Source organism: Mytilus californianus, unplaced genomic scaffold (assembly GCF_021869535.1).
Source record: "Mytilus californianus isolate M0D057914Y unplaced genomic scaffold, xbMytCali1.0.p SCAF_6, whole genome shotgun sequence".
Lineage (NCBI taxonomy): Eukaryota > Metazoa > Mollusca > Bivalvia > Mytilida > Mytilidae > Mytilus > Mytilus californianus.
The window spans coordinates 40,511,407-40,579,262 of NW_026262712.1; the positions used below are offsets into that span (position 1 = coordinate 40,511,407).

General features: G+C 32.1%; 1 protein-coding gene and 1 long non-coding RNA gene across 2 annotated transcripts; one reads left to right on the forward strand and one right to left on the reverse strand.

The window, feature by feature from the left end:
* The first annotated feature begins 716 nt into the window (after positions 1-716).
* On the forward strand, positions 717-4,051 carry LOC127705587 (uncharacterized). Its single transcript, XR_007983917.1, has 4 exons — positions 717-766; positions 1,611-1,664; positions 2,508-2,626; positions 3,902-4,051. It is a non-coding gene; the product is annotated as an uncharacterized LOC127705587 (long non-coding RNA).
* A 25,780-nt stretch (positions 4,052-29,831) lies between these two features.
* LOC127705643 (uncharacterized) lies at positions 29,832-54,416 on the reverse strand. The gene is made up of 7 exons (XM_052209971.1): positions 54,367-54,416; positions 51,818-51,876; positions 45,864-45,972; positions 40,858-40,919; positions 34,020-34,130; positions 32,542-32,658; positions 29,832-31,319 (listed from the first exon to the last, which is right to left on the reverse strand). Exons 1-7 carry the CDS (start codon positions 54,414-54,416, stop codon positions 30,502-30,504), a joined length of 1,326 nt encoding a protein of 441 aa, XP_052065931.1. The 3' UTR covers positions 29,832-30,501.
* Positions 54,417-67,856: the final 13,440 nt, after the last annotated feature.

Below are 67,856 nucleotides of genomic sequence, written 5' to 3' on the forward strand. Positions count from 1 at the left end.
GCCACATCTCCTCATATTTATATTTTGCATCTTTATTTGTTTTGTCCTTCGTATCCCAATTGTAGACCAGAATTGTTAAATACATAGCTTTTCAAAGATAACGATTAGCTGTACATATGGATATTGAACTAAATGTACTCTTGAACGATGTTAGTCCGTTTTGGGATTCAAATATCACAATTACGTTTTGTATACTAGAGTTTTTTTTTATTGAATTAGAAAGGTTGTCCCCATAATAACTCTTGTAAATATACTTAAGAGCATTTCATTTGTGCATAGATACTAATGACAGGTGGTTTACTTTGCAAAAGTCATTTTCCATGGACATGCCATTGTTATATGTAAATAAAAACGAAGTATGGATTTATCTTTAATAGTTATATTTAACATGTCAAAGAGAAAATAGACATGAACTCTAGTTGCTTGTTCATGAATACAACTCGTTATTACGTGTATTAACGTTGTTTGAAATTATCCTTCAATTAATAAAAAAAAAATAACGTTAAATTGATTGATGTCAGTGAAAATGTCGGTCATCATGTTAAACAATATTTAACTGAATAAATATAGCTTTCGAAATTTTTTTTTTTTTTTTTAGTAAATTAAGTTCTTCCTGGAAACACACATGACAATGATATGATTATTTCCTGTTTAACCTATTCATGATACTAATATAATGATAGGAAATATGTTTGTTGGTACCATAATGTGTCAATGGCTAATACAACACTCTTCACATCTGTTATCATGTTTATCAATATGTTTAGTAAGTATATACTCGTTGAATACATTAAGAAAAAAAGCATTTATTTAACTTATCTACAATGTTCTATTAAAGAAAAAAAAATAGATGATAAGTTAAAACAATACATTTGAATTATTAAAATTTCTTATTTACTATAGACATGATAGAGATTGTTGCTTTAGGAGGAAATGAGCTCCTTTATCCATGCCATCATACGGATTTGTTTAGTACTGCTGTTGAGAGCAGTTAATATTGATGAAAAGCATATAGTCACTCAATTATTGATAAAAAGTTGAACTGTATGCTACTTTCATTTGGTTGAACTAAAAATACATGCAACAGTACCTAGCTAATAAAAATTATGTGCTGTTATAGTGGCAACTTTACGTTACAATATTGAAAAATATTGAATCTCTTATTCCGAAAAAGTCTAAGAATGATAGCCTGTCTTTTTGTTCTTCGTGCTGATATTTTCAAAAGTGTTTAACGTTTCGTGATGCATCAATCTTTATCTTGTGTCATTCGTAATTACAAACTGACACCGCTAAAGATGGCATTACAAAAATAATGTTTAACAATTTTTATGATTGTGTTGATTTGCCTGAATTGATTAAAACAATTGACAACCCTTCAATTTCTTTTTTCGATTTTTAAGGTTCTTATGTACTTCTTCCGCTTGGCGGCTTACATTTTTTGGGGCTGATTGGTCCCCATTATTAGTAATTCACTAGTTCGTTTCGAAATAGACAGATAAGTAGACGTGGACTGAATAAACCTGCAAAGGTTACACAATAAACGCAGTTTTTTCACAGTTTGAAATCAAATATGTAAATTTAAATTTGATAGCCAAATATTTTTCTTTCAGTTTTGACGAAACAAGATTTACATTCCTTAAAAACAAAATGGATGACTCATTTAGGTAAATATATAATACCTTTGTCTTTTATGTTTCATTTATTACCATGAATGCCATCGGTACAATTGACATTGCAAAATGAGCATACAATGTCATCGTAGTTAATAATTTTCCATAATCGTATTTTTATATGTACCATTGTAATAACTTGTATTATTCCCTGTTTATTGAATCAATGGCCTCAATGATTGTGTGGTATAAGTAGTTAATATTCATCGATCACTGACCTGTCAAGACTGAACTTTAACTCGTTCACGTGCCAAGCGTATTCGAAAGGTGGTGTTTGCGTGAATCATTAGCAGCACTTGATTTGAAGGCGATAAACTTATAATCCAAATTTAAATTCATGTCTGTTTTGACAGAAATATAGTTTCATCTAAATATACCATCTGGGAAGGGGTATCATGTAAACTTGCATCCTCTTTTGTCTTGGATATGTAGATAACTTTGAATGATTCAGAAAGTCTTATTTCTTTTTAACCAGAATAACTGCGTATTACTTTTTAAATGCAAAGCAATTAGAAAAAAAATACATGAACAGAATTTTAGTCGTTTATTTTTAGGCTTCTTTCAACATACAACATATTACATTATGACGCCAAACAACAGTGATGTGCAAACACTTAGATTAAACAAGCAAACTTGTATAGACATTTCTACAAATGTATGAGGTCATGCCCTGTCGAGTACAATGGAACAAAAATGAGTTTGGAGAAATATCATCATGTAAAATAATTTGATAAATCCAATAGTGGCAACATTCAAATCGTCGTCAATTAATAGAAAAATAATGCATCCTGTTAACAGCAATTGTAGCTTTATTCTAATTTACTATTTTCATTTTAGATTGTTTCGGAGTAAAGGAATTGACAGATTTGACAAAAGTCCAATTGACAAGAATAACCAACAACCAACCTAAAACATGTTCAAGACATTGTATGAAATGGAATTTCTTTGCTGTGCTGGTAAGTATTGGTTCCGAATACCCTGTAAAAAATAGTAGTAATTAGTTTCAAGGTTTTTAACCGAATAATACTAATTATTCACTTCTTATAAACAAAACTCTATATATAAATTCACAGATGCTTAAATATTCACTTCACTATTTGTAAATATCACACAGAAAATTATATCATAATACGAGACGATAATACATAAACACCACATCATTTTGTAAATTTATTTCATAGTTAACAATAAAATTCAAAGAAATAACAACATATGCTTTATCGATTCGTTAACTCTAAAACTACTGAACCATACACAAGTAGATACTCAGCCTTAAACGTCCATTTTGATATGGACATCATCAGAAAAATTTGAACTTTAAAACGTTTAGTCTTGCCTAGAGTTAATATTATTTTTCGGATATTTTCCGATTGTAAATCAAAAACTGTTCATACACATCGCTTGCTGTTTAGTGGCTTTACAGACAGTATGGTTTTCTTTTGACTAATCGTATATTAATTGATTGCAAAAAAGTAGTAAAGTCAGTTCTCAAATTACCACGATTGAAAAGTATAAAAGTTGACTGAATGATTACCCAGCCTTCAACATTTATTGTTCAGTATTTTAAAACTTTAAAACAAAGACGGCCGTTTTATGTATAAATACATTCAAGTTATACATTTAACTTACCTGATGACGCGTAGAAACCGAATCATGATTAGTCGTTGAATTGAAACTGATTTAATTTATTGATTCAATTTATTAATTTTTAATTAACTGAATAGTTTTATCGGCTTGCAATTTTCACACATTGCGCTTCGCGCATGGTAAACATGGTAAACATACGTAAATTGCGTTAATTGGTCGTCTTACATATCAGGCGTATTAATTAAGATAGCTAAGCACCCGAGGGCAATTGCTTATTTTATATCAATTAAACATTAGTTTGTTCGTCATCATTTTTCTTCTGTATACTGTAGTACTAATACATGATGTACGTCCATACAACTTACTTTTCAAAATTATTTTGTCGTAATTAAAGTATATATCGGGTTAAGGACTGCCTTCAAAAGTTTGTTTTCGATCTTAAAATTCATTTTTTTTTTTCCTGTTTTCAAAACAATGATAAATGTTAAATGAGTAAAATGATGATTTTTAGAAAGTATTTTGCGCATTGTTGAAGGCAGTATGCTGATTTATAGTTAACATCCTCTTCCATTAGATTCACACCGATAGTTGTCACATTGTCAATATTTAACATTGTCTTTGTTGTATATATGTTCTACTTTTAGGACCACAAATGTTTCTGTTTCGATGAAGGCATGTTTAAGAACTTAAGGGAAAATATGTTGAACAGATGTCATAGAATGTGTCCAGACTATACAGATAACATGTACTGTGGATCTAGTGATATGCAATATGCCAATGTATACAAGCGAGAACAAGATAAACATTGTAGAAAATTAATTTTTTTCCCAGCATTTATATTATTCTCTATTGTTGATTTATTATATCGTTCAAAACTTATGACTGCATTTATGATACGGGTTGAACAAGGGTATATAAATATGGAATAGTAAACAAATTTAGATATGAAACGGTCATATTCAGTCTTTCTTTCAATTTCCAATCTTATCCACTGCGGTAAATTTAGTTTTTTTTTGGGTCTTTGAAAACTTTCTTTGACGGGTATATACAAAAATATTGTGTAATTCTAAGGAAAAATGCTTAAAATTTGACTATTTACAAAATGGGAAGGATGAATTCCAGTGATGAATTCATCATGTTTTTAAAAGAATTTAGCCGAAAACTTAAGAAAGCAGGTAAGATTAAAGTTATTTAACCTGACAATTCAACTTACAAGGTGTTTCCCTATATGCGGACAAATCATTAACAATATCTTCTAGTATCTTAATTTCTATTTTGAATCTTGCTTTTTTACGATTTTTCGTTATTTTATATACCAATTATACCACGGTTACGCTTCCGATTTTCAAACTAAAAGGTCGAAAGTATTTAAAGTAGACAATGTTCATTTGTACACGGACAGAAGCCAAAAAACATGTACAATTCACCTATATTCGGACAAATTGTTGATTCGACATAGGAATTGGCATATTTGCATTTATATTTAAGGGGCACGTATAATCTTATTGTAATGGCTGTCGTCAATATCAGGCAATATGGCCTCTATGCAATTAGCAATGTACCGCAAATTTTGCCATATGATGTTTCCTCAAACCATGAAAATTGGTACCCACGAAAAAAAATGAATCCCCTGTAAGCAATTTAACTGATACAAGACTGCGAATTACTTTTAGTTTCACAACGATATTTGTCAATAACAATGTCATCAAAATATGCTGATACAATCGATCGAAAATGCTGCTGTCTCGGTAAATTAAAAGTACTCTTTGCAATAGACAAGTACGAACAATGTGAGGATTTAGTACACTTTTATAATGTTTGTATTTTGAAGGTTTGCCAGCCATTGTTAAAGACCAGAACTTCGACTGTCTGAGTGTCATTAGAGATGAAAAGCATATAATCAGCATTAAACAAATGGCATGTGACCAGCCTGTTTCGTTTATATGCAGTGGACATAGTTTGTATTAACTAATGCAATTAAACAAAAATCTACGGTCTTACCCGTTTGACTTAATTCTAATTCCATTGTGATCCTGTCTTGGAAAAACATTTGACTGTTAATCATATCATAGAATATAAGGGTAAATGTCCATTTACAGACAAAAAAGAGATACTTTGTGTCATTTTAACTTTTTCGAAACATGTTTGAAATTTCCCTATTTCTACTTGGTCGTTGGGTTTTTCACATTATTGTTTGATTTCGTTCATAATTGTTATCATATTAAATCTTACATTTTTTTTGTGCATCAACCTTGTTTTGATTACTGCTCAAATGTGTCGCCACTAAACTCTTGATGTTTTTTTTTACAATTTTAAATGAATTTATGTAATGTTCCTTTCTTTGTACGATAGTGTTTAAACCAAATATATTTCCCTAAATTTTCACGTGTCGTTATAGATAATAAACCCGTTGAAGACAAATTGACGTTCACAATGGCAAAGCATTATTGTGAAAACTTTCAAAGTAAATTATTGAACCTCAACGATAGTTTACCTCCGAAGTCAGAAGACAACGTCTCTTATTGGATCGGAACATTCAGACAACTTATCTACCGTCACGGTATGTACACTATTTTGAAATTCCAATTCACTGTTTAGAAAAAAAAATTAATTTATCAAAATACTAAGAATTTTTAACACCAGGAATACATGTAGGTTGTTTCAGCAAAATTTCGCAAAATATGTTGGACTTTTTGGTCGTCAATGCTTTTCAATTTCGTACTTGATTTCGCCATTTGATTTGAGCGTATTTGATGAGCCTTTTGAAGACGAAACGCACCTCTGGAATATACAATTTAAATCCTGGTATCTGCTTTTATCCAATTTTGAATAATGGAAGGGAAAATAATCTGATAAAAAGTACAGATGGAATTACTTGATGTCTCATTCAACAAAATTTAAAAAAAAACAAATTCAATTAAATGCATGAGTTTTATCACTGGTCCATTCCCGACTTTTTTAAAACTAATTATAATGTAGAACGTTCCTATCATAATTTCCTTGATAAAGGTTTTCTGCTCACAAGGAGGCTATTAAACCAAGAGTTCAAAGTGGTGAAGTTGAAATCGTCATTTGTAAAATTTTACGGACGCCATCACGAGTTGGTTGACGGTTGTGGAATATCACATGTGGAGCAGGATCTGCTTACCCTTCTAGAGCACCTGAGATCACCCCCAGTTTTTGGTGGGGTTAGTGTTGCTCAGTTTTTAGATTTGCTATGTTGTGTTTGGTGTACTGTTGTTTGTCTCTTTGTCTTTTTTTTTTCTTTTTTAGCCATTGCATTGTCAGTTTATTTTCGACTTATGAGTTTGAATGTTCCTTTGGTATCCTTCGCCTCTCTTTTAAAACGTATATTTTGCTGAAAGAACCACTCACTTTTTATGTTCTAACGTATGCTGATCACTATTTCACCCACAATAGAGTACTAACAATAGATTGAAATATGCCAGTTTGTGTGTAATCTTATATCCTTAGTGAAGAATTTCGTCAGTGTTTGTATTTTAGAAAATAGAAATTGTCATCATGAAATTAAGATTAAGTTAACTTTTCTAGACTCTTGTCGCCTAAGAGCATTCTATATAGGTATTACAAGTAATCAGAATACATATAATATGTTTTTACCTCATTTCAGAGAGTACATCTTCTGGTATATTTGGAATAACAATCGAAGACGATATTCAGACAGAGGTTACTCATTATACATTCCATATACACCAAGGTATGCATATGCAAAACTAAGTATAAAACATTAATTAAAACATTGAAATATACATTTAGTTTTAAACGGAACATACACACTCAACTACTTATAAGTCGACAGTGTAGTATTTTGGCTAGGCTAGTAAGTTTAATCGATACAGCATCGGAAGAAACACGTATTTTACAAGACAAATTGTATTTACTGATCAGATGCTGATACTCTGGATAAAAACGTGAAAAGTGTCAAAAAGTCTTTGTTACACAGTAAACGTAAATTTTGTGTTAGAGCATTGTTTAATAAGGAATAGCATAAGACATGGGATATGTGTCAATAAAACAGCAATCCAACGATTAAAAATAACCAAATTAAAGGACATGAAGAGTTCAATAAACTGTCTCCATAAAAAAAACTGGTGCATATACTATTGTGTTAAGCTCAAAATCATCCCGATTCTGTTAGAGTGCTTAATATTTTAAACAGAAACAATCAAATATTTGCCATCATCATTAAATCCTAAACAAATTAAGAAGATTAAACCTTTTCCTTGATTTTACAAATATTTTCTCTTGAGTAACATGAGTAAGGATATTTCACATATTCGATAATTAACGACAAAATTTCGAAAAAAAGATATGCAGATAGGTTTAAAAGCGATTCCTTAAATATTTGAAAGCCTTAAACAAATATATTAGTCAACAAAAGTAACGATACACAAGTTTGAACTCCAATTTATCATAAAATATAATAAATAGGAAAAACTGTTAAATTATCCAAAGAAAAAACATTCATTTGCCAAGCAAATGCATATGAATAAAAGAATCTGACCAAATTGGAAAGTGAGAAAATACCGTTATTGAACACAGGGGTCAAATTTATTTTGCGGAAAATGAATACAAAAGTCGGCACTTAATTTCGAAGATGAGAAATAAGTATTCAAATATCTGCAAAGGCATTTAAAATTTTAAGCAGACCATGTTTAAGTTTAAAGTTTTAAGTTCTAATTTCGATTTTTCATTTTTTTTTGGTGAAAAAACGATTTTAAAAAAAAAAATTGCAAAAAACAAAAAATTCGCGTATTTGCCTTAAATCAATGGTTTTGATAACAAAATAACACTCTGTAAATACATTGCATTGTATCGTTTATTTTGTTGACTAGTATATGTACGACAGAACTTAAAACAGTAGTACTGATATCTTCCAGCAGGATACAAATTTACTTCGTTGCATATTGTATACGGCTAAATAAAATTTGAATATCACATTTGTACTGGGTTATATTCCCATAATAAAGCAATAGGTTGCTGTAATAGGTCAGGATTTTGGGTATTTTCTGCAATTATCAAACTAGTATTGTTGCCGATGAGATCAATTCGTATCAAAGATCAACGAATACCTAGTCCATTACAAAAGACAAGATCAAGTCTTACCCAACTAGTTCAGACGTACCAACTCTCATTCAAAATTGCAGAGAAATATAAAAGGATTAAAAGCGCATGATCTTGTGTAAATTCAAGTAATACAAGTGGTTATAATATGCTTTCATATTCCAAGGAAAAACAACGCCGGGAATTTTAAGAATTACAAACGAAGATGATATTCAGACAGCGGTTAATCAAATTACATGCAAAGTAAAACAAGGTATGAATATGTTTCTATACGATAAGACATTCATTATACTCATGCTACGGTAGATTCGTTCAATTTTTGGTGGGTACTAGTTTTCGTGGATTAAGGAACATTTGTATTTTCCTGATATTTAATTTCGTGGTTTTGCCAAGATCTACATACCAGCCTTTACAAATTGGTTCCTTGTTGAATATTTAAACTCATGGTTCACCTTTTCCCACGAATTCCATGAAAATTGGTATATCAGAAATAATAATGTATCCACCGTATTTATGATCGAACGAAACATGAAAGTTTGAAACAGTTTGGTGGACAATTCGTTTCCTACATCTCGTAATTTGTGGCAACTATCTACTTGCTTACTTTAGCGTTTTCCAAGAGATAACTTTTTCGATCGAAGTATATGAATACAATAATGACCACACGCATTATGTGTCGTAAATTCGTATTCCTTATCTTTTCTTTTCCATTATATAGCTGTCGGCACACTATTGTGACTTATTGCATATATCATGCTTGGTATGTCATCTTTACTCGCTTTAATAATAAATATTAAACCAAAAACAATGGCAAGCTATTTCATGATCTCTATTTATCCAAAATAGAAATTAGAATTAATTTATCACAAAACATTCATTTGAATCTTTTGAGTATTATTGTGTACTTACCTTTCAACTAAGTCAACAAAGAAAAGAGGCTGCTGCTAATATATAAGTTTGCCAAAACCTTTGTGAAACTTGTCTATAACGGTATAAGGTCCATTTAAGATCCAACATGTCAACTTCGAAATATTTATGAAGTCATAAATACTTATACTCATTTATCAATATAATAAAGTTGAAGTCATTCCTTCGAAAGTTTGAGCACACCATCATTATTTGGTAAACAGTTATGTAATATCTGTCACAAGTGACCATGAGTATCTTCCAGTTGTCGTAGACTTACATCTCTCCTCTTTTTCCTGGTTGTGACATCACCAAATAAGAAATATCACGGAATTTGAACATTAGCAACACGACATGTACCTAAGTTGAAACAAGATCTGTCTTACATTCCGGATAATATGGTATCTCACCAGATTATGTTGAGATTCAGGTTGCTCGGTCATTTTGTCGGTTTCTCGTGGACTTTTGATTGTCTTTTTTGGCATCTTCCGCCTCTTTATCAACATTTTTTTGAAAGAATTGAACTCTCTTTAGCTTTACTTTTTATCATTAGATTTGATTTCCTCCTAGACAAAAGTATTATTCACATTTGCCCGATATCAAATATATTTATCGGGCACATTTTACCGGAACCTGAAGTGTTAAGATATTGTAATTTATACCTCAATGTATGAAAATCAAAAAATAAACTGATCGTCCTTTTATGATCAACAAAATATTTAACAAAAAATAATTAAAACAAACAAAGCACGCAACCATAAAAAAGAAACCTTCAAGCATGTCCATGATAATCCCAAATATACAAACTATATTCGTAAATATAAGTATATGGTTAATCTTGAAACACTTTTGTGCAAAGAAAGCGTATGTTACTGCATGAATGAAATCTTCTGATATTAATAAATAAAATATGATATAAAAATCCATTTTAAATTGTATTTATACTTTACAGGTCTTTCTTATCGAGAAATGTATGTGTATACAGTTGGATTTGGTGGATTACTTATATTGAATATATCTGCTGTCTCTATATTTCTATGCTGTCGCAAATGTAAAGCAAAAAAGCTTCAAAATAACAAATTAGCAGAACAAAATGACAGTCAAAACAACGAAGAAGAAATAACCAGGATAGGTAGCTCATATGAAAGTATCAATGATAGCGTCATCTGTGACGACATCATTCAAATGCCAAATTCACGAAAAAGAGAAAAAAATAACAGAAGTCTCACATCTGGTTCCGAAGTGTCGTCTTCAAGAACTCAAAATTCGGGGTATCTTCATCCATACACAACATTTATTGACAGAAAGGAGACACATTCGTATTGTACGAAAATAAACTCTCATGAGAGCAGTGGTACGTATTCTGTATCCAAACATTCAAACGGAGCTTCAGGATATTCCCATCCTTTCCAACAACTGCAGCATAAACATACAGAAGTGCCAACAATACCGAAATCTAAATACAAAGAACCTCCTGCTGTTAATTATTTAGAACTAGTGGATGTTCCTAACAATACGTGAAGTGTGCTTCGAAAAGCTTCGTTTAATTATAAAACCAATACCAGCAGTACAAGCAACTGTCGCCAATAAACGTAGTCTAATATATTTGTTTTTAAATTATCAATTAAATTACATGTGTTTCAGAAATAAAGTCAACAGTAGTATACCGCTGTTCGACATTCATAAATCGATTGAGAAAAAAACAAATCCGGGTTACAAACTAAAACTGAGGGAAATACATCAAATATAAGAGGAGAACTACGACACAACAGAAACACAACATTAAAATATAACACACACAGAAACGAACTATAATATAACAATGGCCATTTTCCTGACTTGGTACAGGACATTTTAAGAAAAAAATTGCGGCTTGCCAAACCTCGCATTTTTATGGCAATGTTAAATATAACACTAAAATGACACCATTACATGACAGGAATACAGTACAAATAAATGCAACAACATTCAGGACAGAAAATTACGCAATTAACAATACAAAATAGTACATTTCGACAACGAAACAGCAGAAATATTTAAGTGAACAAAAACAAACGACAATGCAACACACACAGAAACAAACTATACGATAACAATTGCCATTTTCCTGATTTGGTACAGGACATTTTTTAGAAAAAAATGGTGGGTTGAACCTGGTTTTGTGGCTAGCCAAACCTCCCGCTTGTATGGCAATGTTAAATATAACATCAAAATGACAACATTACATGACACGACTACAATACAAATAAATGGGAGAACATATAGGACAGAGAAACATACGAACAGAAGCCTTTTGTCCCAATAATAAACCTAGTTAGTACCATACACGTTTATCTCCATAAAAGTATCAAGTGTCATTTGTTGGAGCATAAAAAAGACGAATTTCAGTGGAAAAATTCTGACCAGTTTCCTTGATTTCACTAGGGAATATTTTTGGAAATTTACCCATAACTTCTTGAATGCCAAATTACTAAAAGGTCAGTAAAATACAAAAATACGAAGGTGTTGTTTAGCTGCTAATTAAACTACTATGCTTACGACACCATCCGGCATTAGGAAATTCGAAACAATCCAAACGATAAACTTAACAGTCTGATTTCTGCTAAAACAAAGAAAAAAAGCACAAAAAAAAGAGGCAGCAACCGACTAAAACCAATGAATAAAGGCACATACAGAATGCGTCGGGAATATATATGTTTGTGTGCGCTCACATCCCCCATACCTTTGATATTACTACATTACAATATAGAAAGCACTGTAAAAGTCAGTTGCAAAGGGCTTAATTCATCAGATTGGTTTTCCGTTTAGTTGTCTTTGTAATATTATATTTCCTTTGATCGTGTGACTCTTGATGAAACTTTCGGGATTTTGGCTTTGGGTGTTCTTTGTGCACTTAAGGTCCCGATGTGCAATTCGGACACAGGATGTTTATATAGAGTTGTTTCATTTTTTCATATTCCTTGAATTTATATTTTACTTAATTAATTTAAACTTTATCGGGAAAGTGTGTATGCCAATTTAGTTTAGTATACTGAATGTACTATCATTTATAACATATTAAATTTTGTTGGTTTCTTTTTCGTATGTGTTTGAATTTTTTAAGTTAGTTGAGTCGTAAGTATGTTAACAATAAACGTCACAATAAATACGTCACTTTTTGTTGCGTTCATCCATTCATGTGACGAGCAGTTTATGTTTCGTTTGTGGTTTCCCGGTGTGTTGTCGTAAATGGGAGGTGTCCGTTGTTATTCTGCGGTTTACATGTTGTAATGAACTATTATATGATTTATTTATTTATTTATCTGTGCTGAGTTTTCTTGTGTTTGTTTGTACTGTATTTCAGGCATGTAGTGTTGTCATTTTAGCGGTATTTTTAACATGTCCATGTAAGCGGGAGGTTTGGCTAGCCATAAAACCAAGTTCAATCCACCATTTTCTTCCTAAAATATCCTGTACCAAGTCAGGAATATGGCAGCTGTTTATAGAAGTCCGTTTATATGTATGTTGGTGTTTGCTTTTGTTGTAGTTCAGTGTTTCTGTTGTTCCGTTGTTTTCCTCTTGTAGTTGATGTGTTTCCCTCGGATTTATTTTGTTACCCGGATTTGTTTCTGCTTAATCGAATTATGATTATTGAACAGCGGAATACTACTGTTGCCTTTATTTACACAGTTTTTTGGCTGCTGTAACCCAATTATTGTCACATTAACCACATATGTCAATTTGAATTGCTCACCCTATTTTGTCAATATAATAGAACTATAAATTTAACAACTATCATATGAGTTAGAGATTTAGTTAGTCATATAATCTGATTTTACTCACCATTGTCTTCGGAAAATGCCTGTACCAAGTCAAGGAATATTTTTTTTCCATTCGTTCCATTGAATGAGCGTTTAAACTATTCCTTGAGGTATCAGTTTTAAATAAATAATCATCTGTTTTTCCAACGAACCTGATGTTACCTAGAAAATGTATTTTCATTTATCTTTCTTCAGATAAAAGTACACAGCAAACTTTATTTTTGGAATCAGGGAATGGTAACCTGTTAATCTTTTTGTTTATTTGTTCTTAAACGTTAACCTATATAACAAGGTTAAAAGACCTTCAATTGTTCAGTGAACACACAGTTTTAATGTAATAAAGTTTTTCAATTCTTGATTCTTTCTATGTGTACGTTTTGAGGAATATACATATGGACGTAACGATCAAAACAAGTAAACGATTATCATTTAAGTGCATCAAATCATGCAAATCCTATATGAAACCTAACAATTTCCACTTATTTGAAGATGTTTTGCTTTATAAAGTTTCTTTCAATGGATATTTTTTTCTCACAAAAATACGAAAAGATCGCAAAGAACACCATTCAGAGAATTTAACTCCTATATGGAGTCGGTTGACAGTTTCGACCAGTTCTACTTTTTTGCAGATCTTGTATTTTAGAAATTTTGTGCTTTTTACTGTTTCTCTGTATCATTTAAAGTGTCTACAAAGAAAACGCAAAAATATGTAAAACTAATTTTTACGGGGTCAATTGCCGATTTTTAACATATTTGTTGATTTGCAGACCTTATATGCAGAACAATGTTCTTTGTGTTCTTTGTGATGTTTCTCTCTGTAAAAATAGATAACATGAGAAAAATGGTTGTTCAAGGGCATGTATGCGTATAACGAGTCAATTGACGATTTCGGCAAGGTTAACTCATTTGTAGAATCTATTATATAAGCTGAACTTTGTTTGTTATTAACAGTTTTTCTATATCTATTATGGTATTTGCAAAGACATGCCAAACAGAAAGGTCAAAATTGTCAGGCAAAGGGCAAAAACTCCCAAAAAGGGTCAATTGGAGATTTGATTTATTTGATTCTTGTGTATATGTTCTGTATAAGTCTGTTTTCAAAGACAAAGAAGCTGTGAAATGTCTGAAGTCTCTTTGCGACAAATATGTGTGCTTTGGACAAAACTTCAACAAATATTGTTCTTCTTTTTAAATACTATTACTACGAGTGTCTTATCAAAGAATTATGATTTAATGAACACTTTAGTAATCCCGCATGCAAAAAAGTAACCTGTTGATACGGATGAGATCTTGGCAAACCACAAGTCCTGAATGGCCTCATTGAATATTTCAAGGTGCAACAAATCGGAGGACTTAGCCTATTTGAATTGTATACCTGAGCTTCACAAATATACAAACAAACAACTGTACATTGCCGGCTCACCTGCTTTTTTTCATCAAATAATTATCCGTCAAAATGCTAACAAAAGATTGTCCCCAGTAACAAAAAAAGAGGATTACAGAAATACACTGACACAGCTAACTCTCGTAGTAGCATTAACCACATGTCGACTCAAACAATATCGTGAACAATGTAAAATCACAGCCATTCTCTATCAAAACCTTAGATTTTTCCACCCTTTAAACTACCATTCCACATAAAAAATTAAAAACCTGTCTTCAAGAAATAATCACAACGCTTTCCTAAAACAAATTGGTACGCTGCACAATAATAGATTTAAGATATAATTCGTCATATTTTGTTAAAATTAACCCGAAAATAAAACACGTTACACCGAAGAAGAAGTACACTTGTAAGATACAAGAGGATCAAAGAAGCTAGATCATTTACTTTCACACAAAGGTATCTTGATGATGTTCTTTTTATTAACAATCCAAACTTTTCTGATTGGGTCCAATTAATATATCTTCCTGCACTTTAGATTTAGGAAATCACAGATACAGCTTTTGCCGCCTCATTTCTAGACATTTACCTCAAATTTGACAAAGGCGTTCATCTCAGTACCAGAATTTAACAGACGAACGAGAAGATTTCAATTTTGAAATTATAAATTTTCCTTTCTTAACCAACATTATACCAACTTCTACCATTTGCAGCTGCTACTCAGACGTTGTTAACGTCATCAGTGTCTGATCTGAACAAATATTTGATAAAGCCAGGGTTTTGTCGAAGAACGTCTCGTTCTTTTGCTCAAAAAGTTCATCGGAATAAATATATATTCATAGTCTACTTCACAAATAATAGAAAAAGTCTTGAGTTGTAGATTCTAGGTGTTGAAAGTTTGTATCTTTATTTTCTTTACAGATTTTCTTGTAACTGTCTCCGTGCTATTATGTTTGTTTTTGGTCGTATTATTTATGACATGTATCAGTATGCATGTATTCCGCTATCGGTTTTTTTTTTACTTTGGGCGTTCCTGATACAGGTCGGTCCTGAAGTGCGATTCGGACGCAAGACGTCTTCACAGTGTTGTTTCCATTTTGTTTACCCTTGTATTTATATTTTACTGATTTTTTTCTTTATCAAGAAAGTGTATACAATATATATCATCAACTACAAAACAAATTTTGTATCGGTGTTTCAATTTACAATCAATTGCAACTTTTTTGTTGGTGTCTTTTTTTTTTGTATGTTTGTTTTAGTCTGTTGTGTTGTATGTCTGTGATGTACAATTGCAAAGTTTTGGATCCTTGGTCCTAATTATTGTCACTGTAAACCATCATGTAGGTTTGGGATGCTCACCCAATTTTGTCAAAATAACGGGACTATATTTATGTGTCCAAGCTGGAGATTCAGCTAGCTATATAGAACCAGATTTGACCCACCTTTTTCGTCGGAAAATGCATGTACCAATTCAGGAATATGAGTTGTTTTCCACTCGTTCTGTTGGTTGACAACGTGTTATATTGGCAGTTTTCAAGGACTTCCTCTTTTCAAATTGACCTTGAAGTTCATTTTTTTTCTTATTTTCTATAACAGTTTTCAAGATAATAACTAAAAAATTGCAAATCAGTTTCATTTCAGGGACAATAACTCCAAAATGAGATGTCCTAATTTACTTAAAATTACATAGAAAATATACCTTGACGTGTTGATCATTTCTCTACCTGCTTTAATTTTTGAGATAAAAGCCAAGACCTGCATTTTACCAAATTGTTTTATTTTTAGGAGAAAATTTTATTTAACTAGATACTTTAAGGAACAATGAGGTAACTTTGGAAATATTTGGCCTAGTGGATCCTGAGAAAAGATCCTTTTTTTATGTTAAGACAACGACGGTCGCAAAGTGATGACAAAAGTTCACATGGTCTTTTAGACCATGTAAGCTAAAACAAATATGTTCATTCATCTTTCACTCAAAATTATTTGTTATCTCTGCCTCATGGTCTAGAAATTGTCAAAAAATCCAGTCCAAAGTTGTTTTTACAGACATAATAGCAAAAAAGGGGAAAGAGTTGATATTTACCGTTAAATAGATTTTCTCGTTATGTTTCATATCAGTAAGACAAAAGTGACTACATCATCAAATTGCAAACCACAGGAACGTCAAATGTAAATTTAAAACTGCAAAAGGTATATTAATATAACAATAACGTTTTTTTCTTACCATGACATTTTGTATAAAATAAAATCATTTCCAAAAACAATTTATAAAACATTCGTATATGGTATCTTTTTAATAGTTCTGTTTGCAGTGTTACAAGTTCGCAATGGTACAAGTTGACATTAGTTGCACGAGTTGACATGGCACGAGTTAGCAAAGGTACGAGTTGACTTGCTTCCCATCATAGTGTATCAATAATGTGGTTTTTAATGGATCGATCACTTTAAAAACCAATCTTGAATTTTGGAAAATGATTTTATTTATAGTAAATGTAAACTTAATAGTCTTCTACTGGTGTTAGTTTTAGACTGACAGATAACCCTGGAGGAAAGGCAGCAAAAGCACAGTTAGGTATGGTATAAAAATCCAAAAAGAACATCAAGCATCTTATTTATCATCACATATGTAGTTACTATATATAGTAAAAAGTGGTATTTAAATTTAACCAGTGACAGGCATCAGTTATAAATATAAAATGTTCAACAAAAATCAAATAAACGAGCCTCTTTCTACAAGTTCGCCACCAATAACTGTTTCGTTGCATCACTATAACGGAGAGAGGAAGGTTTTTTAAGCTATAGATGATAATACTGCGCTATGTCTTTGTCCGTCAGGGGAGATAACTATAACATTATACGAAATAAACCCCACAATGTATACATTACCATCATTATCTACATCAATACCATGAGGACACTTCAAAACGCTTTCATTTTGGAATTCCCATTGCAGTTTACGTTGGAGATTATAGCATGTAACAGAATTTAATGTTCGGTTTATGTGATATATTTTGTTCTTGAATGTTGCAATGGGAGTGTTACATGGCATTTCATCTCGAACTATGTCACTTATAGACTTGTTGTCCAGATTAATCATACGAATGCCACTGTCCGAACTGAAATAAATGAATTACTTTTCTATAAGTGCAATGGCATAAATACACGAATCAAAAGAAATAGTTTTCTTAATTTGTTTCCTCTCTAGGTTTACAACGGTAATACATTGCTTCCATGAACTACCTGCTGAAACAGCCAATGTATTGTCCTTGGGAGTATACACTATATCATACGCTTTACATGGAATCTTTACCTCAAAATCTTTTAATCCTTGATTGTTATATAACTTTACTGTTGTGTCAAAGTAGTAGGTAAAAGCTAATATATTATCCGGTAGCAAACAATATCCTAGGATATAGTTCCAATGCGTTTTTATTGTCTTGTGTATCTGCAGTTTATACTCTATACAATGTGAACTTCTCCAAAACTTTTGATTTCGGCCAATATATTCTGTATAGCAGTCTTGATGTTATTCTCTAGAGCATGAATCTTCGGACACTCGCCTTAAACTAGTGAGTTCAAGAATGTATCTTTGTTACAGACGTCTTCTTTTGTCTACTTAATTAAAAGAAACAGCTGAAGGTCAGTTGCGTGTTGTTTGATGTTCACAATGTTTCTCAGGTTTTCTGATATTGCGTTTTCTTTCTTTTGTAATGTAAACAACAACTGACTTATTTTTGAGTTTTCGTTTTCTTCAACAGCATAAATTTGTTTTATAAAATCTTCTTGAAGTTTGTCCAAATGGTTGTGTATCGTTGTTCTGGTCTTTTGAATTTCTTTTTCTTTTTCAATTTCTTTTCTTTTCTCTTTCAACGTCGACAGATTTTCTTGTTGATGCTGACAGATTTTCTGTAAATTTTCTGCTACTTTAGCCAATGTTTCCTCACTCTCGTAGACGGCATTTGAAGTTATGACATTTTTAATGCCATCATCCAAATTGTCGATATTCTTGCATTCTTTATGGCTTTCAACTATGCATTTCCAGCGGCAGGGACATTCTTGCTTCCGGCAATAAATTATGAATGTTTCTTAGTGTGCGCTACAGTATTGAGTGATTTTTATTAAATAGCTAGGAAAATTCTGGTATTCCATAATTCCTATAGTGTTATGATTCCTAGTTCCCTTAAACAAACTACAGTGGTCCTGACATTCTTTACATAGTCCTTCGTCACATTCCGTACACCAAACTATGGACGGTTTGATGATGTGTCGGAGGTAACACACACAACAGCTTTGATAGGATTAGGCCATTTCACAAAGCTGCAAGATAACATTTATTTATGAATTATTATGGCTATTTGCCAGAAAGCCTAGCCCCTGATACAAAATCACACATTTACCTTAGTGCTCTTAGAAATATTCGGATGCTAGGTACCTTTGTTGATAGGAGCACCCAAAATGTCCTATTTTGTTGAAAATATAACCCTACTTAATTCACAATTTGATAGTTGCTATGTACTTTTATAAACTGTAATGGAATTTCATGTGATAGTTCTTGCTCTACTTCAAGTTTTATTAGTCGAAGACCCAAACAGTAATACGAAATCTAAAGGAAAAAAGCCAAATTCTGAATCTAAACTGATATAATATGAAGTACCTTTTGGCATCCGGAAGTGACTTTCAAAAAATTAAAATGCTTTTTGTAATTGCTGAAAAGGCACGATTTGACGTTTGTATATTTTTATTGTTATAAAAGTCATATATCAAGGAATCAACTAGACTACTTTCATATTACTGACTTTTGACTACGGAGTTTATATTTCTTCGACAGGTTACCTGCTCTGCGGTAGGACATCTTGGTACGATACGAGGTCCAGTAAGACAATGTTAGAGCAAGTTAAAGAAGTTAAATAAAGATTAACTGTTAAATGTTTTTAAAAACGACAAAATCATTGGTAAACAGCACATTTTCCCTTTAAATTGCACAAATTATACGTTTGAGTTTACTTTTTTGGACTTTCAAAATCCGGTGTCAAAAGTCGATAATATGAAAATAGACGATTGTGGAAACACTATATTTTTGCAAGCCATTACCCAAAAAGATATTTTCTATAAAATGTTTTTTTATTAAGAGGTTCATTTGTATAACATGTCTTTTTGGAGTAAAACATTTACTAATATCTATATTGTCAAAAAAATAAACTTTGCAAAATACAAAATCAATGTAAATGTCAACATATCTTTAGCGTCAAAATGATATTTAAAGTGACTTTTCAGAACTAAAAGTGTACAGATTATATTAATATGTTTATTCATCAACGATATTCATTATTTGGAAGTCTAGACTAGTTTAACTATGTATGCAATGACAAATTACTCCCTGAGGCAAAGTTAGCCTGGGGTGGATTTTTTGCTTTTATTAATTTAATTAATCAAAGTACCTTTTTGTTATAAAGCCATTTCGTGTTTCGGTACAAATCATTTGCGTTTGAATTGTTGGTTTTGAAAGTTCCCGATGAAGATATATGTATTTGCTTAGAGTGTTCTTGATGAATATCAATATATTTAAATCATTGCCGTGACGTTAGCTTATTCATTTACCGTGTTTTCTTTATCAGGAATAAACGTTTCCTTAATGTGTCGATGAAATGAACTCACCAAATTATATTCAATATTTCATTTGTGTGCTTTAAGTTTGAATTGGCTAATTTACTGATTTTGACGTTTTATCTTCGACTCCCTGTTTTCTCTTTGTTGTCAATTTCTTTTAGATTTTCATTTTTTTTTCTAATATTGTGTGTAATTGATATTTTTGAGAACGGATGTTTCTACTTTTGTTTTTGTTGTTTAATTGCTATTTTACGTATTACAAAAGAAAATAATAACAATCAATTTGTCCATTTTTCATAAATATCTCATCTGTTTGATACACTAGCAATTCGATAACATACGTATTATATATACACTTAGAAATTTGTTCGAATATGCCCTATTTTGTAAATTACTGTGTAACAGATAATTTTCAGATTAATAATCATTAGATGTAAATTTCAGTACAGTAAAGGATTGTTTCTGTATAACACCTTAAATGAATATTTATGATAGACAATGGTATAAAAAAGCCTGATTGACAAGAACACATGATTACTATCAGGGGAGAGGGGGGTCCGGGGGTTGGAACCCCCTTTTTTACGATCAATGCATTTGAATTGGGACATATATTTGGAACCCCCCTTTCTCCTTGGTTTGAATCCCCCTTTAAAAATGGCAGGATCCGCCGCTGACTATCCAATGATGTTTAAGAAAAAACCTGTAGTGTGCAATTTAATGGGGGTAGATAATGACCTGACACAGGTCATTATTTTATGCCTTGGGCCACTATTCATCGCAACTTGGGTTCAGCAAAAGAATGACCTGTCGTTCTGAATGAAAATAACTCTATATATGTATATACTGTAATTATAATCTCAACAGATTGATTTCAATGAAGGGTAACTTAGAAAACTTGTAGATGTGTATTGTATAGACGTTATTAAGCAGGGGCGAATCCAGGAATTTTGAAAGGGGGCGTTACTACCAAAAACTGAATTTATACCGCAGAGTGGAGAGAGGCTGAAATTATTTTTGACGATTTTATGCAAACAATATATAATTTCAAATCAGAGGAAGGAGCTTAGACCTTCTACACTCACTGGATCTGCCTCCGTGAAGAAATTGCAATAATATACATAGTGACGTCAACTGACAAATAAAAAAAAATCAAAAGTTAACTTTTTAACCTAATCAAATTGTGCAAAACAAACAAAGAGATGAATTATCAGAGACAGGCAACTTTATTTAAACGTGCCTTACTATTACTATAAATTGCACACGGCTCTTTAATACTTATTCAGACTTCTTTTGCACGTACCTACATCTTCCTTGTGTGTTATATTTCTCTATCTTTTAGAAGTTTGAAAGGTATAAAAACCGTAATTTCAAAATGAACAACAACGAAATATATTGAAAATCATCAAAGTCACAGAAAGTTGTATGTCTATACATAGAACGAAAGAAATGTCTCCATACAGGAACCGCTTTTGTTTCGTTTTACAAACACTATCTTATAGAAGTGAAAACGGATATGGACAATTTCCATGAACAAAAAGGAGGAGGTATGATGAGAGCCATTATTTGGTCGCTGAAACTGTAAAATTAAAATAACAAAAATACCGAACTCCGATGAAAGTTCAAAACGGAAAGTCCCTAATTAAATAGCAAAATCAAAAGCTCAAACACATCAAACAAATGAGACGTAAAAGTAGTCAAGCCATTCCAAATAAAGTTCATTGTAGTATTAACTGAATAACTGAATATATCATTATCTGCATACTTTAGTGCAGAAAGACCAAGTTTGATGTCATAAACATTACAAGGTGTTGTATCTGTAAACAAAATATACCGTGTTGAATGCCTCACGGCGACTTTGAGATAAATAACATCAATGAAAGCGCAATTACTATGCTTTTTATGTTTTTCTTGTTGTGCATTTACTGATTGGTGTCATGGAGGGATATCCAATATCATTTTTTTTTCTATTATATTAACGGAGTTTTGTCTCTCGTGCTGTGTGAAGGCGATAAAAAGTTTTCCAGTGCTTCCGATGAATGCTCTTATTGTTTTTAAAGTTATTGCGTATTTATTCTTAATTGCAAAGTAATATAAAAGGGTTATAAGTACATGTTCTTGCAAAAATTTAAGTAATACAAGTGGTTATCTTATGCTTCCCTATTTTAAAGGAAAACAACGCCGGGCATTTTTAGAATTACAAACGAAGATGATAATTAGACCGAGGTTAATCAAATCACATGCAACGTAAAACAAGATATGAATATATTTCTCTACGATAAGACATTCAATATACTCATGCTACGGTGGATTCATTCAATTTGTGGGTTCTAGTTTTCGTGGATTGGGGAACATTTGTATTTTCTTGATATTTTATTACGTGGTTTTACCACAATCTACATACCAGCCTTTACAAATTGGTTCCTTGTTGAACATTCAAACTCATGGTTCACCTGTACCTACGAGAGCCATGAAAATTGGTATATCAGGAATAATAATGTATCCACAGTATACATGATCGTATAATAAATTGAAGTTTGATATAGTTTGGTGGACAATTTGTTTCCTATATCTCGTCATTTGATGTAACTATCTAGTTTCTTATTTTAACGTTTTACTAGAGATAACTCATTCGATCGAAGTATATAAATACAATAATGACTACACGCATTATGTGTCGAAAATGTGTATTCCTTATCTTTTTTTTTCTCCATTATATAGTTGAAGGCACTCTAATGTGACATATTTCATATATCATGCTTGATATGTCATCTTTACTCACATTGAAAAAAAAAATATTAAAGCAAAAACAATGGCAGGCTATTTCATGATCTCTATTAATCCAAAATAGAAATTAGATTTAATTTATCATAAAACATCCATCTGAATTATTTGAGTATTATTGTGTGCTTAACTTTCAACTTAGTCAACAAAGAAAAGAGGCTGCTGATAATATATAAGTTTCCCAAAACCTGTGTGAAACTTGTGTATAACATTATAAGTGCCATTTAAGACATGTCAACTTTAAAATATTCATGAAGTCATAAAACTTTATATCCATTGATCAATATAATAAAGTTGAATTCATTCCTTCGAAAGTTTGAGCACACCATCATTTTTGGTAGTTATGGAATATCTGTCACAAATTATCATGAGTATCTTACAATTGTCGTCGACACACATTTTTCCTCTTTTTCCCGGTTGTGACATCACCAAGTAACACATATTACGGAATTTCAACTTAACATTAGCAACACGACGTGTACCTAATTTGAAAGAAGATCTGTCTACCATTTCAGACAATATGGTATCTCACCAGATTATGTTGAGATTCGGGTTGCTCGGTCTTTACTTTATATGCATTGTATACAAGATTGTTGTTTGTCATTTTGTCGGTTTCTTGTGAACGTTTGATTATCCTCTTTTGCATCTTTTGCCTCTTTATCAACATTTTTTTTAAAGAATTGAACTCTCTTTTACTTTATTTCTTATCATTAGATTTGATTTCTTCCTGGAAAAAAGTATTATTCACATTCGCTCGATATCAAATATAATTTGCGGGCACATTTTACCGGAACCTGAAGTGTTAAGATATTGTAACTTATACCTCGTTGGATGAAAATCACATAATACACTGATTGTGTTTTTATGATCAACAAAATATTTAACCAAAATAAATTAAAACAAACAAAGCACGCAACCATAAAAAAGAACCCTCTGAGCATGTCAATGATAATCCCAAAAATACAACAATATTCGTAACTATAAGTATATGGTTAATCTGGAAACACTTCTGTGCATAGAAACAAGTAAAATAACACAAATACTCCGAGGAAAATTCAAAACAGTAAGTTCCTAACCAAATGGCAAAATCAAAACATCAAAAACATCAAACGAATGGATAACAACTGTCATATTCCTGACTTGGTACAGGCATTTTCTTATGTAGAAGATGGTGGATTAAACCTGGTTTTATAGCTAGCTAAAACTCTCACTTGTATGACAGTTGCATAAAATTCCATTATAGTGACAACGAAAGCACATTTTACTGCATAAGGGAATCTTCTGATATTGATAAATGAAATATGATATAAAAATACATTTGAAATTGTATTTATACTGTACAGGTCTTTCTGAACGAGAAAATTATGTGTATACAGTTGGATTGGGTGGATTTTATATTGAATATATCTGCTGTCTCTATATTCCTATGCTGTCGCAAATGTAAAGCAAAAAAGCTTCAAAATAACAAAATAGCAGAACAAAATGACAGTCAAAACAACGAAGAAGAAATAGTCAGGATAGGTAGCTCATATGAAAGTATCAATGAACGCGTCATCTGTGACGACATCATTCAAATGCTAAATTCACAAAAAAAAGAAGAAAAGAATAGAAGTCTCATATCTGGTTCCGAAGTGTCGTCTTCAAGAACTCCAAATTCTGGATACCTTCATCCATACACAACATTTACTGAAAGAAAGGAGACACACTCGTAGTGTAAGAAAATAAACTCTCATCAGAGTAATAGTGCGTATTCTGTATCGCATCATTCAAAAGGAGCTTCTGGATATGCTCGTCATTTCGAACAACTGCAACATGAACATACAGAAGTGCATACAATTCCAAAATAAAGAAAAATGCATGCTGTTCATTATTTAGAACTAGAAGATGTTCCTAACAATTGAAATGTGATTGGGAATGCTTCGCTTGGTTAAAAAAAAACAACTCGAAGTATTTGTGAGAGAAACAAGTAGTCTAAATAGAAGCAATACATGCAACGAGACATTCGCCACTGAACATAGTCTGATGCATTTGTTTCATACTTATCAATTAAATGTGTTTTCAGAAGCCTTTCTCCTAAATATTAATCCTGGTCAAGTGCCATATACGTAAATTACGTACATAAGTGTCCTTACAACCAACGGTATATTGCTGGGTCTTCCAATTGCTCCACGAAACCTCTTTCTAAATTATTAACATCTATTTTATCAGCAATCAAAGCCGGGCTCCAAAGTTATTGTGAAACTGCCTATTTTAGAGGTGGCGTGACTCAGATGTGGATACTAAAAAATTCCAAAGATCTTTTAGAGTACATACAATCTAAGACTCTCTCATCTTGCAATAGTAATAAAACATTTGACTTTTCTACACTTTACACGAGTATTCCCCATTCCAAACTAAAAGACAAATTGAAAGAGTTGGTATTACTTTGTTTCATTAAAAAGAATGGCGAACGTAGATACAAGTATCTTGTCTTGGGGAGGGATAAATCCTACTTTGTAAAGAACCACTCTGATTAAAACAAAAAATTCTCAGAAACTGACATTATCAAGATGCTTGATTTCTTGATTGACAACATATTTGTTACGTTTGGAGGACGTGTTTTTCAACAGACTGTCGGAATTCCAATGGGAACCAATTGTGCCCCTCTTCTTGCCGACTTGATTCTTTATTATTATGAGGCTGACTTCATACAGGAACTTCTTAGGAAGAAATATAAGAAGTTAGCAATATCCTTTAACTCTATGTTCCGCTATATAGATGATGTTCTCTCACTAAATAATACAAAATTTGGTGACTATGTTGAACGAATCTATCCCATCGAACTAGAGAAAAAGGATACTACAGATACAGTTAAGTCTGCCTCATATCTTGACTTATATCTAGAAATTGACAATGAGGGTCGGTTGAAAACAAAACTTTACGACAAAAGAGATGATTTCAGCTTCCCAATTGTGAACTTTCCATTTCTATGTAGCAACATTCCAGCAGCGCCTGCATACGGAGTATATATCTCCCAATTGATACGATATTCCTGGACTTGTGTTTCCTATCATGATTTCCTTGATAGAGGATTGCTGCTCACAAGGAAGATATTAAACCAAGAGTTCCAAATGGTGAAGTTGAGTTCATCCCTTCGTAAATTTTACGGACGCCATCACGAATTGGTTGACCGTTATGGAATAACTGTTTCACAGATGATATCGGATATGTTCCTTATGTCGTAACTACAATACCCTTCCCTTTTCACGAATGTGACTTACCGAATTAGGCTATTTACCGGATTTGTAATAACATAAGCAGAACGACGGGTGCCACATGTGGAGCAGGATCTGCTTACCCTTCCGGAGCACCTGAGATCACCCCCAGTTTTTGGTGGGGTTCGTGTTGTTTAGTCTTTATTTTTCTATGTTGTGTCATCTGTACTATTATTTGTCTGTTTATTTTTGGCCATGGCGTTGTCAGTTTGTTTTCGATCTATGAGTTTGACTGTCCCTCTGGTATCTTTCGTCCCTCTTTTACCATACACCTGTCAAGCTTCATTTGTAGAGGCATCTTAATGTCGAAATTCATCTAAAATCTTCTCATCTAATGGATGATGTTTTTTAATATCTACCCATATGAAATAAGGAGAAGTTATACGATTGCCATTTAACACCTATCCAATAGAATCCAAATTATGGAGAAGTTCGCAACAATAAGTGACCATACAGCTACAACAAATGAGCAAAACCCATGCATCATAAAAAGCTATAAAAAGTCGCGATAGAACCAACGTAAACAATTCAAACGAGTTGTACATGTTGTATGTACCAAATTGTCAACGAAAAATAGATATAATGTGCAGCAACAAACAATAATCATTAAATGGCAGGCTCCTTACTAGGGACATGCAGTTACCAAATGTGGTGGGGTTAAACAAGTTTGTTTGTGGAATTCCTCTCCCCACACTTTGACATTCATACTACAGCACAAATTAATAGCAAACTATAAAAAATCAATTGAGAAGGGTCTATCTTTGAATACGTATACAGGCAAAGCAAGTCCAGAAATGTGAAATTCCAAATTACTAAAAAGCAGGTAAATTGTATAAATGCCAATAACAAAACACTCGACCAGAGTCCAAAATGATGTAGATTTTTGCAACTGTAGATCTCAAAATAATTTTAAGCCGAGAAAAAAAATCCATATCATACAATTAGCTATGATAGGCATTATGAAATTTGCAAAAAATCAAACGGGAAAATTAGCGGTCTGAACTTAAAACAAATAAGATAGACAGCAACAAATGACAACAAATAAAAAAACACATACACAATCATGATAATTGCAGGATACGATATAATTGTGAGTGCTCAAAAATAATCCCGACCTTTGATAATCATGATAATGGTACGACTTCGATTGAAAAAAAAATCTGCAACTCAGATAAAGCCTTTTTCTCTAATGAGAAAGGTAAATGTTCTAGATATTCTTACTGGAGATGTGATAAGATGAGTCAAGTTTCCTTGGCAACATTCGTGTAATTTTCGGCAATAAAGTTTACCGACAGGTAGTAGGTATTCATATATACACCAAGTGCGCCGCTCTAATAACAGACTTGTTCATGTACTGTTATGAATCACAGTTGTTGGCCAAACTCAGTAGAGACACGTCTAAATTTCATTTAACTAATAAATTCAACAACACTTGCAAACCGTTATCTTGTAGATATGTTTTCGTTGAATAATCAATAGTTCTCTAAGTATACTGCCGAAATTTACCCAAAATAACTTACTTTAAATAATTCAAAAAATTACAGCAATTACTGTCCTTTCCTTGATGTAGATATTTCATTTTTACACGAGAAACTCTACAAGAAAATTTTCGACAAAAAAGACGATTGGGAGAGGGTTGAGATCTCAAAAAACATGATTAACCCCGGCGCATTTTTTTCGAGTCAGAGGCATCTGGCCTTTGTCAGTCTCGTATATCTATTTTATTTTTTTTTTATTATTTTGGTTCAATTATATGTTTTAGAGTTAAGTGTGACGTCCATTTTCGCTGAGCTAGTACGCTTTTTTGCCAAAGCACGTCTCCGGTTGCGAGATTTTCTAGTTGCGTTGAAGACCCTTTGATGGCCTTTGGCTGTTTTCTGCTCTGTGGTCGGATTGTTGTCTCTTTGACACATTCTCAATTTTAATTAGTTCATTTGATGATGAATGTAAACTGATTGGTACTTTAGTCTTAGAATCATTATTTTTTTACTACAATGTGAAAGTACTTTTATTTGTGTGGTACCAATTTTCGTGGTTTCCGTGGATGGCTTTATCCACGAATTTAAGTGTCCAACGAAATAAAACAACTGTTGTCCAAATCGAGACATGAATAGTTCTCCATGTAGGTTTGACTACATGGATACGGGCATATAATCTAGAGAATACATGGAATATCAGCAAACGTACTTTAAACAATATATTCAACTTCAGACAGGATTTTTTCCATTTCATCCTTAAATCAAGACCTAAACTGTATGAGTTTTAACCTTTCAATTATCATGAAAAAATTGTTTTAATCGATGAAAGTGAGACTTCCGTTTACGATACCCGATATTGAACTGTCATTATATCTCCTCATAATACTCATACGAACAAAAAATAACATTTCCTATTGGGCTTGCTTTTTTTATTTCATAAGAATGAATTCTACAATTCAAAGAATATTTGTTACAAAATGTACATTTTATTATGTAACTGTTTCCTTTAAGTAGAGGTTGATGGCCCAATTGAAACCTTTGATTATCGTTAATCTGCTGATCATTAGATCCTTGGTTAATTGGTGTCATCACGTCTGATAAAAGGGTGCACGAATTGAAATTTTTACCTTTGCAATTTCCTTCAATCGAGACAATTTTTAAACAGAGATGAACCAGCTTATATACGAAATCAATTATTTAATTACAAATGTAATGAATGTTGCCAGTAATATAAGACGAACAGGTAAGTGAAAATGAACGCCTTATTTTGCAATGTCTAACCAGTTTTTATAAAACAACATATCATTTATTTCAAGAATCTTCGGTTCTGAAGGTTTTAAATTCTTTTCACTCGATTTGTTTTGGGTTTTTTTTCGGAAAAAAACTAAATTCCACCAATTTGAAAACCCACGAACATGTAACTTTAGTTCAAACCACGAAAATTGATACCCATCAATAAAAGTACTTTCACAGTAGTTTGTTCTTTTTTTTGGAGTGGGGGGGTTGAAATAGCTAACAGTAACTTTGAGTACTCTCAGATCTATACTGTGTGTCTTTTAGTTGTTAGGAGGAATGTATAAATTCCCTGCCTTCTTGATCACAGTTAATGTTAGTTTTTTTTTTTTCTTTTTTTTCCTGATTTGTATCGTGTTGATGAGTTAAGACCTTTTCAACTGATTTTTATAGTTTGATCTTATGTTGTACATTTTAACCACTGTCCCAGCTTATAGGGAGGATTTGGCGTCATCATTTTTAACCCCATCACATGCTGTTTATGTCTGTCTCAGTTCAGGAGCCTGCAATTCAGTGGTTGTCGTTTGTTGCTGTTTACGATATTTTATTTTTCGGTTATTGCTTTTTGCATAAATAAGGTCGTTAATTTTCTCGTTTTAATTGTTTTACATTTGTCGTTTCAGTGCTTTTTATGACTAACTATGCAGTATTGGTTTTGCTCATAGTTGAAGGCCGTAAGGTGATCTATAATTGTTAGCTTCTATGTCATTTGGTCTCCGGTGGAGAGTTGTCTCATTAGAAATCTTGCCACATCTTTTTTATTTTGATATCATAAGTACCGATTTTGTAGTAACTGATTTACTATGTTGACTGAAAATTAGGGAGATTGCATTTAGTATAGGCTTACTTTATCAGTTGAAATAAAATATTATCTAAAAAAAATGACTTACTTTTTATAATATTTAATGAAAAACTAAGGAAAATTCCAATATTCACAGATGAAGTTAAAATAATTATATAACATATATTAAATTATATAACATATATTAAACAAGAATGTGTCCATAGTACACGGATGCCCCACTCGCACTTTTATTTTCTATGTTCGGTGGACAATGAAATTGGGGTCAAAACTCTAATTTGGCATTACAACTAGAAAGATCAAATCATAGGGAACATGTGTACTAAGTTTCAAGTTGATTGGACTTCAACTTCATCAAAAACTACCTTGACCAAAAACTTAAACTGAAGCGGGACAGACGGACGAACGGACGGACGGACGGATGGACGAACGGTACGACAAACGAACGGACGCACAGACCGAAAAAACATAAGTTCCCTAAGTGGGGCCCAAAAAGCGATTCGGAGGCAAGACATTAATTAAGCGTGTATATCTAAAATAAAGACATAAAAGAAACGTGTCACTTCTATCTCCAACACCTGACTCCTCCAAAAACAAAAAACAAACAAACAAACAACATGAACAAAAGCATACAAGAACGTACAAAGAATTTTCCAGATACGTTCACGTTGCACGTTGATGAAAACCGGCGGGTTTAATCATTTAATAAGTTATCATTTTAGAATACGAGAAAAGGACAAAAAAAGGCACAAAACATTACAAGGAGATTCTGAATGTCCTTGGTACTACATGACGCTATCTTAGCTGTTATGAGAGCATTACATTCCAAAGCAATGTGGTTTAAATATCCGTGATTAAACTGACATATGCTTAAAATTTGATATTTTTTCATTATCGATGCTATTATCCCCCCTTCGATCAAATGCAAAAAATGAAGAGAAATATGACACATAGTGAAATCTAAAATCTAACGATTGATGAGAAGGAATGGTGTTTCTATTGATAACACAATGACTATGATTACTGTTTGAAAAGGGGCTTAACACACCGACATCATATTTTTTCTGGTCATTTAGTTTTGAACTAGATAGAAGTGTTTTGTTTGGTAAGCTTTTAGACATGCTTGAAGGTTTTGTTATGTCAATGAGTTCTAAATATTGAACAAGTTTGGAGTACTCGGCCTTTGATTCAATCGTTTTTTCTACGTCTATCTGTTGATAAGGATGAGTATATCCTGAATCCCTTTTCATGTCATCAACGACAGAGGATGAGTTGCTGCTGTCGTAAGATTTTATCTGTGTGCAATAAGAATGTGTTTCAAAGTCTTTTGTAACAGTCGTGTAGGGATGCAGATAACCGGAACATCCAGATTGTTGAGACGATCCCTCTGAATCTGATGTCTGCTTGTTAAAAACTACTGAATTTTCCTGAGAGTATATAATCTGAATGTTGTCATCATATATCTCGTCCTCGTTAATACTGTCGTACAAACTTCCAGCTTCTTCATTAGCATTTCTTTCATGACTTTCCTGAGTGGAGATTCGACCTTTTTCACTGTCTTTTCTTTTGTTGTTATAAAACCAGAGAGACACAAAACACAACAGAGTAATTATTAATATGATACTACTTGATCCAACAGAATAAATAATTATCTCTGTTTTGGTAAAATGCTCTGAAATAGAAAAAAAAAACAAAATAATGTTGCTTTATTTTTATTTTATTTTCATGGTTATTTTTCTTTTTTTTTCTATTTTTTTTTCTACGTTATGATGTTTTCAAGCGCATACATGTAATAGGCGATAAAGTTAAGTAACAGTATCAACATTTCTATTTTTAGAATTGTAAGCAACAACTAATGTATTGCATGGAAGGAACCGAACTTATCTATTGAAAACAAGCAGAAGCACACATTTCCTGTGATCTGTTACCTCAAAGAGTTCTCGCCAGTTGTCCGTGATTTTGAGACTTTATATGCAAGTTTCAGAATAAGAAAAAAAAGCCTTTGGCGATTTGTCCACGAAAAATATATATAGAAATAAATTTATATCATAGAATTCAACAAAATACCAAATTCTTAATCCAACTTTGTTATTTTTTAATGCATTAATTTCGTCAAAATCAATGTGTCGCTCAGTGTGTAAAATTTTGCGTCTAAAGGGTGTGAGGCATTTATCTAAACCAGAATAGATTTGCTTATAATACGGCCTTCGTCTGATTTTACATAATTCAATGCGTAATTCAAAACACCTACTCGTTTTATGATGAATTATTACAAATTTTAGGTATTTCATTTGGCCCATATTTTTGTTTAATAAGTATTGGCCATTTTTTTTTTTTTTTTGAAATAGAGAAAAAGTCTCAAAATATTTTGATTTGATTACTAAAATTGCCTGTGTCAGTTATCTAAAAAAATTGCCACTTATAACTCAAAATTAAAAACCTAAAGACCAGGACAAAGTTGCACAGAAACAGAATATAGGTGCACAGGATCATGACATTTTTTCTATTCACCAGCATATTCTTGTTTTATTAATGTGCACAACATTTGCTATAAACAAAATCGTACTCTATACCCCATGAATTACGTTGGGAAATATTAAGCAACAACATATTAGTTTAATGTTGGTTTGATAAATTATAAACAACCATCTCCCAACCATTGATCGGACCAAACACAGAACATTCTCTTGCAGGAAAACATTACCTGTAATGTAATCTAGTTTGTATACATGTATATTATCATTAGCAGCTATTGTTCTAAATAAAACCAAATTTTGTCTTAAACGGGTTGTCTCGGTGCTGATAACGAATCTATAATTAAAAAAGGTACACATCTATACATATTATATGATTCAAGTACGAAAGAGATTATTACATGTCTTAATCAGTACAACCTTTTCTAACTGTGGTACCAGTAATCGTGTTTGCCGGTGTTCTATTTTGAAGATCTTTTAAATCGGTAGCTATGTGTGATATAAGGTTTTCCTCTTCGGATGGCGAGTTTACAATTCCTTGAAGTAAACAATTAACATTATGTTTTAAACAAATCTATCTATGGTTGTTTAATATTAAAACTGGTGTTGTGTTCTTAAAATGATTGAATGTATCATTTCTTATTATATTGTAGCATTTTGATTAGTATGGTATTTATCTTTTGTTTGTTCTATTTTAGTCAGTTTTGTTTCTTTAAAGAATTAATCATTATGAATAACCAACATTTGTTGGCAAACCTATTTCTTCAAGAAAAGTAATTTGTCAATGCACAATGAACTACATATACATGTTCATAGTAGATAAGTCCACGAACACCAACATAGCCACATAATTGATATAAGATACTTGAACAGGACCCTTCTCAAAAATAGTCTCCGATTCTTTTGAAAAAATCACTTTGATAGATAGATAAACAGTATATACAAAAAGTAAAATAACAAAAATACCGAACTCCAAGGAAAATTCAAAAAAAGAGGTCCCTTATCAAATGGCACAATTTAAAGCTCAAGCACACCAAACGAATGGAAAACAACTGTCATTTTTCTGTAGGAAATGGTTGATTTAACATGGTTTTATAGCTAGCTAAACCTCTCACTTGTATGACAGTCGCATAAAATTCCATTATATTGCCAACAATGTGTGAACAAAACAAACAGACATAATAGGTAAAACTGCGAAAAATTGGGGTACAGCAGTCAGCATTGTGTTATAATCTTAATCACTATAGAAACAAACAAATATGTCAACAAAGAAACACAAAAATGCATATAGACAAAGCACATCAGCAAAAATGAAAGACAAAAATACAAAAACACATAGCAAAATAGCACAATGACGGGATGTATAAGTACCGAGCCAGTCTGTTTCCTTTAATTTCTGCCATTTGATAAGGGACCTCTGGTTTTGCTGAATTTTAATTTTATCCTATCTTTTTAAAAGTCAAATTATCCAGTTGGATTATTTCCCATGAATATGACAAATGTTAGCCAAATTTATCGGGGATATTTGATTATGTGACTACTCTTTGATTTTAACCATATTATAACTAACATCCAAAAACACACCTTGAAATTATTCATTTGTTCAAATGTGTGGTTTTTTTTTAAACTAACAACAAAATTACCAATCAATACAACAAGTACCTCATACCTTATTACGAACCCCATACAAGCATAACCAAATGCACAGTCAAACAGTGTAAACTTTTTTTCAAAGACCACGAGGTCATACTATGTATATATGTATATATGTAATAAAACATGTTCAAGTTGCACATGTAGTTAAAAAAGTTGTTCGAAATGCGTATCTAAAAAAGACAATTGTATTGTCAACTGTTCTTTGCTTAGTACTCTTTTATGCCAATAAAATGCACCAATACCTTTTGTAAATCCAGTTGTTGAGTTGTCACGTATGACAGTACTTGTGTGTTGTAGGTATCCGTTTGTATTTTCGCGAGTGTGCTTATTTGTTGATAAAGTATTTCTCCAACCTAAGAAAGAGAGATACAATTTGTTTCATTTTACAAATTTATATTTAACTCTCGATCTTTCACTGAAAATGGAGAATATAAAACAAAACAGATTCGATTAATACTTCACACAACAATACAATGCACATAAGTATCTGTTCCATGAAGACATAAAAATACATTTCAAATGTTCTTAGCAATCTTTTTTTTTCACTCATACAATTATCTGGATGATTTTTTTTATGTTTATAACAGCAACATCTACTATAGCCTAGTCAATTTAGCTCTAAAATCGCTCAACCTGCAACCAATTGCAACACAAGGTTTTTTTTAGTGCAAATTATAATATAGACTTGTACTAACAACATTCTAAAACTATACATTGATATAATTTTCGGAAAAGGTTATTTTGGGGTGAAATATGTGGTTTTAAGAGAAAAAATGCTGAAAACTGGAAAAGAAGAAAAATTGTTATTTATGGTTACATTTTAGACCTAAAGCTTGTTGACGACAGGAAACCTTATCTTAATAGAGTATTATGTAGTCCTCTAGTTATCATTATTCATATTGAAGTAATTTTGAGGTGAAATGAGTGATTTTTAGTGAAAAAAACGCTGAAAACTGGAAACGTAGAAAATCTCCGTTGTTAATGGTTAATATTTATGAAATTTGATCTATATAGAAAAAAGAACATACTATTTTATGTTTTATTTGTGAAGTCCTTTAGTTATCTATATTAATATTTGGGTAATTTTGGTTGAATATATGTTTTAAGACCGAAAACCCGGAAAACTGGAAATGAAAATATCTCGGTTATTGATGGTTAAAACTTTCAAATTTGGATCTTAACAGAAAATAGAGAATACTATCTGATGTTTATCTAAAGAAGTCCTATAGTTATTAGTATTTACAAAATTGTATTTCTTGTGTAAAATGTGATTTGTAGAGAAAAATTGTGAAAAATGGAAATAAAAAACTCGATTATTTATGGTTAAAACTTTTAACATAGGGTTTTTATAGACAGACTATATTATCTTATGTTTATCGCATATGTTTTCCTCTTGTTATCGATATCAATAATAATCAATTTGTAGTGTGAATATTTTGTTTTACACACTAACTACAAAACAAGCATAAATCCATAGTACACGGATGCCCCACCCGCACTATCATTTTCTATGTTCAGTGGACTGTGAAATTGGGTCAAAACTCTAATTTGGCATTAAAATAATAAGGATCTTATCATAGGGAACATTTGTACTAAGTTTCAATATGATTGGACTTCAACTTCATCAAAAAATACCTTGACCAAAAACTTTAACAAAAAACCTTAATCTGAAGCAGGACAGACGGACGAACGAACAAACGCACAGACAGAAAAACATAATGCTCCTAAGTGAGGGGCATATAAAATGAAAATTTAAAAATCTTGGTTATTTCTAGTTTGATTTTTAAAAACGAAAAAATGAAGAATGGAAACAGGGAATGTGTCAAAGAGAAAACAAGGCCACTAATGGGTCTTTAACATAGCAAGTAAATCCGGCACACGGAGGTGGGATTCAGCTGACCCCTTAATTATTTTGTACACTAGTTCAGCAAAATGGACACCACCCTAAACTCCAGTACATACAAATGAACCAAAATTATCACCAAAAAACAACACACACAAGACAAATAAAGGCTAGAGGTTCCTGAGTTGGGATAGGTGCAATAATGCGGCAGGGGTAAAACATGTTGTGTGAGAACTCAACCCTCCCCTAGTTTCTCTAGACAATATAGAATAAACAAACACACAGTAAAACTACTTTTAAATATGTGCATTTTGTGGAAGTTTGAAATTTTATCTTATGTTTCGGTTATGTCATGTATGTATTTATAGTAATTATACGTGTAGGTATAATAAACAAAAAATGATTGTGTTCAAAAATAAATGTAAATCAGTTTGGTTACTGACTTTGATTTTGTCTTGTTAATTGCTGGAAAAGTCATTTTTCTAGTGTCCTTGCATCGTCATTGACTGTAGTCCTTTTTGTGCATTTTTTCATTCGCTACTTTTACAATATTTGAATTGCATAAAGTCACAGTTAAACACAGACGATGTGATTGCAGATTTCTCTTAATGTGTTGCTAATTTTATTTAGCAAGCTCTATCAATATCCACGTTTAATTTCAGATATATAAGCTTTTTAAATTTAGGAACATATACTAGTTCACTGAATTAGCATTAAAAGAGGGGCAAAATATACCAGAGGGACAGTCAAACTCATAGATCGAAAATTAAATGTAGATCTGATATTGTTTTAAGGCAATTTCAAGAGCAGCTTTGTCAATACGATTATAAGTTTACCTCAAAAGCTTGAATTTAAATAGTAATTGTACTAAAGTGGTCCAATTTTGGATGTTGAAAATGAGATAAGCACTGTTGAATTAATTAATGGGATCACTTCCTGGAGGAAGTGTTAATAGCAACAGCGCCTTATGTGTGTACCCTATAAACCTGCATGTATGTGGTGGTCTGAAACATCAACCAAATGGTAATGACAAAGAACTAACATGGGTTGTTTGCTATATGAATGTATTATAGTCAAAGATTTATATATACTTACTAGTATATAAAGAAAAGCATTACCAAGTTCTTTATTTAATATATCTCATTGAATTAATTTAATAAAAGGTAATCAGCTTTAGCCTAAGAACTGTAAAAAAATGATCATGCATCATCTGTGTAAGAATTAAAATTTGTAGTGTCTGTGGGCGACTTTGATGGCCAAAGATAGCGTTTAGATAGTCATGTCTAATCTGAAAGTATGTCTGTTGGTTTTTGTTAGTCGTTTGGGTTGCTTTCTCGTTGACTTTAAAAACCTCAAATCTCTCTTTATTCATAAATATACTCAATTACAGATATATCAATGTTAAAGACGCTGTGTTCTGCTTCCGGAATGCTGACCTGTATTCAACTCATTTGAACGAAACTTTAAAAACATTTAAAAAAATACACCTCATGCCAAACGAATATAAAGGTTTAGCTTTTAAGGTCCACTACACTCTATCAGTGATCTTTTGGTAGTAAGTTTGATCGCTTGCCAATGAAACCATCGCTTATTATAAAAATCTCCCCACTTTAAATTGTATGATTGCCAATGAGAAAACTTTCCACAAGAGATATCAATGATGTGGGTGGGGATGTAAACAACTATAGTTCATCGTCAAAATATAAAACAAGTCAAACGAGAAACTCAAAGGCCTGATTAATGTTAAAACAATAAACGGGAAAACAAATATGACAGACAGCAAACAATAACAACCAAGTAATAAAGGGCCACTGACTTGTGATAATCATATTCACAGTGTGCAGTGTTAACCCTGTTTGCGAGCACTCAACCTTCCAATAATCAGGAACAGTTTTTATTTAGGGGCCGGCTGAGGACCACCTCCTGGTGCGGGATTTTCTCGTTGCGTTGAAGACCCATTGGTGGCCTTCGGCTGTTATCTGCTCTTGATCTGGTCGGGTTGTTGTCTCTTTGACATACAGTATTCCCCATTTCCATTCTCAATTTTATTTAAATAGCAAACAACGTAAGAACAAATTGTAAAACCCAGTTGGAAAAGGCTAAACTCAAAAAGATCAGCACGGAGTATATAACCAATTAACAAAAAGACACTGATTTCTCATAGCTAGTTCAAAGCTTAGTAATTACAGTTGATGAATAAATACTGTTGGCACCGACTAAAATATAAATAAGTACACATCCGATTAGTAACCAAAGTGAAAAGTGGATTCAGTGTTACAGTTAAAGCTTTATTTATATGGTGTGTGAGTACTGAGATCGTCGCAAATTACATGAGGAGCCTGAAATTTTCATTTGGGAACAAATATTTGACATAAAATCATTTAACACTCATCATTCTTATTTTTTTATAAAACATTGTTGGATTCTAAATCTTAACATGTTTGTTCCAGAAGGTACAAAAAAATTTGTTTTCTTTCTAAAGTTGTTGAGAAAAAATACCTTAAAGACTTTGAATCTTGCAATAACATTTTTTTTTATAAAGAACAAAACATGTGTTTCTGGAACCCCTCTCCCAACAAAAAAAAACTGTCTGTGCCTTTAACACAGGGGCAGAATTCTTTCAAATACCAAGTAAGAATGTGACTAACTTGGTAACTCTAATTCAGTACAGTTTTCCATATATAGGTTACTTACCAACACTATTTTGGAGAATTAGATTCTTGGATTGTAAAATAGCAGAACACAATCTCGGTCTATATCTTTATTTAAATATACAAATTTTGAGACAGGAAAGTGATTCATTTGTAATATTATTCTTTTAAATTGAAATAATTATGTATTGTATTGTATTGTTTCAACTGTTTTAAAAAATACAGAACATTTTTTTGTATAATTTTATTTTTTTCAACTTTGGCAAATAAGGGGAAGCAACTCATATAACCTTCTTTTACTACTTAACATTTTTATAAATTACATCACTTTCCGCAAAATATATTTTTGTATAGTTTTAGTATATTGTTCGTAGATAGTAACAGACTTGTTTTTCAGAGAAAAACTTTGTGTTGCAATAAGTTGCAGGTTGTTCACTAAATTGACTAGACTACTAGATTGAACAGTCCCTATACAACTTTGCATCCGTTAATTTAGTTTAATACTACTTTTCTTAAGGATGTATTCTTCTGACGTTCCAGCCTCGTTGAAATCTCGTTCTGGAATTATTTCCAAAACTGTGATACCAGTGGAAAATTTCAATAAATTCAAAAAATATTATAATTAAACTTTACTCTGTGAAAAAATTGTGTATTTACAATAATAGTTTTTGAGTAATAAAATTTTCAAATTTTACTACCAATCAAGTCAGTCTTGTTAGCCTAAAATGTTGAGAAAATGGGTATGGGGTACAAGAAATGATCTTACCAGAAAAATGTACATCCCATATCAATTTTTTCTTTTCAAATTTCTTGTATTTTTTCAATCATTTATAACAAAGAAGATGAAATAATGTGCCTTTTGTTCCAAAAATAAGAGACAAATCCCAAATTTTCAAAATTGACCACATGGTAAATTTGACACGAAAAAGCAACAAAATTTTATAGAACTTTCTTATATTAACACCTACCTATAGTTTTTTTTAAGTTAAATTTATTCAGATTGGTCCACTTCATCTGTATTGAAAGTATGAAAAAAAAGTTTAACTGTGGAACTGTGATTTTTTCATGATAATAGCCCAAAAATCGGTAAAAATTGATGAAAAATGGGAAACTCATCAGAATTGGGTACTTTCAAATGGCCGTCGCAAAAAAAGAAGTGCACCATCATATGATTTTTTCTTCACCACTTATTTTTTTACAGTCATATAAATCATAAAATCAGGTTAAGAAAAAAAGTTTCATTCTAGAAATGTTTGGCTCCTCAGAGGTGTACATCCTTTATAAGCATATTTACTTTATCAATGTAGAGTGAAATGTTTGTGAATTTTACTGAAGCATCAACTGTTGGGTACTAAATGTAGCCCTTTTGTTACCTATTACGAAAGGGCTTCTGTGAAGTACTGATATATGTTAAAAAGAAATTCTGAATGCAAGATGTATGAACCGTATGGCGTATATGTTCCGGACCATTTGAGTATTTGCACCATACGAGTATGGTCATGAACATATACGTATACTCATATGGTCCGACCATACGCGTATGGTCGAACGATATGAGTATATACTCGTTTGGTTATTAACGGGCACGACCATATGAGTATTAAGACCATATAGGTATTTTGCAAATAAATCCTAACTTCGCTCGCATAAACACACAGCTCGTTCTCCGACCAAAATCCGCACAAGTTACTTACTGAAATTCGTTATCATTTACATGTTGTCTGAATCTTTATGTTTCTGTTATTTTTGCTTGAGAAAATTTGATACACCTTTATCCTGTTGACTGTCGGAATGGGTTTTTCTTCTTTCCCGGTGTTTAGATTATTTTATTATTTTAATTCGTCTAATATTTACTTTTTTTCTCTCACTTATTTGAAGTGTTCTTGACCTTATTCGTACATTTTTACAATAACAGTTGTTTATGCGTGCTGCCCTGTATTTTTATTTATTTCTCTTTAAAACTACTTGTATTATATAATCGTATGACTATGAGCATGAAAATATTAAATAACTAAATACTCTGAAATATTCAAGAAATTGTAATTTATTCAAAATAAATTAAGACACCAAAGTAAGGATAAAAACGACAAAAAGAGGGCGCAATGCCACATGTGCCTGTGAGTTCAATAGTTGACTTCTTGTTAAACAGTTTATTTCGATATAACTTCGAACTTATATTCCATATTCGAAGTCGACATATTGCGTTTCGTAAGGAAAAATCGGCAATGACCATGCAAAAATATTTTTGCTAAAATATTAATTTGTGAGTAAAATTCATTTATATCATTAAAAACAAAACAATGATTACCATTTAATTAAATAAGTCACAATTTCAATTAAGAAACTTTAAACTTATTACACCTTGAAGGTTCATACCTAATGCAACGTACATCTTATTAAACACCCGGACCATACGCGTATGGTCGGACCATATGAGTATATACGCATATGGTCATGACCATACGCGTATGGTCCAAATACTCAAATGGTCCGGAACATATACACTATAGATAGTACTAATCTTATTTGTCGTAAAAAATATGGAAGCAAAATATTATTGTTAAATACCTTCGTGAATTTACATACCAGATCTAAAATTTGAAGTAACGAATTTGTTACCAATTACACATCCGGATACCTTATCACATCTACAAATATATTATAAACACAATTAGACATAAACAAACACCAAATATCGGTTTTACAACTTATCCAAATATAATATATTCCCCCCTTATTTTATTGATTTTGTATTTACATTGTATCATAGATCAAATTTTTTTTTCAGTGTATGTTCACTTGTGTTAATATGTCTTTTGATTGAGTTAAGCCATTTCAATTGATATGATATAGTGTGTCTTTCTATGTTGTGATGTTACACTATTGATTCAGATAAGGGTGAAGGTTGGTACCTATTAAAACGTTTAAACCCGCTGCATTTGTTTGCACCTGTCCTAAGTCAGGAATCTGATGTTCAGTAGTTGTCGTGTGTTGATGTGGTTCATAAGTGTTTCTCGTTTCTCGTTTTTTATATAGATTAGACCGTTGGTTTTCCCGTTTGAATGGTTTTACACTAGTAAATTTTGGGGCTCTTTATAGCTTGCTGTTCGGTGTGAGCCAAGGTTCCGTTTTGAAGATCGTACGTTGACCTATAATAGTTTACTTTTACAAATTTTGACTTGGATGGAGAGTTGTCTCATACCACATCTTCTTATATCTATAAGATGTGTTTGCGGACAAACAATAATCTCCATGCATGTGGTAGTTTCTTCTGCTGGTTCATTTGCAATTATTGTCTTATCGAGATGATATATATTGGCACTTTTGAAGACAAGGTTTTATTGTGTACAGACAACAACCAGACCAAGGAGCAGAAAACAGCGAGAAATTCCCGCACCCGGAGGCAAAAACATGTGTGCTAGATCATAGAAAATGAACGTCACGCGAAACTCCGAAACATATAAATGACGCGAAATTAAAAAAAAAATGCTTACAAGACTAACAATGATTAAAGGTTCCTGAATTGGGAAAGGCGCAAAAATCCAGCTGGGTTTTGTGAGTTCTCAACCCTCCCCTATACCTCTATCCAATGTAGAATAAATAAACATACAGCGATACGCACAGTAAAGTCCGAGTCCGATGTTAAAATAGGTAACCGAAAAAACTAAGCAAAATGACGATGATAACATAAATAAACAAAGGAATACTGGCAGTTACTTATTTACCAGCTCCAGATCTCAATTATTCTGATTGAAAGATTATGTCTTAATCATATGTAAATCAAGCACAATCCCCCTGTTAGAGTTTAAGAATCACACCATCATAAAATATACGAGGAGAACATAATCCGTATCATGCCAACAGCTGATTTTAGAATGAATGTTTGTTACCGATGCAAAGGCCCTATGAGTGAATCAATATTAATTCCAAAACTCCCATCTTTAATGACCTGACAACAGTATGATAACTATATCCATTCTGAATAATTCTGTTTAAAGGTTTGGATAGCTTCTGAGGTGAATGACGACATTTTAATTTTAGCTTTGTATAGAATATTACCATAAAAGATTGGATGTGAAATACCTGAACGTATAAGATGTCTACATGTTGATTTATATTCACGTACTATGTCCTTGTGCCGATAACAAAATTTAGTAAATTTTTGACAAGTTTGTGATATCAAAAACCCTGGTGTAATAATTTTACATTATACAGCGATTTCATCCGTTTAAATCAAAAACGTTGCTATATTCATGAGCGAAACGAACAAGTTGAGATATACAAACACTATAAGATGGTAACAAGGGAACGTCATCATCTAAAAATGGATAATTAACAATAGGAATTGAAAAGTCGTCTCTTTTATCTTAAATTTTGGTATTAAGCTTCCCGTGAAAGATATCAAGATCCAGGAAGGGGCAGTGTTCATTGTTAGTATTAGCTTTATTTAAAGTCAGTTCAGCAGGATAAATCTCTTTAGTGTATATACCGAAGTCGTCATTATTGAGAGCCAATATAGCATACAAATATCTAAAAGTGTTTTTAAATGTTTGTATCAAATGTTGTTTCGATGGGTTTTTGCTGATTTTAGGTTCAAAACTCGTAACAATACAGAAACAGGTCCGCAATAACTGGTGCACAATATGTCTCCATTGCAATTCTGATAACTTGACGATATACGGATCTCAATAGCGAACACAAATGTTATCCAGTAAAATTTCAAGTGCAGTTATCGTATCAAAGCAGGTCCAATTAACATAGTTCTTATGTTTTTTGTTACTAAAAAATTACCTAAAAGAGTTTGAACATATATATTCGCATTCTGACTCTTTAAATGCACATTTAATTAAATGTGCGAATTTTTTCTTTATCAAACCATGAGGCAATAAAGTGACATCTTGAGTAAAAATCAAAACTTTGAACAGATTCGAAATCACCAATACATGTATAAGCATGCAATTCATCAAGTACTTACAACGAATTCTTGACACTGCAAAAGTAATTAATTCCGCTATTTCCAATGGCCAACTTATTTGTGGATAGAGCAAAACGTGTTTTGTCGGGGATATTTGACTTCGTCTACATACAAGTCTATATGCAATTTATATTATATTTTAGTTTTGTAATAAAACTGTATAAAGAAATCCACGAAATAGGGAATCGAAGGAATAATATGAAATCCACGATATTGCATTCATGGCTAGCCATACAGGCAAGTAAAGTTTAACTACAAGTGCTAGTATATATTGTTAATAGTTTAGCTTGCATTCAATTTTAATAAAACCTTCTTAGAGTAAAACATTTTTTTTTCAAGATATTATATAAATAATCCTCAATAAATATATAATTGCAACTGCTTACATTGAGTGAATGATAACAATACAGGAACAGACAGATATACAACATTCAATAACATAATAAATATTTGTAATTATTTATGTTGCCACAATTAACAAACTTTACACACTGATTTCAGTGCCCTCAGTGCCTGTTTGCCTGAGATTTAAGTGGTCACATGTTCATTCATTATGTATCAACATTGGAAATTGAAACTAGGGATACACTAGGAATAATAATTTTGTTGACTAATTATGCCAACCTAAAATTATTCTTATACAGGTAAACAGATTCTTTACATATATTGTTAACCTATTTAATGATATCAGAAAGACCTAGACAAATCGGATTGCTCGTGCTTGTTATATATATGTATATCAATATTTATGTTATATGACTCGAATATCATCTCGATGAATAATAGATTGCATCTGGTCTACAATACATACGAAATGCTGATACATAATCGTGAGAACATTTATTGTTAATTGTTTTTTGTTTAATAAGGATAAACGTTGTAGTATGCTATGAATAAAATATGATAATTTGGGGCACATCGGTGAACATGAATATGACAGCTAATACCCCTTTAATAATATATTCATGTTTAAGTACAATAACATGTAACTTAATATTTATAACAAAAATACAAAAGGCAGAATATCTGCCGATCGAAACACCATTCCCTACATCACCCCTTTACCGCCCATGCTACTAAAATTTAGATTTTTAAAATATGTTACGTCCTTATTTTTAGAATATGTTCATGATCATGACAATTGTGGAATCACAATTATTGGATAAAATGTACTACATTCTTGGATCATTAAATATGTATAACAAATATTAAAAAAGGCAAACGCATTGACCGATTGAAACGTCATTCAATTTAAAACACCTCCATCAACCCAACCACTATCGTTTAGTTTTTCCTGAAAAATATGTAACTATAATTTTTTCTTTAACTATGTTTAAAAGTATAGAATCAAAATGCACAAGTTCATTGTACCCCTTTCACGAACAAAATCGACCTAAAGAGCAGATGGTATCATCGTTAGCTTTGGATCCGACCCTGAGATGCCTTATTTGAATTTTATGAAAGACAGAAGATACTCGAGGTTGTAAAGTTCACTCGATATCTTATCACCACAACCGTTTTTGCGATTATTCATAACTGCTGTGTCAAAAAAGAGATATTCACAACAAGGTCAAAAAACAAGTTAGCATTTACAAAATCATGTTTTTAATGATGCATGTTAATTTTATCACAAGTTGGGGGGCTTGGAAATCAGAAAATTAATGAACTTGTAGACAAATAGTTCTAGTTGTTCTTGAGACTGAAAGAGATCAGGAAAATTTGCAGAAAACATCATTTCCATACACAGAAACTTATATAGATTATTTGTTATTGTATTTATCATTAGATTGAAGTAATGAAAAAGCGTAAATAAATCTGCTTTGCTATGTAATGCATTATTTTTTCTGACCCCTGAACTTGGCCTCAATTCCAAGGTTAAGCATCAATCACCTTATTGCATACTTTCTTAAGCTATATATAGTTGTTTGATGCTAGTTATAAATCTGATCAATTCCTTTTGGCCGATAACTGATTATGTATCTGAGATGTATTTAAGGTATTTTGCACTTATAATCTAGCTAATTAATGATAATATATTATTCAGTGATTTAATTGTCCATTTTAACAAAGTTAAACAGTAACTATCTGTTTGAAAAAAATCCAAATCTATTGACTTATGACTAAATTATTTACAATAACGAACTATAACGACTTAGTATTATGTTTTTGAAAGGCAATTAATGAGTTTCCGTCACTCTATTAAGTATGTAAGATACATATCAACTGGTAAAATAATATGTTTACTTGCTCCCATGTTCAATGATGATGATAACAATCGAAACAAGCAATTATAATACGCCATCTTGATTGTTCTGTTAAAGAAATGCGTTCTTGTTGATATGGTAGTTAGAAAAAGAAGATGTTGTATGATTACCAATGACACAACTATTCACAAGAGACCAAATGACACAGAAATTAACTACTATAGGTCACAGTACGGCTTTCAACAATGAGCAAAGCCCATACCGCATAGTCAGCTATAAAAGGTTCCGAAATGACAGATGTTAAACAATTCAAACAAGAAAACTAACGGCCTTATTTAATACATGTGTAGTTTATATTGTTACATTTAAATCAATGTATATGCTCAATGAAAATACGACTAGAATTATGATACCTTTCGTTGATTGTACACTTGCAAAGACTGTTACATTTCCTGCCATATGTCCCTTGACCGCAAGGAATGCAAGGTTCTTCATTCGTAGATTTTGAACCGGCCTCACATTCTGCAAAGATACAAATTCATTATTCTGTTTTATTTTGAATATTTTATAAATATGAGTGTTACCAAGAATGAACTATAGGTTCATTAGTTCAGGAAATGTTTGTTCTTCTGATCATCAATTTGAATTTGGATGCATAATGGAAACGTTAATGACAAAACAAATGTGTGAGATTGAAGAAGTTAGAAACACATTGATCATAAGTGGTCATGTATAATGTATAATTGAAAACCATGTTTTCTCAACAACATATTGAATCAAAAACATTATATATACAATATGAAAAGATACAACAATAGATATAAGAAGATGTGGTATGAGTGCCAATGAGACAACTCTCCATCCAAGTCACAATTTGTTAAAGTAAACCATTATACGGAGCCTTGGCTCAAACCAAACAACAAGCTATAAAGGGCCCCAAAAATGACTTGTGTAAAACCATTCAAACAGGACAACAAACTGTCAAATCATTATAAAAAACGAGAAACACTTATGAACCACATCAACAAACGACAACCACTGAGCAACAGGTTCCTGACTTAGGACAGGTGCAAAGAAATGCAGAGGGTTTAAATGTATATCTTGATAACCCTACTTACAAGAAAATTAACAACACGATCTGCCTCAGAATTCGGGCAATGTGAAATTATGAAAATGACAATATTAAAAATATAACATATATTTGCATTGCATATTTATCAGAAGTACTTCTCATCTTTAATGTTGTTGTATTTTAACAACTCAATCGATGTCACATTTGGATTTAGAAATCAACTGTATTGGATTATGTGTAAGAAAATTTTGATTTTTCGAAATACTGAGGATTTTCTACCCATTACATAGATAAGCTTAGCTGTATTTAGCAAAATCTTTCGGAGTTTTTGGGTCGTCAACGCTCCTCAATTTCGTACTTTATTTTACCTATTTAACTTTATTGATGGAGCGTCAATGAAATGGTTTTAGTAGTCGAAAAACGTGTATGGCATACAATATTTTAGCCTGGTATTTTTATGACTATATGACGTACTAAATTAAAAGTTTGGTATATTTAATGACATTTTTGAGTCAACGAAGATATGTTATGTACAAAGTATTAAACTAAATATTTAGGGAGTTCTTAACTTCTAAATAATTTGTTTGAAAGATTTCTCATTAGTTGACTTCTATATAATAGAAGAAAACACAATTAAGTCAGTTTTATTTTGTTGACTTTTAGTAAAACATGTTACGAATAGTTTGATGTCAATATAAAATCGGCATGCAAAAAGAAAGGCAAAAGAAAAAACATTCGTTATTTTTTACATAATATCCTATGTTTATAGTTTCAAATTCATTTAGCTGAACTATATGCGATTTAGTCCCTAATTTATTATATAGACCATCGATCCTGGCTTTTTTTGAAGAATGCATGTCACAATGTTTTTTTTTTCTATTTTTTTTTTTTTTTTTTTTTTCAGTAGTTTTAATATCTCCGAATGGTTTTAATAATAAAAGGTATTGACCACACTAGCCAACACTGATCACATCTGTACTGTGTTATAAAAATTATGTACTGATATAACGGTATCATAAATCAGGAAAATTGTTAACTCAGGATGGATTGTATAATGCAAATGACAGCAATATTGTTATACAATGACAATATATGTTTGTCCGCATCAATTTAGATTACCAGCATTTCCTCTGTATATTGAAAATACTGAACCGTCTCTATCAATCTGATAGTTTAGACATCTCAAGGCGGTTTGTAAAACAATCAATGTTCGACCTCATGAACCAAAACTGACCATATTTGTAATTAATTATGAAAAAAATATACAGTAATTTATTATGCAAACAAATATAGCGGTTTTATTAATCAGTAAATTTGTTAATTTAGGATGGATTGTATAATACAAAAGACAGCAGTAGTGGTACAAAATGACTAAGAAATTTTGTTCGCATCAATTTAGAGTACCAACATTTTCTTCTTTTAGTCTTAATACTGAGCCGTCACTAAAAAAAGTAAGTTTTAATATCTCACGATGGATTGTATAACACAACTGCTACGTCCGCATCAACCAAAATGTTACCATTTGACTATGTACTTATAATAGAAATTACATTGCGGTATCATAAATCAGTAAATTATTTAATTCAGGATTGAGTGTATATTAATACAAATGACAATTATATTGATACACAATGACTACATAATGTTGTCCGTTTCAATTTTGGGTGCGAGCAATTTCGTCTTTTCATTCGAAACACTAAACCGTCACTAAATATAAATAGTTTTTATATTTAAGGATTGTTTGTTTAACAAAAATGCTTTCAGGATTCACCCACCACTGTCCATTCTTGTATTTTATGATGAAACGCATATGGTGGCATCCTAAATCGGTTAGTATGAGTCTGCCGAAACTGATCAAAAGGTTCAAAAGTGCTTCAGACAATTATTCAACAAATTATATATCCGAGCTGTAAATAAATTTCGTATGAACGTTACTTCGAAAAAATAATCGGAAATTCAAGGCAAATAAGTGAATTACAATGACAAATCTATGCTATGTGTAGAAAAAATATTTAAGAGGAAGTTGGGCCCCCGATGGCCGAATGGTCTACGTAGTCGAACTACTGTATCACTAGCCTGTCAACATTGATGTTGTGAAATCGAATCCCGGACGTGGCAGGTGCGGTCGATTCCAATCTTGATAAACTAGGATTTTCACTGTTCTTACTGAAGGTTGAAGTTCTCTTCGTTCATCAGTACAAACTGACCACCCCGAAATAGCACAATAGTGCTGAAAGTGGTGTTAAATACCAATCAATCAATCAATATATTTAACAGGAGACTGCAAAACATGAGGAACGAAGCAATAATATTAATCATGTAACTATTCTTTTATATAAAATTAAATTTCCAATTCATTGGATCACCTTTTGTCATGTTTATCCGCCTTCGATTTACCTGCATATATATATATATATATATGCACTTCATGTTTGCGGTATACCATCTTTTCCGCAAGTTTATTGTTTTCTGTTTGTATTAAATTGATAATTAAGATTCATTTTGTTATATCTCACCGGTGATCCGTTTATTTTGCAATCGCCATGGCAGTCAGCAGTGTTTAAGAAAATCCGTTGTTCGACCTGCTAGTCAAATGCGTTTTGTTAAAATATACTTTTTCACTTTTTTGGTCTTTTTGTAAAATGTTGTTTGTGCTGTATTTAGACCCCTCTAACAAGAAATTTGTTTTGCATGCACACGTATAAAAATTGCGGTTTTTATCCAAAGCAATCATAGGTTTGAACGTTGTTTTCAATTTAGACTTGTTTATATTTTTTCGTTTGGGCTTGTATTATATTTGCCTTCGGGTTTATATGATCCGTTTATCTTATTTTGACTCCTCAAAATCCAAGAGTCTATCCTAAATTGAGATAAATTATATGGCCTTCCAAATACCGTCTCGATTCCTAACATCACTGAAGAGACATTAATTGTCGAAATCCGGATATGGTGTACAAAAATATTTGCACCTTTGTTTGCGGTATACCATCTTTGCCGCAAGTTTATTGTTTTCTGTTTGGTATTAAATTAATAAGTAAGATCCATTTATTACACCTTGTGATCTGTTTATTTGGCAATCGCCAATGGCATTTAGCAGGGTTTAAGAACATTTGTTCAACCTGTTAGTCAAATGCGTTTTGTTAAAATATACTTTTTCACTTTTTTGGTCTTTTGGAAAATGTTGTTTGTGCTGTATTTAGACCCCTCTAAAAAGAAATTTGTTTTGCATGCACATGTATAAAAATTGCGGTTTTTATCCAACGCAATCATAGGTTTGAACGTTGTTTTCAATTAGACTTGTTTATATTTAGACTTGTATACTTATATATATATATAGTAGTCGAAAAACGTGTATGGCGTACAATATTTTAGCCTGGTATTTTTATGACTATATATGAGTACGTCTGAACCAGTGACAACTCTACCACAGATTTTATCCATCGGATCACCAGTAATGGTGATACAAGGCTGAAAACACATTCTGTATACATAATTCGTCTAAATAACAGCCCAACAATGTTAGGTCTGTAAATTTGCGGATGCAATTTTTTTGTTTTTCCCTGGCCGGGGTTAGGACTCATGCTACTGAGATATCGTGGCACCAAATCGCCTTGCACTATGCCCGACGCGCTAGACCACTCGACCACCTACAGATGGGTGCGGTCCTAACCTGTACACAAGTTAACTTAAGCAGTCCTTACGACTGCTCTATATGTTAACTTTGGAAAATTTTAGCAGACCTGTAAGTTTACTTTATCCCTAGCAGACCAGACCTCATGTCTGCTTTTATAGGACTGCTGAAGACCAGTCCTAAGGACAAGTTTTCTAGAGCAGACCTGTTCCCAGGACAGGTCAGCTCGACCAGACCAGAAAGGACTGCTTGACCGGACCAGACCAGACCTGTAGACAGGTCTGCTTGACCAGTCCAGACCTTTGGACAGGTCTGCTTGACCAGACCAGACCTGTGGACAGGTCTGCCTGACCAGACCAGACCAGTGGACAGGTCTGCCTGACCAGACCAGACCTGTGCACAGGTCTGCTTAACCAGACCAGACCTGTAGACAGGTCTGCTTGACCGGACCAGACCAGACCTGTGGACAAGTTTGATATTAAACAGAGCAGTCTTGTCAGTCATGGTGACAGGTCTGCTTTTTAATCGCTCCTATGGATATTCTTTACCACGTTGATACATACAATAAAAGCAGTCCTGTTTACAAGTTAACTTTGGATCATGTTAACTTGATTTTGGAAGAGCAGACCAGACCAAAGTTAACTTGGGATCAAGTTAACTTTATCTTAGAGGAGCAGACCAGACCAAAGTTAACTTTGAATCATGTTAACTTTATCATGGACCAAACCAAAGTTAACTTATATAAGAACAGGTCTGAGTTCACTTTTGATAGCAGACCTGGTCATAAGTTAACTTGTGTGTAGGACTGCTTGTGGCAAAGTTAACTTTGTCCAAAGTTAACTTCAATTCTGGACATGGACCTGTCCTGAAGTTAACTTTTCGGGCAATCATTAAACAGTCATAGGACCAAGTCTGCTTTTTAGGTTAACACAAATTCTGTCCTAGGACCGGTCACAGCAGTCATAAAACCGGCCCTAAGTTAACTTTAACCAGTCATAAAGTCTACTTATTAAGTTAACTAGCTGTACAGGTTAGGACTGCATCCATCTGTAGGCTTGACATAAACCAAGCTTTCGGTGGCCGGGTGTTACCTTTCCTCGTCAGTTTGTATCCAGCATCGTAACACAGTACATGAAATATAAGGCATGAAGATGGAATATTACAGATCAGCTGAATTATCTATCGTAGAGGATCTTACAAATTTATGTAGGATGCAGTCACAGAAATAATCATATTATAAGTACGTCTGAACCAGTGACAACTCTACCACAGATTTTATCTATCGGATCACCAGTGATGGTGATACAAGGCTGAAAACACATTCTGTATACCTATTTTGTCTAAATAACAGCCCAACAATGTTAGATCTGTAAATATGCGGAAGCAAATTTTTTGTTCTTCCCTGGTCGGGATTCGAAATCATGCTACTGAGATGTCGTGGCACCAAATCGCCTAGCACCTTGCACTATATAAATATATGCCGATCAACAGTTTTCGTAGAAACCCTTAGTGTTGGAAATATTTAAAAATGATTCACCAACAGACTTTACCCTGAGACCAAGGGAGGTGAAATAATCTCAAACATTCTCAGAAACAGAAATTACTCAAAAATCAATGATATTGTAAGTTACAAAATAAATATTATCAGAAAATCAATATCTTACCAACACAAACTCCATTTCTTTTTACATAATTATCGCAACAAAATTGTTCTAATCCTCCACTACAATAGAAATACAAAGATATAGAGTTATTTATTATTGTAATGGGTAAATACGATACAGCCACAATATAGCCCCTTATTTCTAGCTAAAATTTCAAATAATAATGACAAGTATGATAATCAAACATGGCTAAACAATGACTAAATAGGAAATAGATATTTGTGTACAAATCTGAAAAATCAGCGTCACAAATAGCACATAGTTGAATGTTATTATGAATTTATTCAAAACATGTAAAGTTCCATTGATATGATACCGCGCATACGCCGACAAAAATATTTTCTGACAAAATAATTTTGATATCAACGACATATACGACTTTGAAATTTTAAATTTCAGTTAAGCATACCGATTTTCCTATGCACACGGACCTTTAGCTGGGATCAAATGAACATGATGAAAACGTCCCTTGTTTATTACATGATTGCTAAACATTTATTTCTTAAAAAATCATACATAGCAATAGCATCGCATGCAATTTATAATATATCAAAAACAAATATACTCATTGTTTTGCCTTCAAACGTTTCGGTTTAAGCGTTTCTGACGCATGCAATTTATAATATTTTATTTTAATTTAAATCTTTCTTTTTTTTTCAGATCATTATTTTTGTTATTCACCCGTCGACAATATATATCACTCGATATGTTCTTAAAAAGAGAATATACCTGCTTCTTCTGAAACAATCAGCTTGAGATGCTATCAGTCTTATAAAAACTATCAAATACAACACAAAACAAATATATTCTGCAATATTTCGGTTCATATCTAAAATATAACACCAATTTGCTTTTGAGGAAGTAATTTGGAATAACTTCCGCCAATTTATATTGTATATTTGAAAAAGATAAAAAATAGTTTAAATGCTATAAACCATGCCGGATGTGAACATAAATTGTCTTATTATGAATTATAAATAGACAGTTCAGGAAACAATCGTTGTGAGTCATATTTATTTGTGATTGTTCGTTCATTAATCAAACATTTTTAATAAGATCATTTGCTATCAACAATCGCAAAATGATGTTAAATTAAAATAGAAACTCTTTGGTCGAAATAAACTGACAACGCCATGGTTAAAAGGAAAAAAATACCAACAGACAAATAGACAAACAAAAATACACAAAACACAACATAGAAAACCAAAGAGTGAGCAACACGAACCCAACCAGAAACTGGGACGAATGCAAGTGGTCCGAAAGGGTAAACAGATCTTGCTCCACATGTCCTCATGCATATACCAGTGATAGGTCTTATTTTGTTCATCACATCTGGCGAAAAAGGAATAGGATTGTAGTAACGACAGTTGGAACATAACCGTCGTCATCTGTTCATGAGTTATACATAACTGAGCAATCAGAAATATAGCACAAGTGTGTGGATGGGTAAGGGTAACGTGGGTGGATATGTGTATGTGGTGTGTGTGTATGTGTACCCTATCCAGTTGTTATTTGAAGTATGTGGTGAGTAACCTTCTTCCTTCAAACTATTCCTATCTTATTATAAAATTAGGAATGAAAATGTGGAATGTGTCAAAGAGACAACAACCCGACCAAAGAGCAGAAAACAGCCGAAGGCCACAAATGGGTCTTCATCACTGCGAGAAAATCCTGCAACCGGTGGTGGGCTTCAGCTGGCCCCTAAACAAAATTAAAAAAAAAACATACAAGACTAACAAAGGCCAGAGGCTCCTGACTTCAATCCTACAATATATATTTTGTTAAAGTACTGTTCTTTGTCTGTTCATTTCATGGCAAAATAAAAAGGATTCTTATTACTTCCTTTGTGTAATGTTGCTATTATTACATTTCAATTTTATCGTTTGAAATATGTAGGAAAAAAATATCATACTCCTAACGAATATAATTTGTATAATACAAACTTTACAAGTAGTAATGCTCAATATGTGTCGGACATTGAATACTAACATGAAGTAAGGAATATAATTACATGAAGAAATACATCGACATTTTTTATGTATTATTATAGTATTATAAATAATATATTCGTTCTATAATTGTTTATTTGTTCCTCGAAATGATAATTTAAAGTTCAACGGAAACAAAGAACTGCATAAATGTACCCATTACCTACCTCGATGTATTTGCTTGAATATAGTTTGCGTGTAAAAAATCTCTATCATATGGCAATCTATACAGAATAATTTGTTAAAAAAGAAATAGGAATACCGTTTTTTTTTTTTTTTAGTTTTTTTTTGTCAATTTCTAGAAAATAAGAGTACTTAGTATGATTAATTTGATTTACAAGTATCAATTTAGAACTTAGAAACAAAACAATTATATTGGAAGATTGGAAGTTAGGCAACTATTCACGGAAGGATTATCAATCAAAATAGTTAAACCCATGACTGTAAGTGAAAGAGAACATAAGTTGGTCAGTATGCATAAATATAATCAAACTGCATAAAGCCACTTGTCAGCGGTAACCAAATAAACTGTCACTTTTCAGTTTTGTTAACTGGTTTAACCTCGCCTTTTTTGTGGTTGTTCTTTGTTGTTTGTCTCTGTGTGTACGCATATTTTCTAAGGGAAGTCCAATGTTTGTGGATGGCGTGGACTGTTGTGCTGTCCAGTGTTTAAAGTTTGTGTGGACTTTTGTTCTGTCTAATGTTTGTTGTGATTTGGACGGTTGTACTGTCCAATGTTTGTAGTTTAGAAATTAATTTCTGTACATAGCTTTATAAATGTATACTTTGCAACACAACATTTGATCAGTATGAGCAATTATTTGAAAAATGATCTACATTTTCCATAAATTCTGCAGAAATATTGTCATAAAAATGTATACATATCTTACCAGTTCTTTCTGAAATTTCATCAAGGGATAACCAAGTGTTTCCACAATGATAACAACTGGAATTATCACTCCTGAGGTAAGCTGATGTAATACAAGGGAGTTGCTTCTTCACAGTGTGCAATATGTGTTCAAAAAAAGACAACCACTGCAAACCAATATTGTTTCACCTTGTCAAGGATGTGGTTATAAGTCATGTGCTGTAAATTGAAAAGAAATTTAAACCAACTTAAAACATTTCTCTTTCAAAAGTAATACAATTTCAACAACAAGTTTGGTTACACACAAATGTCTTGCTAGAATAGTATTCTTGTTAACAAGCATTCAGCGTACTAGATTTACCAACGTGTAAAATGTAATGAGGGTGTAAAGTGTCAAAAAGAATGTCTACCTATTGATAACGAGAAAATAACCTAAGGTATAAAACTAGACCATGAGATTAAAACAAGTTAAGATGACATATGTTAGGTTGACACGTCCACAAGCAATAATGTTGACTTATCATAATTAGTCAATTTAAAGCTCAAATATTGCTGATATATCATATTATAGAGAATGTGACAAAAATATGACCTTACCCTACATTTTTCCCAAATTTACATAATGAATGAATAATGAATATAGGTCATTGTCAGAATTGAGGTACCTGACTGACATGATCATTCAATAAGCTATATAGGCAACATTTTTTGTAGTCATAGGTGAACAGTTCCTGATTATACAGATTTCCAGTTTCAAACGTTACCCTGCCATAAGAAAAGCAGATGCTATGTCTTTTAATCAACTAATTGATATACCAACTTGTAGAATTTCATTCGAAAGTATTATGTAAAGTTTTCTCTAATCTCAATGATTTATTTTATAAGTATGAACATATCATAAACATGATAAATACATCCTAGAAACTTGTAATTTCAAGATTTTTGTGGTTTTCAAGTTTATCTTGTTATAAAGCAATTGATAATATCATTAATCAAAAGTAAGCTTATAACCTTCCGATTCGATTCATCATCTTTGAACATGCTCACACACATGCCAATATATGCCCCTTTGTACATACCATTCAGACTGTTTTTCCCTCAATGAGAAGGATAAGAATTTCATTGCGTATTCTGTATTGATAAACACTTTTTTTTCCTTCAAACTGCATAGTAGAGCTTGTCTGCATCTATCCTGATTGGCACAACGAAGCAAGTCCTGCTTCCAAGACAAGATATTGCATGTTCCTAATGCAATATCCTTAAGGAGATAAGACTTTAACTCACACCAACTGATTTTTGACAGCAATATTATTTACATACTGTAAGACAGTAGAAAAACGTTGTCAATATAAGGTGTTGTGTTTATGTCAAGGTTTGGATCTCCTCTAATGTGGTTTCCTCAAACTTTAAAGAAAAAGAGAGACCAATGGAAAATGTTTGTTTGTTTATTAAAGTAATAAAAAAATTGTTTTTCCCACGAGAATGAGTTATCGGAATTTACCTTAAGAAAATCGTTAAGAAGACTATGAGGAGATGTGTCCTAATTTCGAGGCAAAATATAGTTAGCAAGCATTTTGTGTCCGGGGATAGACGGACATCACATAGTATTCACATCAAATCAATAGGGATCTTCATTTATATATGTATATATAAACATATTTAGACTCTTAAAATTCAAGAGTCTACCCTAAATTGAGGTAAAGTATATGGCCTTCCAATACCGTTTCGATTCCTAACATCGCTGAAGAGACATTAATTGTCGAAATCCGGATATGGTGTACAAATTTTTGCACCTCATGTTTGCGGTATATCATCTTTTCCGCAAGTTTATTGTTTTCTGTTTGGTATTAAATTAATAATTAAGATCCATCCATTTTGTTACATCTGGTGATACGTTTATTTGACAATCGCCAATGGCAGTCAGCAAGGTTGTTCGACCTGTTAGTCAAATGCGTTTTGTTAAAATATACTTTTTCACTGTTTTGGTCTTTTAGAAAATGTTGTTTGTTCTGTATTTAGACCCTTCTATCAAGAAATTTGTTTCAGATGCACACGTATAAAAATTGCGGTTTTTTATCCGAAGCAATCATAGGTTTGAACGTTGTTTTCAATTAAGACTTGTATATAAACATATATATTTATATTCAAATGACTTGCCAATGTTCATGGAGATAATTGTGTTGTATTTGAAAAGTGCATATAATTATATATAACGGAAAACGGAAAGTCATTAGGAAAATGGCAAAATCAAAAGTTCAAACACATCAAACGAATGGATAACAACTGTCATATTCCTGACTTGGTACAGGCATTTTCCTATGTAGAAAATGATGGATTAATCCTGGTTTTATAGTAAGTTAAACCTCCATCTTGGTTGATAGTCGCATACAATTCCATTATACTGACAACGATGTGTGAACAAAACAAACAGACATAATAGGTACAAATGTCAAAAATAGGGGTACAGCAGTCAATATTGTGTTATAATCTTAATTACTATAAAAGCAAACAAATATGTCAACAAAGAAAAACAAGAAGGCATATAGACAAAGCACATTAGCAAAAGCGAAAGACAAGAATACAAAAAAATACCATAGCACAATAACATAATGACGGGATGTATAAGTACCGAGCCACGTCAAGTGGATATTGCCAAAAATAGACTAAACAGTAAAAGTAATAATTTACAAAGGCAAAACGTATTCATTAAAATTCAAATACAATTCCGTTAATTTTATCAAATGTATTACTTCCATCTTGACTGAATGTCAGTGAGTCAGTTTCAGCTGTACTTTGCTTTAATGTCAAGTGGCAAATAGTTCATGCATATTCAAATATAGAATATCTATGTAATGAGCACACCGTAATACCTTTGTATAAACGATCACCAAATACATTCACTCTATACAAAAGTAATTTACCTTCTGTCATATTTTCACCCAAACTAAAATGACGATTTGAGCCTCATGCAGGAACACCAAAACTATATTTGTGACTAGTCACGTCCTTAAAGCAGCTCCTTATTTTGATTACATCATTTTCAAGCAAAAATAAATAGCAACTTCTACATTCGACTCATCGGTTTGAAAGGCTGATATTCCACATCTGAATGAATCTTCTGCCATTTTCAAAGCAAAAGTGAAAGTAGAGAATAGTCCCGCAGAAAATATGCAAACTAAAAGCATTTTAATGTTAAATCATATATTTTCACACTGAAAAATATTTTTTATATAATTTAAAGTTAATTTGACCTAAAATTTCAATTTTAAAAGATATTACTGTAACCATGAAAAATTATTGTTTATTTTGATGAGTAGGAGTTAGCTCCCTTTGTCCATTTATGAATTCATAACAACATCTGACCAGTGTATATTAAATTCTGGCATATGTGCAATTGGTACATGTGGTAATATTTTGAAGTCTAAAACAACAATTTACAATCTTCCATTGGACATAAAAAGTAAAATAACAAAAATACCAAAATAAAAAAAAAAATTCAAAACGGAAAGTTCCTAATCAAATGGCAAAATCAAAAGCTCAAACACACCAAACGAATGGTCAACAACTGTCATATTCCTGACATGGTATAGGCATTTTCTTATGACGAAAATGGTGGATTAAACCTGGTTAATAGCTAGCTAAACCTCTCACTTGTATGACAGTCGGCCACAGACAACACCTAAATTCCTCTATTAGTTCTTAATAAGGTTTTGTCTCATTAAACAAAATGCACGTAGTCTTGTTGTCAAGTCTTTTGTGTGTGTAATGTCAATATTAGTCCAAAAATATATCCAACATTCAGAAAGATTGCACTCTAGAATTTTACAAATTTAGACAGTACACATCCATACCACTATAAACAAGTCAAGAGATGTTCCGAAAACTGTAAATATTACCTTTTTAGACCTGACCTAATTACTCTTTCCATTTTAAAATGAGTTAAAATACAATATCCAAAAATTTATTTCACCTCTCTTCTTTCATTTCCACCCAATCCATAGTACTAAAATAACGAGGTCCGATTTGTAAGCCGGAATGTGGTAAAAACGACGAATCAAAGAATTCAACGTTATATATAACTAATATAGGACAATGGTGTTGATTAGAAATACACCATTCCAGCCCTTTTGTTTTCCTCATAATTAACATTACCAATAATTAACAAGTTCCGGGTCGAATCCGATACCGATACCAAACGTATATGTCACCTGTTACCTATTACCTAATCTGTACTTCCGCATCTGTCAGGCGCACCACCAAACGGTGTATTTGGGATTTGCTATATACACGGGTCATAATCACACATAAACTTCGTCATTAAACAGGGTTGACACTAATAAATTCAATCATTGTCACATAGTTTCCGGTTGTAATATTTAAATCAGCAAAACGGCAAATCAACGAATTCAATTTTATATATAACTAATACAGGACAATGGTGTTGATTAAGAATTATACCATTCCAGGCCCTTTTGTTTTCCAAATAAATAATATTACCAATAATTACATAATAAGTTCCAGGTCGACGGGTTCAAGCAGAAAGATTTTGAAAGCAGAGAAAACCGTGCACCTTATAATCAGCATGATTTCATCAGATGATAAAACCAATACTAAAATTCCAGGCTAGAAAAAAGGCTTATACGTAATTAGATACCAAAATTCAATCACGGAACCGCGATGTCGCGGGTGTGTTCTAGTAAAAACTACGAAATGAATGAGAAAGGGTAAGACAAAAAGAAAAAGTAAAAATACACTTTAATTAAAGGGAACTATATTCAACGAAAAGCCAGGTCATTAATTGTGGTCTCGGGCCAGTCGCATAAACTTCCATTATATTGACAACAATGTGCGAACAAAACAAACAGACATAATTGCTGTTCATGTTGTTTTCATTGAACTAGTACACATTTTGTTTAGGGGCCAGCTGAAGCCCTCCTCCGAGTTTGGCATTTTCACGCTGTGTTGAAGACCATGCATTAGTGGCCCTCGGCTTTTTTCTGCTCTTTGGTCGGGTTGTTGTATCTTTGACACATTCCCTATTTCCATTCTCAATTTTATAATTATTGTGTATACAAATTGCTTCAGGATATTTTGTATCAATGGGTCACTTATTTCAATACAATGATAAAGAAATCAGTCCTGGAGGGAAATTTAAAACGTTGGTGTGAAGAAGGAAACCATAAAAATATATATCAATATCACTTTGCAGAAAGTTTCCTGATTGCATGCTGCTTTATTCACTGAGGTTTCATCAATTTTTATATATTTTGATAAATCACCAATAAACAGCACTTTGCATGATTCTCATGATTGTCTTGGGGAGGGATAAATCCTACTTTGTAAAAATCACTGATTCAAGCAAAAAATTCTCTGAAACTGACATTATCAAGATGCTTGATTTCTTGATTGACAACATATATGTTACGTTTGGAGGACGTGTTTTTCAAAAAAACTATCGGCATTCTCATGGGAACCAACTGTGCCCCTCTTCTTGCCGACTTGTTCCTTTATTCCTATGAGTCTGACTTCATACAGGAACATCTTAGGAAGAAAGAAAAGAAGTTACAAGTATCCTTTAACTTTACTTTCCGCTATATAGATGATGTTCTCTCACTAAATAATTCAAAATTTGGTGACTATGTTGAACGCATCTATCCCATCGAACTAGAGATAAAGGATACAACAGATACAGTCAAGTCTGTCTCATATCTTGACTTACATCTAGAAATTGACAATGAGGGTCGGTTGAAAACAAAACTTTACGACAAAAGAGATGATTTCAACTTCCCAATTGTGAACTTTCCATTTCTATGTAGCAACATTCCAGCAGCGCCTGCATATGGAGTATATATCTCCCAATTGATACGATATTCCCGGGCTTGTATTTCCTATCATGATTTCCTTGATAGAGGGTTGCTGCTCACAAGGAAGCTATTAAACAAAGAGTTCCAAATGGTGAAGTTGAAATCATCCCTTCGATAATTTTACGGACGCCATCACGAGTTGGTTGACCGTTATGGAATATCCGTTTCACAGATGATAGCGGATATATTCCTAATGTCATAACTACAATCCCGTTCCCTTTTCACGAATGTGACCTACCGAACTAGACTATTTACCGGGTTTGTACTAACATGAGCAACTTGACGGGTGCCACATGTGGAGCAGGATCTACTTACCCTTCCGGAGCACCTGAGATCACCCCCAGTTTTTGGGTGGGGTTCGTGTTGCTTAGTCTTTAGTTTTCTATGTTGTGTTTTGCGTACTATTGTTTGTCTGTGTTTTTTTTTAATTTTAAGCCATGGCGTTGTCAGTTTATATTCGATTTATGAGTTTGAATGTCCCTCTCTCAGGTAGACAGTTACTTAAGTATGCAATTTAATATCCCGGGATAACATAGTTTGATAAATTTCAAAAGAGGAAAGCAGCAACTTGATGTTAACTAAACCATTCTATACAGACACATACACAATGTATTCGCGTAAACGATATTTTGCGCGCTGAACTTTTCTTGAACCTTGGACAGTGGTGCTACATCAAAACTGATAAAAAATAACTGTCAAATCAGTTGTAAAGCGCGTAAATCATTAGATTAGTATAAATAGCACCAACAACAAAGTAAATAAATGTATCGATGCCACTCATTTAAAGCTAGCAAAGGAGACAATTTTAAAAAGTTTAATTATCCATGTTTTCCCATATCAAAATATCAAACGGTTACCTCTAACAATTTTGAGATATGTTTTTACAAGCAGTGTACAAAAAAATACAGTTGATATGACTGAAGATGACGTAGACTTTCATGTCACCCATTATTTGTCATTTGAACTCGTACGAAAGTTGTCTCATGGGCAATTATATGACATCTCCGTGTTTTTAACGTTACAAAAAAATAGATATATACAGCATGTGTGTGTGCGTATTTAAAAGCTGATAGTGACTATTTGATTAAAACTTACGACAAAAGAGACTTCAATTTTTAGTTATGAGTATTGTAGTTGCAACAATATTCAAGTAGCACCTCTATAAAGGGAGTTTATCTCTAGTTTTATAGACATCATTTGGCTTGGGATTCTTCTCATTCCTTTAGTTAATTGGTCCTGCTTACAAGGACATTTTGTAATCAAGGTTTATTACCAATGTAGTTGTTTTGCCGTTAACAAGATAGTTATAGTGTCCGGATAGGATCGTGGTTTTTCTAGTGATTTGATTGGGTTTTTTTCGAATGTGACCACTTTTTTCGAGTAAATATGATAAAAAATGTAAATAAATAGACTTCCTTACTGGTAAAACGTGCAAAAAGATGCTAGAACCTTATATACAAGAATATAGAAGGTAAATTAGCATTTTTGATAAATAGATATTATCAATCCTAATTATCTTGTTCTAAAAACGCTTAAAATAGCCTTACAGTGCTTAATTATAAAATATAGATTTAAGCCATTTTTATACACATACCAAAGCAAAATTCAACAGAAATGTGCACATGGAATCTATGTATACTAAGTTATACAGTAACTTTACAAACATTCTTGTTTTTGCATTGAAAAGGATATTTTGGAGTGTAAACTCATTTTGATATGTCCGTGTTTTTTTCGAGAGCAGTCCATGTTTTTTCGAGTGTGTCCTTGTTTTATCGAGTGAAAAAATAAAATTCCTATGGCTGAAAATGTAATATGTCAGTGCATTTCAGATGCAAACACAAATGAAAAGGTTCAAATAAATTGCTTTAGAAAGCACGAAACATTGCATCAAACTAGTTTGATAATGCTGTATTAACATGTACATTTCATAAAAATTAATCCTTCATTTATATTCACAAATCTTCAAAATAGTGTACCCATATGGATTTCGTACAGTAAATATTTAGTGGTGTAAACAATCTTTATGAGGGCCCAGACATGTTGGACTGAGACGTACGTACACATAATGTGTACAGCGGGTAAATTTGATTTTTTTACAGAAATATATCCTTAATGTTTCATTCACTATTTGTCTTGATGAAAATATAAGTTGTCTTTGTGTAATCAGGAGTATACAGAATTTTACACCGGTGTTGAAAATATTTACACCCTGAGGCGCAGCCGAAGGTCGTATGCATTTTCAAGAACGGTGTATAATTCCGTACACTCCTGATTGTACCGAGATAGCGAATTAATATCTTACTTAGCGTTCTTTTATTTTTTTATTCCCGGGAATAAATTGAAAAAAAATCTTAGGACCAACTTCCACTACACATTTTTCAACACCGACGTTGCTGTGCATTTTTCATATATCATCTTTAATTTATTTTTATTTGAGGAAAATTTGAAAAATATATTATTGGGAAATATTGTGGAATATTTTATTTTCTTTACTTAGATTTATTTTTTTTTTTTTTTTTTTTTGACAAAAAATTTCAAATTTCCTTTTTTTTAATTCATAAAAATTCTTTTTTTTTATTTTTTTTTCCAATTTTGGCAAATATTTTATTTTTTGGAAATCTTGGTATATTTTTTTATTCCCTGGTGAACTAGGGTGAGGTGTTATTTATACCAGGGTAATTAACCAATCAGATTGCAAAATTCTTGCTTCATAAGAAATGATTTTTTATAGTTCTAGAAAAGGAAAATCTAGAACAATGTTCAATTGCTCCTACTGTGGAGAGGAGTCTTATCAAGCGTATGGTATACTTGGTCACAAAGTAATAAAGCACCAGCATAGCTAAAAAAATGATAATGTATATTTGTGAGGTGAAAGCATATTTTATACACATTATATTCTTTTTTTTTATTATTATATCAAAAAGATCGTATTTCAGCTTACATATAATTTATCGTTGTTTAATGGGGCATGTAGAGAGAGTGCTACGCTCATTGCACGTTGAGAACCTTTGCAACAGCTCTTCGAAGGGTCTTAGGTGGCCAGTTGCAAGGCAAAATTTCTATCCATATCCAAATTACTCTCATTTTCAGTGGCAGTCCAAATTTCCCTTTATCCCGAACGTCCTCTGTTACAGGGCCTACTTATTGGATTTATTGTTAATTTGTTCCCGTCTTGAACATACACGACACGTTTGCAACTGGACGTTGATTAACCAACAATGGATTATTTAGAATTGTCCGGTTTTTTTAAATTATAAAGAGGCTAAGGTTTCAACTTCATCAGTCAAAGTTGACATTAAATGTATTTGGCTATTTTTTTTAGGTCCTTTTGATCATACAGCATAAAATTATAAAGTGCTGTTTTTATTTTTTTGTTAGACATTAAACCATTCAATGTAAATAATTTTATGTGGGGGGAGGGGAGGGGTCTTTGGGTTTATACTTAATTTTTCTGATTGCCTACTCTTTTTCTTTAGTTTTCTTGTTCCTATGTTTTTACGTCACTGTAATATATCTCAATCATAAAATATTTTTGACTGTAAAAACAAAGGTAGCATGCAATAAAATTAAAAAAATATAAGTCCCTGTACTCGGTTCTTAAGACCGTTTTAAAACGAACGTCACCCATTGATTTCTTATATATCGTAATACTGCTAGGTTATAGAAAATGTTTTCAGAACAGAAGTTATCATTGAAATAAAAAAGGTTAAATTTTATCAACATTGTAATATGTTTTTGTTGGTGAATTATTGTGAATATATCATATTGTCATTCGCTTAATTACAGTTATAAACTTGTAAAAGTCAGTTTTAAAGGTCAAGAATGCCTTATTTCTTATTCATATTTTCTTCAAAAAACCCGGACCATTTGTTTAAAAACCCGAATGTTTTAACTGTTGCTCTCGAAAAAACACGGACAATGCAAACCACAAAATTTTAGGTTAAATACAACGAAATTGTTCGTCTTTTGTGCTCAAAACATGCATAGTATTCGAAATAAGATGGACAGTCATGAATAAAACTTTTATAATTGTGAAATAGCTGTTAGTTGACCTGATCGCATGTTTTATCACTCGAAAAAAACTGATCTACACTCGAAAAAGTGGACCGATTTAACTCCAAAAAACACGATCTTCGCTGGACACTTTACCTACCGTGGTTAAGTAAAAAAAAATTGTTGTTTCACACAAGTCCACGCAAAATCACATAATGTTTAATTGTTGAGAGTCTCTATGATGATTGTATCCAAAAAAAATACTGATATTTCAGGGTATGCTGTTGTTATCTTAAAAAGAAAATGATAGACAATATAACACGTGGGTGCTTCTAGTTAGTCGACATTTAACTGTTAAATTAGATTAAACTTAGACGGTAAATTTTTAAGGCATTTACTTTTTTTTTTTTTCAATTTCAAGTATCACTTTCACACATCATCATACATGATATATAACACTTATATATTTTTGGTTAATTAAGCAGTACTTTGTTTATGACAGGAATAAAAGACAAACTTTTGAATATACTCATCATAGAGACCGGGTTCGGGTTGTTCAGTCCTTAGTTTTCTATCTTGTGTTTTAGCATGTTTTTCTTGTTAAATTAACTGCTTGTGTCACTGGGAAATTTTCATTTGTGACATTCCTGATTAAAATATACAACTTAAGTTTAAAAAATAAACATATTCTAAAACATGTGATCCGTGTTTGAATGCATACCTTGACCTGGTATTTGATATTATCGTCCTTTAGTAATAGCATACGATGGTCCAAATTTTATTTGTGTAAATGAAACGGTAATAATAATGATAAAACGCACTACTTAGTCATTTTGTTTAAATATGATTTTATACTGTTTTGTGAGTAATGACTATACATATGACAAATTTTCTTATTTTACCTGTACCTTTAAAGAAGGAATTATTTATTGATTTTATGAAAACGTAATATAACAGACAATCATGTGACTCTGTGCGTAAATCTACTACGTTTATCTGTTATCATTCATGTTGATATCGACTGACTGTACATAAACTTGTTCATATTACTTTAATGAAATCATATAGAAGTGATGGATATTTGTATTTAGTCGATATTTTTTAAGTAAAATGCCACCGAAGAAACGAAAGGCTGTCTGAAAATATCAACATATGTAAGTAATGATGTTTTATATTACATATTTAGCATAACATTGATATGGAATCAGTTATTAAAAAGAAATTGAAAATACCAAAAGAAACATGCAAAGATGAAGCGAAACTGAACATGCCATTGTAATACAATGACAAACGTAATATAAATAAGTGACCTTATGCAATAATTCAATAAATGTCCTCGTTCCTGTATGCGTTCTTTAGAAAGTAAACATCAAAGTTATCTACCCTACAATATAATTTCTATTGAGCGCATACATGTATTTATTACGATTGATGGACATGCGTTTATCCGTACTTCGTACCAACTGTCTGAGGTAGAATAATACACTGGCATACATAAATTTACAATTCGACAGTAAGGTATAGTTGCGAAGTATACAGTAAAATCTACGCCACAAGCAATTACTTCAAAGATTCAAATTGTGGACTTTCAATTATTATTAAACATCATTCAACGTCTCCTGCGTATGGAGTATGTATCTCTCACTTTTATGCTAAAACACGCATGTAACTGTAATACTACCTTCGTTCAATAACACGTGTGTGGATAGCTAGGATTTTTAGCATGAAATCCATACATACATTCCATTCAATCAATTATGTGTTACTGAATAATTGACATCATGGAATTTATAAGTTGTCTTCTACGAAGACAGTTTGTCCTCATGAATCCTTTGTCTTGCCGATTCTTGTCATGGAACACTCCCTTTTTGTTCATAAAAAAACTATACGTTATATGTATCTACCTTGTGCACTTAAGTTACTACGATTGGGTAAAATTATGTTATTGTGTAAATATTTTAACAGGATTAGCAGATTACTGAATATAAATAAAAGAAGGGCTAGATATAATGAGCGTATTGCATGTGCTTTGGACTATTAAATATTATTTTTATTTATAGTTGTTGGATAATCTGCAAACAGCTAATTTCTCTGTGTGTTCATTCTATCGTTTTTTAAAATAAACTAAAGAAACTGGGTTTTTATTTGACTGTAGCTCTTAAAAACATTTACAAACTATTTACATATTACAGTGCTTTTATTAAAGTGCTGCCTCATTTTTAGACTTATACCTCGACTTTGACATAAGCGGTCATCTCAGTACCAGAATCTATGATAAACAAGACGATTTTAATTTTGAAATTATCAATTTCATCCACCTTAGTAGCAATATACCAACTTCACCTGCATATGGGATATACATTTCCCAACTCATTCGGTATTCAAGAGCTAGCAGCTTCTTCTCAGACTTTGTAAAACGTCACTAGTGTCTGAGCAGAAAGTTGATGTTTTTTTCTAAAGAAGTTCATCGGAAGATACCAAGACCTTGTTGATAAATAATCCGTATCAACTTCACAAATAATACACGATGGTCTTTTAGTATAGATTCTAGGTACTGACTTGTTTATCATCTTGATAACGTGTTATAGTATTCCTTATTTGTCTTTGTAAATTGTTACTTTTACTGTTTAGTTTACATTTGGTAATATCCATTTGAAGTGGCTCGGTACTTATACATCCCGTCATTGTGTTATTGTGCTATGGTAAATGTTGTATTCTTGTCTTTCGTTTTTACTAAAGTGATTTGTCTATGTGCCTTTTTGTTTTTTTTGTTGTTGATTGATTTGTTTCATTTCATAGTGATTAAGATTATAACACAATGTTGACTGCTGAATCCCTATTTTTGACATGTTTACCTATTATGTCTGTTTGTTTTGTTCATACATCTTTGCAACTGCCATACAAGAGAGAGGTTTAGCTAGCTATAAAACCAGGTTTAATCCACCATTTGTTATATAAGAAAATGCCTGTACCAAGTCAGGAATATGAAAGTTGTAATCTATTCGTTTCTTGTGTTTGAGCTTTTGATTTTGCCATTTGATTACGGACTTTCCGTTTTGAATTTCCTCTGAGTTCGGTATTTTTGTTATTTGACTTTTTAATTGTTTTACTATAATGATTTGAGAAGATTCTTAATAAGAAGTTACAGTGCTTTCAGCTGAGGACAAAGATGCAATATATGCCTGTTATGTTAGCGAAGTCATTTTAATATCAAGTTATGAATAGGAGAATAGTAAGCACAACCGACATAGAATGTGTAGGACTCCTATCCACTATTAAACACATTTTGATCTGAAACGGGAATTTTGATGTGATTAGATCTTAAT

Coding starts and splice junctions, on each gene's coding strand:
- LOC127705643 (XM_052209971.1), bottom strand. CDS start 54,416: ATGCGTACACACAGAGACAAACAACAAAGAACAACCACAAAAAAGGCG. Junction 34,131..40,857: donor TACTTCAAATTTTAGATCTG/GTATGTAAATTC, acceptor TCTCTTTCTTAG/GTTGGAGAAATACTTTATCA. Junction 31,320..32,541: donor TGGTACCACAGTTAGAAAAG/GTTGTACTGATT, acceptor TTTCTATTTCAG/AGCATTTTACCAAAACAGAG.